Source organism: Cynocephalus volans, chromosome 8, assembly GCF_027409185.1.
Source record: "Cynocephalus volans isolate mCynVol1 chromosome 8, mCynVol1.pri, whole genome shotgun sequence".
In the NCBI taxonomy this organism is placed as follows: domain Eukaryota; kingdom Metazoa; phylum Chordata; class Mammalia; order Dermoptera; family Cynocephalidae; genus Cynocephalus; species Cynocephalus volans.
In genome coordinates this window covers 99,320,893-99,392,981 of record NC_084467.1, presented here as the reverse complement: position 1 = coordinate 99,392,981, position 72,089 = coordinate 99,320,893, and the positions used below count along the sequence as shown (strand labels likewise).

The 72,089-nt window shown below is 37.0% G+C and overlaps 1 protein-coding gene across 1 annotated transcript; it reads right to left on the bottom strand.

Moving 5' to 3' along the window:
* Window positions 1–17,927: 17,927 nt before the first annotated feature.
* On the bottom strand, window positions 17,928–65,864 carry CTTNBP2NL (CTTNBP2 N-terminal like). Its single transcript, XM_063105308.1, has 6 exons — window positions 65,811–65,864; window positions 53,330–53,453; window positions 50,416–50,523; window positions 26,678–26,908; window positions 23,139–23,246; window positions 17,928–22,036 (listed from the first exon to the last, which is right to left on the bottom strand). Exons 3-6 carry the CDS (start codon window positions 50,512–50,514, stop codon window positions 20,555–20,557), a joined length of 1,920 nt encoding a protein of 639 aa, XP_062961378.1. The 5' UTR covers window positions 50,515–50,523; window positions 53,330–53,453; window positions 65,811–65,864; the 3' UTR covers window positions 17,928–20,554.
* Between the last annotated feature and the right edge of the window lie 6,225 nt (window positions 65,865–72,089).

Here is a 72,089-nt window from a genome sequence, read left to right as displayed (position 1 = left end):
GCCACATCTGCTCCCACGAGTGATATCTAAGCTTAACAATGAGATGAGGAAGTACACCTATTGGGAGTACTGGCATTGCAAGTTTCATGGCAACAGATTATAATACCCTTACAGGAAAGAGAGTGAATTGCTGAGAACAGTAATACAGTGAACCTTACACCTCTTTGGATTTTTTTTTTTCCACACTATTATGTTTAAAAAAACATCTATCCTTGTTACTATATAGACATGCATATAGTTCATTGCTTTTTAGTGTTGCATTGTATTCCATTATGAAATATCACATTTTACTTATCTAATCTCCCAGTGATGAACATCTAGGTATTTTGAACCCATGCTATGACATAGAATGCCTCCCCCAAACATCTTTATATATGACATTTAAGTGTCATATGTAAGTGATTAAGATGGACAAAGTTTAGAGTTCTTAATGAAGAGCACAGGCTATGTTTTTAACACATTTAGAGATTGAAGGAAGGACAAACAGAACTAGCTTTGCAAGAAAGTTTTGAAATAAAGTTGGAGGTAAACATTAAAGTTTGTTTATAGACCAGGAATACTTGCTTAAAGGGCAGAAAAATGTTGAAAATTCAGACAGATTGGCTCATTATATGCCGTTGTCACACCTTTGTAATTCTGTGTGCATCTCTCCCTTCTCCCTTCCCCAATTAATGTGCTTTTGTTCAGTATATATTATCTTGCATTTATAGAATTTTAAATAGATAGAATCATATGGTATGACTTGTTTTTTATCTGTCTTCTTTCACTAGCATAATTGAGATTCACCCATGTTTTTGCATGTATTGATAGTTCACTCTTTTTATTCCTGGATAGTATTCCATTGTATGGATATACCACAGTTTATTTCTTCATTCACTTGTTGATGAATATTTGGGTAATTTCCAGCTTTGGGCTGTTACATGTAAAACTGCTATGAACATTATTTTATAATCTTTGTATGGACATATACTTTCATTTCTCTTGGGTAAATACCTAGGAGGGGATAGTATACGTTTAACTCTTAAAGAAACTACCGAATATTTTTCCAAATTTGTACCATTTATATTCCCATAAACAGTTCCAATTGCTCTACATCTTCATCAACATGTAGTATGGAGAGTTATTTTATTTTTAGCCATTCTGATAGGTGTGTAGCGCTATCTCATTGTGGCTTTAATTTGCATTTCCCTAATAACTAATAATGTTAAGCATCTTTTCATTTGCCTATTTGACTCCTGTATGTTTTCATCTTTGAAATGTTAGTAAAACATTTCCCCCTTTTTACTGGGGTGTTTCTTTTGTTATTGACTTTTGAGAGTTCTTTATATGTTATGGATACAAGTCCTTTATTAGATATGTGATTTGAAAATATACTTTCCTAGTTGATGGCTTGTCCTTTCATTCTCTTAATAGTGTCTTTTGAAGAGCAGAAGTTTTAAATTTTGATAAAATCTAATTTATCATTTTGTTCTTTATGAATAGTGCTTTTGGTACTCAAGAAATTTTTGCCTAACGAATATTTTCTTCTAGAAGTTTTATATTTTAAGTTTTACATTTAGGTCTACAATATATCTTCACTTAATTTTTGTATATGATGTGAAGTATGGATCACAGCTTATTTTTTTTGCATATGGATATTCAATTGTTTTAGCCCCATTTGTTAAAAAGACTGTGCTTCCTCCATTGAATTGCTTTTGCACCTTTGTCAAAAATCAACTGATCACATATTTGACGGTCTATTTCTGGACTCTCTGTTCTATTGATATAGTTGTTTATTTTTATGCTAATACTACACAGTCTTGATTACTGTATAACTTTATAAATCCTGAAATCAGGTAGTGACATTTTCCAGTATTATTTTTTATTATTCAAAGTTGTTTTGGTTATATTAGGTTCTTTGCATTTTTGTACAGATTTTATAATTAACTTGTAAATTCTACAAAAAAGTCTGTTGAGATTTCATTGAGATTGCATTGAATCTCCAGATCAATTTGGAGAGAACTGACATCTTAGCAATATTGTCTTCTGATTCATGAATGTGATGTATCTCTCCATTTATTTAGATCTTCAATTTGTCTCAACAATTTTTTGTAATTTCAGTGTACAAGTCTTGCACATCTTTTGTCAGATATCCCTAAATTTCATTTTTCTTTTTAGGCAGCTGGCTGGTACAGGGATCCGAACCCTTGACCCTGGTGTTATAACACTGCACTCCAACCAACTGAGCTAACTGGCCAGCCTCCTAAATTTCATATTTTTGATGATGTTATAAATAGTATTGTTTGTTAATTTCTATTTCCATTGTTAGTATAAAGAAATAAAACTGATTTTTATATATCAATCTGTTCTGCAACCTGGCTAAACTCACTTATTAGTTTTAGTAGCTTTAAAAAAAATAGAATCCATCAGATTTTCTTCTTAGATAATTATGTTGTCTGCAAATAAAAACAATTTACTTCTCCCTTTCCAATATGGCTGTCTTTTATTTCTTTTCCTTGCTTTACTGCAGTGGCTAGTACCTCCATTATAATGTTTGAAAAAGAGTGGTAGAAATGAATATTATTACCTTATTCCTAATCTTGAGTAAAGCATTTAGTCTTTCATGGTTAAATTGGATGGGTTTTTGCTTTATGTCCAATCAGGCTGAGGAAGTTCCTTTCTATTCCTGATTTGCTGAGTATTTATCTGAAATGGATGTTGGATTTTGTTAAATGCTTTTTTGGAATCTATTGACATGATCATATAGCTTTTAAAAACATTGTTAATGTGGTGAAATACATTGATTGGTTTTCAAATGTTAAACCAACCTTGCATTCCCACCCTAAACCTCAGTTGGTCATTTATGTATCTTTTTTTTATATATTGTTGGGTTCGATATGAGAAAATTTTAAAACTTTTTGCATCTTAGTTCACAAAGGATTTTGGCTTATAGCTCTATTTTCATATTATTGCTTGGCTTCATAGAAGGAGTTTGTAAGTGTTCCAGCCTCTTTAATATTCTAGAAGAGTTTTTGTAGGATTGGTATTATTTTTTTTCTTTAAATGTTTGTAGGATTCACTGATGAAGCCATGTGGCCTAGAGTTTCCTTTGTGGGAAAATTTTAAATTAAGAAGTCAGTTTTTAAAATATGCACAGGGCTATTTAGATTACCTATTTCTTCTTGGGTGAGCTTTGGTAGTTTGTGTCTTTCAAGGAATTTTTCCATTTCATATAAATTATTGAATTTATTGGTATAAGGTTGTTCATAATATTTTCTTATTTTTAATATCTGTACATCTGTAGTGATGACACTTCTTCCTGACACTGGCCATTTTCTCTTTTCTTCCTGATCAGTCTAGCTACATACAGGTTTACCAATTTTACTGATCCCAAAGAACCAGCTTTTGGCTTCACTGGTTTTTCCCTATTGATTTTCTGTTTTCCACTTCATTGGTGCCTGTTTTGATCTTTATAATTTGTTTGCTTATGCTTACTTTGAGTTTAATTTGCTTTTTTTTCCTATTTTCTTTCCCTGCCTGCAACAGCTTTATTGAGGTATAGTTGACAATTAAAAATTGTATATATTTAAAGTGTACAATTTCATGATGTGATATACATACACACTGTAAAATATTCACCACATTCAAGCTAATTAACACATATTTCACCTCATATAATTACTTTTTGTGTGTATGTGTATGTGTGTGTGTGGTGAGAACACTTAATATCTACCCACTTAGCAAATTTCAAGTATGCGATATTGTTAAGTATAGTCACATTGTGTACATTAGATCTCCAGAACTTATTCATCCTGCATAACTGAAACTTTGTACCCCTTGACCAAGATCTCCCCATTTCCCCTGCTCCCTAGCCTCTGGTAACCACCATTGTACTCTCTGTTTCTATACGTTTGACTATTTCAGGTTCCACATATAAGTGAGGTCATGCAGTATTTGTCTTTCTGCATCTGGCTTATTTCACTTAGCATAATATCCTCCAGGTTTAATTATGTTGTCACAAATAGCACAATTTCCTTTCTTAAAAATGCTGAATAATATTCCATTGTATACATACCAGATTTTCTTTATCTATTTATCTACTGATAGATAATCAGGTTTTTTCTATATCTTGGCTATTGTGAATAATGATGAAATAAACACAGGAGTGCAAATCTCTCTTAGAGATCCTGATTTCATTTTCTTTGGATATATACCCAGAAGTGGGATTGCTGAATCATAAAGTAGTTCTATTTATTTTTTATTTTTTGAGGAATCTCCTTACTGTTTTTCATAATGGCTGAACCAATTTACATTCCCACCAACAGTGTACAAGTGTTCCCTTCTCTCCTACATCCTTGGCAACACTTGTGTGAGGTGATATCTCATTGTTGTTTTGATTTGCATTTCCCTGATGATTAGTGAAGTTGAAAATCTTTTCATATACCTGTTGGCCATTTGTACTAGTATGTCTCCTTTTAAAAAATGTCTATTCAGGTCCTTTGCCCATTTTAAAAATTGGTTTTTTTTTTTTTTTTTGCAATTGAGTTTTGTAACTTCCTTATGTATTCTCAATGATAACCCCTTATCAGGTAGATGGTTTGAAAATATTTTCTCCAATTCTGTAGATTGCCTTTTCACTCTGTTGATTGTTTCCTTTGCTATGCAAAAGCTTTTTAGTTTGATAAAATCCCATTTGTCTTTTTTTGCTTCTGTTGCCTGTGCTTTTGGTGTTATATTCAAAAGTATCATTGCCCAGACCAATGTTAAGAAGCTTTTCCATTATGTTTCTTCTAGAAGTTTTACAGTTTCATGTCTTAAGCTTACATCTTTAATCCTTTTTGAGTTGATTTTTGTATATAGTGTGAGATAAAGGTCCAATTTCATTTTTCTACATGGGAATATCTAGTTTTCTCAGCACCATTTAATGAAGAGACTATCTTTTTCCAGTTGTGTGTCCCTGGCATCTCTGTTGAAGATTAGTTGACTATAGATTCATGGATTTATTTCTGGGCTCTCTATTCTGTTCCATTTGGTCTATGTGTCTGTTTTTATGTCAGTACTATACCATTTTTATTGCTGTAGTTTTAAAAATTTTTATATCAGGCAGTGTGAGGCCTCCAGATTTATTCTTGCTCAAGATTGTTTTGAATATTCAGTTTTTTTGTGGTTCCATATTAATTTTAGGATTCTGTTTTTATTTCTATAAAGAATGCCACTGGGATTTTGATAGGGATTGCATTAAATCTGTAGTTCACTTTGGGTAGAATGGATATTTAAACAATATTAATTCGTCCATTCTATGAACATGAGATTTCTATTTAGGTATATCTTTAATTTCTCTTAATGTTTTATAATTTTCAGTGAACAAGTCTTTAACCTCTTGGTTAAGTTTATTCTTCAGTATTTTTTTGTTGTTATTGTGAGTGAGATTATTTTCTTAATTTTCTTTCTGAATGGTTTACTGTTTGTGTATAGAAATGAGATTAATTTTTGTATGCTGATTTTTGTATCCTGCAACTTTACTGAATTCATTAGTTTTCAGTTTTTTTGTTGAGTCTTTAGTGTTTTCTATGTGTATGATCATGTCATCTGCCAAAAAAGAAAAATAATAATAATTTTACTTCCTTTCTGATTTGGATGCCTTTTATTTTGTTTTCTTGTCTAATTGCTCTGGCTATGTTGAAAAGAAGTGGTGAGAGTGGGTATCCTTGCCTTGTACCAGGCCTTAGAAGGAAATCTTTTAGTCTTTCTCCATTGATTATGATATTACCAGTGGCCTTTATTGTGTTGGGGTAAGTTCCTTCCATACCTATTTTATTGAGAGTTTTAATCATGAATGGATGTTGAATTTTGCCAAATACTTTTTTGCATCTATTGAGATGATCATGTGTTTTTGTCTTTTCTTTTGTTAACGGGTTCTATCACATTGATTGATTTATGTATGTTGAACAATCCTTGCATCCTAGGAATGGATGGATGAATGGATGGATGGATGGACAGATAAATAAATGAACAAATCAATCAACCAGTCAATCCATAAATCCCACTTGGTCATGGTGTATGATTCTTTCAATGTGCTGTTGAATTCTCTTTGTTAATATTTTATTGAGCATTTTTGCATGTATATTTACCAGGGATATTAGATTGTAGTTTTCTTTTCTTGTAGTGTCTTTGGTGGGCTTTGGTATTGGCATAATGCTGGCCTCATAGAATGAATTCAGAAGTGTTCCCTCTTCTATTTTTTGGAAGAGTTAAAAAAAGAATTGATATTTTTCTTTAAATGTTTGGTAGAATTCACCTATGAAACCATCTGGTTCTGGGCTTTTTTTTTCTTGGGAGATTTTTGGTTATTGATTCAATCTCCTCATTAGTTATTGGTCTGTTCAGGCTTTCTATTTCTTCTTGATTCAGTTTTGGTAATTTGTATGTTTCTAGGAATCTATCCATTTATTCTTGGTTATCCAGTTTGTTGCATATAATTGTTCATAATTGTCCCTTATAAACCTTTTTATTTCAAGTCTTCTATCTAATTTTCCTAGTAGGTCTAGCTAAGGGTTTGTCAACTTGTTTATCTTTTCAAAAAATAAACTTTTTTTTGATTTTTAAATATTTCTTGTTCTCTATTTTATTTCTGCTCTATTCTTTATTATTTTTCTCCTTCTGTTAACTTTGTTTTGTTTTTGGTGGCTGACTGGTATGGAAATCTGAACCCTTGACCTTGACGTTATCAGCACCATGCTCTCCCAAGTGAGCTAAATAGCCAGCTCATCTTGTTCCTTGAGGTGTACACTTAGGTTGTTATTTGAGATCTTTTTTCTTTTTAAATGTAAGCAGTGAGGGCTCTTCGGGTCCTCAGTGGTAAAGGCTGTGGGGGTCCTGTTCTCTTTTTTCCCCCATGAGGGGAAGTAACAGCTGACAGGATTCTTCCCTGCACTGTGTCCAGTGTGTGGGTACACTCATGTTGGCAATGGTGCTGGTATGAGATGCATGGCTGTGCATGAAGCAGCCATGGCTTTGGGATCTGGGTATGAGTGTGCCCACTGCAGTGGTGATGCCAGTGTCTGAGATATGGTTGTGCATGGAGTGGCCTTAGCACCAGGGTCAAGAGCATGCATGCAGTTGTATGTGTGTGTGGGGGTGGGTGGGTAGGGTTGGTGGTCTCAGCCATTGGAGGCACAGCATCAGCTCCTTTTTTAGACAGTCATAGCAGCACGGATTCTGTACAGCTGTTAGTTAAGGTCAGCATTGGCAAAGATTGCAGGGATCCTTGGTGGTGAAAGTTGTGGGTGGTTATGGTGGTGGTGAGAGCTACTGGGTCCTCCTACTCTCCTTTTCTCCCACAGGGGAAGGTCACATCAAAGCGATCCCTCTTGGTGCCAAGCTGTGCTAGACTGAGGGATGAGGTGATGCAGGTAAGATACTTCCTACATTTCTTGATGATGCTATTCTTTGTTTGCATGCTCCTCTGGGTTGCTGTATGTTCTTCACTGTAAGCTGTTCTTCTTTCTGAAGCTCTCCCAGAACTATTTTTAGTCATTTTGTAATTGCTTAATCATGAATATTGACATGTGGTGTTTTTCTTTTTATTCTATTCAACTTATTTTCTAATTTCCTTTTTGATTTCTTTTTTGACTCATGGGTTATGTAGAAGTGTGTTATCTTCCAAATACTGGGGATTTTCCAGATACCTTTTTGTTTTTGATTTCTAATTTAATTCCACTGTGGTCAGAGAAAATAATTTGTATGATTTAAATCCTTTAAAAATTATTATGACATTTTTTTTTTTTTTTTTTTTTTGGTCTTTTTTATGACCGGCACTCAGCCAGTCAGTGCACCGGCCAGTCCTATATAGGATCCGAACCCGCAGCGGGAGCGTCGCCGCGCTCCCAGTGCTGCACTCTCCCGAGTATGCCACGGGCTCGGCCCTATTATGACATTTTAATACCTAACAATATTGTCTGTCATGGTGTATTAGTCCATTTCTGTTGCATATAACCGAATACCTGAAACTGGGTAATTTATAAAGAAATGAAATTTATTTCTTATAATTTTAGAGGCTGGGAATAGGGAACATATCTGGTATCACATGGCGAAAGAACAGGCTGAGCAAGAGCAAGAGAACTAACCTTTTTGCTTCTCCATTTAAAGCCATCAGAACCACACCTATTTCTCCATGAATGGATCAACCCATTCACAAGGGCACAGTCTTCCCAATATTATCACCTCTTAAAGGCCCCACTTTTCAAATACCATAAATAGATTTCTTACCCTCTTAACACCGTTACCATGGGGGTCAAGTTCCTAATACATGAACTTTTAGGGGACACATTTCACACATAGCACATGGTGAATGTTCTGTGTACAGTCAAAAATAATATGTACTCTGTGCATTTGGATGGGGTATTCAATAAATATTTACCCCATTTGTGTCTTTATATTTAAAATGGATTTCTTGTAGGCAGCACTTATTTGGGTATTGACGTTTTAAAATACAATTTGACAACCTCTGTCTTTAATTGGGTTGATTGGACCATTACATTTTAAGTAATTATTGATGTGGTTGCTTTAAATCATTGGTCGTGCTATTTTTCTATCATCTGTTCTTTGCTCTCCTTTCTCTCTTTTTCTTTTAGGGTTTTTTTTTATGATTCTATTTTTGTCTTTTGTGTTGGCTTATTAACTTTGTTTTGTTTTTTGGTGGTTGCTTTAAGGCCTACAGTGCACATCTTTAATTTATCATGGAATACCTTCATGTGATATGATACTGATTCATGTTTTGTATAAGAATCTTACAACAGTATACTTCCATTTCTCTTCTCTCAGCCTTTGTGCTAGCGTTGCCGTACATTTTATTTCTACATATACTATGAATCTCATAGTACATTATGATGAATTTTTAAAGAGACTTAAAAGATTTAAAGAACAACAAAAATAATCTTTTATATTTACTCACATGGCTACCATTTATAGTGCTCTTCATTACTTTGTACAGATCCAGATTTCTGTGGGTACCATTTTCCTCTTGCCTGTAGTATTTTATTTCATATTTCTGCTACTGAAGGTCTGTTGCAGATGAATTCTTTCAGCTTGTCCATGTTCTTAAAAAATCTTTATTTTGCCTTTGTTTTTGAAAGGTTTATAGAATTCTAGGTTGATAGTTTTTTCCTTCAGAACTTTATAGCTTTTGCTCCACTATCTTCAGGGTTGTATTGTTATTAATGAGAAGTCTGCTGTTATTTTCATCCTTATTCATCTATATATAATAACTTCTTCCCCCCTCTGATTGTTTTAAAGGTGTTTTATCACTGGTTTTAAGGAATGAGTACTTTTCTTCATGTTTCTATGCTTGAGTTCATTAACATTTTTTTTTTTGTAGCTGTGGATTTATCATTTTCATCAAATTTGAAAAATCTTGGCTATTATTTGTTCAAACTTTTTCTTCAAGGATGCTGGTTAAACTTATATTAGGTCACTTGACTTTGTCCCAGAGCTCAATGATGCTTTGTTCATTTGAAAAAAAGACAAAAAATTTCTTATGTTCTGTGTTTCATTATGGATGGTTTTATTGCTATTTCTTCAAAGTTAATAATTGTTTCTTCCACAGTGTGTGTCTGCTGTTAATCCCATGCAATGATTTTTTCATCTCAGATATTGTGATTTTTATCTCTAGAAGTCTGATTTAGGTCTTTTCTACATCCTCCATGTCCTAATCAACAAATCTTTTCTCTATCTCCTTGAATATATGGAAAATAGTTATAATAGCTGTTTTAATGTAATTGTCTACTCTTTCTGTCATTGTGCCATTTGGGGATAACTTTCAATTGATTGCTTTTTCTTCTAATTATTTGCCATATTTTTCTGCTTCTTTACATGCCTGGTCATTTTTGATTGGATGCCAGACATTGTGAATTTTACCTTTCTGGATGCTAGATATTTTCGTTTTCCTATACATATTCTTGAGTTTTCTTCTGGGATGTAGTTATTTAGAAACAGTTTGATCCTTCTTGATTTTAAACTTCTTGAAGGTGGGAACAGAGCATCATTTACTCTAGGGCTGATTTGGGACCATTATAGAGACAAAGCTCTTATGGGTATTCTATCCAATGTGTCATAAATTCAGATTTTTCATTCTTGCTAGGGAGAACAGAAACTACTCCCAGTCCCATGAGAGCTCTAAGTACTATTTCCTCTAATTCTTTTGGGTCGTTCTCTCATTAGCCTTGGATAGTTTCCTCACATGCTGATTATCACGCAGTGGAAGACTCCAGGGGAAGCCTCTGAAGATTTCTCAGTGTCATCTCCTCAATTTAAGGAGATCACCGGGCTATGCCTGGATTTCTCCTTCCTGCTGGGGTAATCATAGGACTCACTTTGTCTCCTGTCTTTGTCCTTTGTTGCCTGATGTCTAATATCTTGAAAATGTTTGTTGAATATATTTTGCTCAATGTTTAGTTGTTTTAAGTGTGAAAATAAATCCAGTCCCTATTATTCTAGCTTGCTCAGAAGCAGAATTCTCTAAAAGTAAAAAAAACCCCACACAAACCATTTCTTCTGACTCCATACTCTTTGATTCCATCTTTATATGTATGGTGCATTTATAATTGTATACACTGCATTAATATTTTCCTGACAGGAGAGCAAATTTGTTTTGGCTAGGCATTGATGAGAAGTTAATTGCTCACTTATAATTTTACACATCTGATAACTGGAAGAATTTTCTATAGACCAGTTCTGGCTTCACACATTTGGAAACTCATTTCTCCCAAACTTCCCAGTTTACTTTTAGTGCCAGGTGCTATAAGCTATATTCATAGAATACAACCTTTGGCATTGCTTCTTCATGTATTTATGTCAGATAAGGCAGCACAATGATTGATATGAGTATTCTTAGAAGATATTCCTATACTGGCATAGCTAGCAAAAACCCAACTATTCATGTAAGTGACTACAAACCACATAAATATATTTTACTCAAAAAATAGTCTGCCATTCAACTTACCTTTAGCTGAATTGCAAAAATGCTTGTGACTACCACTCCAAGGCCACCCAAGATGGGGAAAATGTGATATAGGAGAAAGAGTGAAAAGAGAAAGCAGGATTAACTGATTGCAGTAAAGATACCTTACTATTGCAAATTTTATAAGGACATATGACCACGTTGCTTGGGCCTCTCAGGGTTTGGAAGGGGCCATGCAAGTGATGGACCTTGAAGCTTAAACTTCATTCACTCATTGTAAATGTGCCTCTGCTCATGATGTCTCCTCAATTCAGGCTCCCAGAGCCCCACCAAATAGAGTCCAAACTCTTTCCCTGGGCAGATGCCCTTTCCTGTCAAGTGCCCCCTTATTTCTCCAGAGCCACTCTCCTACCCCAGACTTCTCAGCAGAAACACCATGATTGCTGGCAATGTGGTATGTTGTATATACTATTCTTATTGCCTGAAATGCCCTTCATCCCTTTCTTCACTGGGAAGCATCTACACCTCCTTTAAGACCAGGACAAGTGTCATTTCCCCTGTGAGACTTTTCCTGATTCCACTGGGGGTTGTGCAGCCTCAGCTTGATCCTATGTTTATTGCAGTCCCCATACCACCATGTTTCATGTTTGTCTCTCCCACAAGCATTAAAGCCACTAAGGGACTGTGACTTATTTCTCTATCCCAGTGCCTTGATCAGTGCCTGGCACTGATAGGAACTGTGGCACAAATGCCTAAATGAATGAAATCTGTTTTCCTCCTCTAGTGCTGGCACTAGCTTACTTATTTGGCTCCTTAAGGGTTTTGCATTTTACAGCACCTACAGAATAGAAGGAGCAAGACATTTTTGAAGCATAATTAAATGGATTAATGAATAAATAAATAAATGTTGATAGAGTCATCCTGGGCCCACTTTATTAGCACCATGCTCTGAGTGAGCTGGCCCCACTTGAACAGTTACTGAACATCTGCTATTGGTCAGGCACTGTTCTAGGAGCTACATAATACAACAGCTATCACTTGTTGAGTGCTTACTTATACCAGCGACTAGTTTGAAGTCTTAAATCGCTCAATTAAAGTTCGTAACAATCCTGTGAGGTGGCTTCTGTTATTCCCTGCCCCTTACATAGTCTGGGCTTCTTCCTGTTTCTTAGGCAAATAATGCTGCTGTGCTCTGAGCTTAGCCACTAGGGAGGGGGCTGAAAATGGGATGGGAGGGGGTGCATCTCTGCCTGTGCCAGCATCTCTAAAGGAGGCTCTTCCTGGCTGCAGACCCTGTCCTTCCTCAGGGAGGTGGGTGCATGCCAGACCTTGGTCCAGAGAGATTCACAGTGTCTGAAACACCAGGGGGCGCGAGCCATTCAGCTTTCCAAATAAGGGCGGGGCTGCCAGGCAGGAGGAGCCCGTCTGGCACGTTGCACTGGGGCCTTGCTTCAGAAACACACGTCTTCCTATCCAGATGCACAACCTCTACAGCTGTCCTTCCACCTGCAGCGCCGTTCGACAAAGGGAGTAGATAATCCACCGAGTACTTACTATGTGCTTGATCTCATTTAATTCTCACTAACACCTGAGAGGGAAGTTCGCATGTCTTTATTTTACTGACGCCGAGATGAAGGCTAGCAGAGGTTCATTCACTTGCCCAAGGTTACGCAGAGAATGACAAAGCTCTTGTATCTTTACTTGCTTGAACTCCTTTTGCATCCCCTTGTTGTTTAGAGAGTGTACACATACCCCTGTCAATGCAAACCAATGTTCTTCTCCCTTCTGTTTAAATCAGGTTCCTCGTAAGTCTCTAGACCCAAGGATTTCTCTGCTTTCCTGAACCTCTTAGGCACTTGGGGCCCCATCACCCTTTTGCGGCACCTGCTATATCTTGTCCTGAGATGTCACTACCTCGAGATATCATCTCTGTGAGACTTATTTCCCCATGAAGAGTAAATTCCAGCCTTTAATGATGCTTGATACAGAGGCAATACTTAACTATATGCTGAATAAATGAAGGACTGGCAGTGTGTGTATGTGTGTGTGTATGTGTCCTTCTCAGCCTAGCTCAGGGCCTGCACAGAGTCAGCAGCAACAAATATCTGTTGAATATGCAAATGAGGATTTAATATTGTAAGATCTGTATTTTGTTCTATGTCCTATTTTGTTCTATGTCCTATGACCTGGGACTGCAAACTACCAGAAGGCAAGGATGAGAAATGTGAGCGTGCATGTACGTGTGTGTGTGTGTGTGTGTGTGTGTGTGTGTGTGTGTGTGTGTGTGTGTGTGTGTGTGTGTGTGTGTGTGTGTGTGTGTGTGTGTGTGTGTGTGTGTGTGTGTGTGTGTGTGTCTGGAAGGGTGTTGGGAGAAAGTGAAGAGGCACAGGGCAGGGAGCAGAGCTTTCCCATGGTGAGAATAAGGCCCACATAGAGAATGAGGGAGTGAGAGATGCCAAGATCTGAGTTAGAGCAGAAGGAAAACGAGCCCTGAATAGGAGCCTTGTGTGTGGCCCTGTGGCGCTGACTCACCAAGACTCAGAAGAGAGAAAACACGCTGGGGATGAAGAAGGGGCCTGTGTGAGCTTTGGTCACCACCCCCAAACCGCCCCACCATCCTGAATCCCTTTGGATCAGTGTCTTCCTGAGGATACCCTGTCTGCTCTGAGGCACAAACGGTCTGGAAGGCTTTGATTTGGATTGGGTGGGCACTACAGAGAAGGGAGATGGGTAAGTCTTATGAGAATGCAAAAGGCCATTCCTGGGCAAGCTGTGTGTTTGAGGTCAGGTGGGGAAGGAGGCCCAGGAAGATGTGGAGGAGTATCTTTTCAAGCATTCACAGGCAGGTGTGGCAAGACAGCCTCACGAGCAGGGAGGGGATGAGGCTCATGGCTTCAGTGGCTTCTTGTTCACATCTGAGTAATGAGACATGCCTTACGAGTAAGTGCTTCCCAGAGCTGATGCTAGACAGATGGAAGCACAGCCTGGCAACAGAAGCTCCACCATTCTCCCCACTCCCACTCTCACCCCAGCTGTCAAACCTGTTCAGAGACATGAGGACAGGATTTTTGTGGCAACAAGTATGGCACGCAGCCCTAGGCAGAGGGCAAGGCCTGGAATATGGGGCAGCTTGGGTGAACAAGATGAAAGCCTGACATTGTGGAGAAAAGCAGGTGAGAGGAGGAAGGAGGGCCCCAGGGCAGAGCCAGGGCTGGGCTAGGAACTGCTGGTCCCAGGTCAGCTCAGGGAAGAGCGATTGGCTAAAGCAGAATGAGAGAGCCAGACTGACCTTACAGTCTGGGCTCTGCTCTGAGCTCAACATGTAAGCATGGCCAAGTCACCTGGCCTCTCTAGGGCTCATTCTCCTCATCTGTAATATGAAGGAGCTAGAATCAAGGGTCTCTAAGCTTCCTTCTAGCTCTAACATGTGATGACTCCATGTGTGTAAGAAAATCATCCTTCCCTTTTCTCCTGACCAAAACCCAGTTCTTTCAGTATCCCGTTCCTAGCTGAAGGTCTCACAAGAAAACTAGCTAAACAGTGGATTCATACTTAGGAATATGACTGAAAATAAGCTAATATTCTAAACTCCTCAAACGTATTATTACTATTTTAAGAGTATAGTGTGGCCAGTGGAAGGAGCGGGGACTTGAAAGCCAAATGGGTCAGGGTTTGAATCCCAGCTGTGACACTGAATCTCAGCTCTATTCTGCTGTAGGACCTTGGGCAATTTATTGTATCTTGGCAGGCCTTACCTCATTTGTCAAATAGGGATAATCTACCTATTTTAGTATGTTGGTTAAATGAAGTATCATATGTATGTAAAATACCTGAGAACTTGGCATTATATACTCAGAAAATGTGACCTCTCTTCTTTAGAGGACTTAATCATGACCGAAAGGAACAGTAGACTCTGAGATGGGGATTAGGATGCAGGAGGCTTACTTGGGAGTGCCCTTAGTATCCACACCTAGGGCACAGAAGTGGGAAGGAAGCAGGATTGGGCAAAGGGAGAAGCTGAGCTGCAATACAGTCTCAACAAAGGTCTCAGCCAATGCCAACCCTACAGGGGGAGTTGAAGCTGGGATGACCCTTCAGAGTTCTCTTGATATGGGACAAGGGGGCCAGTATAAACTCCACATCAACCAGTCTTTGGATATGAGCTGTCCATGGAAGATGTGATCTTAGTCAAGTTGATTTTCTTTCAGTTAAGGCAATTCCTGTAAGGGGTTATAGCTGAGGGCCATTTACTGTCAGCTTTTCCTGCATGCAGAGAAAACTCCATTCATGAAGGGGGACCTGGGTGTCATATCCTAGTGTCTACCACATTGAGTTAGTGAGTAGTATTCTTGTCAGATTAAGTAGGTGGCTCCCCGGGGATAAGAGCAGTCTTGTTTTGACACTTCTCAGTAATTTCTAAGAGCCAGTCATTTCACAGCCACATGATACTCCCTGTGCTCTTCCACTCTAACAACAGCAGCAACACTGACACTACCGGGAGAAGAGTACCCGCTGCTTTCACATCCCTCCAAGGAAATAAGTCACAAGTGTCCCAGGACTCATTTATTATTTTCAAAGCTTAATTTTCATTTCTCTCACTTGCTTATAGTTTTAAAGGGTGTGAAGAATGGCAATGGGTAGGAGGGGACGTTTATGGGTAATGCTGCATTTTGACAAGGTCCTTTCTCAACCTGCCTTTTTTGGCATGTTCCCAGGTCTTCCCTTCAAGTGACTGGAGAATGGTTTACAGAGTGCTGTGGCCTGGGAGCTCCTTCTTTACACCAGCTCCAATTCTTATAGAAACCACATAAGGGTGTCTTGTCAGTCTCTCTGAATCAGGACTCAGCTCTTGGGGACTTCTTGTGCCTGTCTCTGACTTCAAGCAGAATTAAGACAAGCCAACTGATATATAAAGCAAACACAGGGAGATACTGCACAACTCCAGGCAAATCATGCACTGGAGAGAGAAAAAGACATTTGCTCCTTTTCTGGTTAATTTTTTCTCGCCCACAAAGAGCTCTATTACCTCTGAGCTACCACAGTGCTTTTGCGAAGACCACCTTCAATAACTCCAGATGGGTTTTTAAACTCACTTGCGTTTCTGTCAAACTGCTATCTCGGGGAACATTACATAACTTTTTATGTGTTAATATTTTGTTTCTCCAACTAGACTGTAAGTACTGAAGGCAGGAACAGGTTTAAACTTGCGTCTTCCTAAATAACTACCTTGGATACCTTAGATACTTAAGAAACATATGTTGTTTGAGGGGAATTAACGAGAGATGTTTTGTTTTTGTTCTGTTTAATCTGACCTGATAAAGGTCTTCTGGCATTGGTTAGGTCTGATAATCCATTTCTAGGGTGGGGTGCAACAGTATGGTTTTCTAAACTTGCTGCATCTTAAGAGTCACCCAAGGCACTTATCTAGAGACCCACTTTATCTTATCTAGCCCCACCTACTGACTCAGAAGTGCCAGGGGAGGGGCCTAGGAATCTGTATTATTACTTTTTTTTGGTGGCAGGTATAAGCCTTGAACCCTGGACCTTGGTGTTAACAGCACCATGCTCTAACCAACTGAGGTAAGCAACCAGCCCAGAATCTGTGTTTAACAAGTGCCCCAGGAGATTCTCGTTTGGGAAATACTGGTAGTGAGAGAACAAAGTACCAGGGTTTAAATCCTTGCTATCATCTACTAAAGGCCCTTGTACAGACTCTGTCCTTCACTTCCTCATCAGTACACTGGGGATAATAATATCTTACAGCACCCTTGTGAGGATTAGTAAGGTATTATGTAAGCACAATCATTAGCATGGTGCTTGGTACCCAAGTATGCACTCTTGACTCTGAATATCACTGACATTCTGGCAAACAAGTTTCAGGAGTTTTAGACATCTCCTTAGATCAGAAGCAAATAAGTTGTTGTGAAAGAACAGGTGAGGGCTATGAAGCACTACTTCTCAAAATGTGATCCTCAGACCACCTGTACCAGCACTCCCTCTAGGCCCAATCACCAGAAACACTTATTTTTAGCAGGCTTCCCAGGTTATACTTACGCACAATAAAGTTTGAGAACCACTACCCATCTTGCTCCTCATTAGCTTTTACTAATGAACTGGCCATTGATACGCAATTGGGTGGGTGGACAGGTTCTCAAGTTTTCGCCACTAGTTTTATAGCAAATAAATTAAAAATTATACCTGTGGAACAACACTTATTGCCCACCCCTGACTCATCCTGTTTTGAAGCCAGCATTTTAAAAGACATTTGAAGTTCTGTTTCAAGGACTAAGCATCAAAAGTGCTCTTTACAAATCCATACACCCACAAACACAAATTGACAAAGCAGCATTGCTGACAGGGGTGCTGTTATGGGAAAATGGATGTAGCTAGTATATGTTGAAATGATCATTAATTGGCTTAAATATTGGAAACTTAAGATATATAAACATCCACACTGACCATCTTTTGTACATCAAAGGATTTTCACGTGATTTTGTCTGGCTTCAACTTGTATTTGCTAACAGCGCAGCAGCAACAGCACTGGACTAAGAGACAAGGGATGCATTAGTCATTTGTAAAATGAGAGGGCAGGACAAGATCAGGCGTTCTTAAACCGAAGTACATGAGTCATGGATGGCTTCAGGGCCTTTGGATCCTGTGAAGCCATCAACCACATTTTGTATATAGGCATATCCATTTTTCTGGGGATAATAGTCTACAGCTTTTCTAAAATTCTCAAAAGGTCCAGAACCCCCAAATGGTTTAAAAATTACAGACTTGATTATTGTGAAGGCTTTTCCCAGCTCTAAGGTTCCAAAGAAAACCAATGTTCTTGTTCCTTACGGGTCTAACTTGGATGGGTCACTGATTTCATTTGGTTTTTCAGTGACGATCAATTTCTCCCTCTACATCACCCACTCCTTCCCCAATATGCCTAAATTGTGCAACATTTTTCACTTTGTACAAATGAAACTATTTTTCTCCCAGAGAGTAAAATTTAACTTGTTTTAATGTAGTCTGCTATAAAAATGAACGAAGATTTCTGCATGGTACATCTGGCTTTGCAAATGTTAATGACCAGTTAATACTTGTGTTATATGCTGCACATCATTATAAACGGCTGAACAGTAACACAGCTTTTGCAATATGGGTTAATACCAAAATTGTGAATCATGGAACTTTTACTTAGCACACACACATAATCTACAGTAAACTTAAATACTAATCTATAGTATCAGGATTGTGCTTATTTATGTCAGAAGATAGGCAACTTGCAAAAATACACATTTTTTTTTGCATATCCCCATCCCCATATTACACTGTAAAAGAAATACATTATTCAGTGCACCTCCTAAGAAATAAACTTCCTTACAGTATCTTTCTCTCTATAATTTATCTATTCCAAAACAAAGGAAGAGCACAATGCAACTTTTAAGACTACCATTTAAAGCAAGAGAGGTAATAATACTCTGGCACTGTAGCCCCCCCTCCTGTTTATAAAGTTCAGCTATTTTATCAACACTGTTCACTTTAGCTATGCATGGGAGTAAAGTTCAATGCATGATTGCTTTGGATGTTTTAAGATACCCCCTACATCATTTTGGTAGATATCCTGGTGCATTAGTAGCATTTTATTTTTGATGCATTTGCCTTAATCAAACCACAAGCTGTGGAGGTGCTGGTATACTCCACTGTGATTTATATGTTTTCCATTACCTGCTTCTCCCCCATCAACTCATATTGGATTAAGAGGAAACATATAAATTATAGTAGGAGATCAGGGGCTGCTGGACAGATGTTGGTTAGAAGAACATATGAGGACACCAAGGCCTCTCTCTCCCTGTGGACACAAAATTATATAACCAAGCAGGGTTGCAGACAGTCCTGTTTGGAAGAGGGGGATAGTCATTATATTCTATGGACTTTGTCAGCTGTACTAGCCGATACAGTTGTAAAGTGTGGAGGCTTCTGTCCACAGAAACTCGCTATGCTGAAAATGACAGAAGTTTCTAGAATTAAAGAGGTTACAACTTGGCAGCTTGCAAGCTAACTCCAGCTGTAGAAGTATTTGTTTTAACCAGCAATGTTTACAATTTTTTTCAATCAGTTCTTGATATTTAAAAATGGGAATGTTTCTCATGAAAATTTGGATTTCCTAAACATTTAAAGAGCTTGTAACCCTGGTTTGGCATTCTTGCATAGCATCAAGTAGCTGGAGCTGAATGGGGTGGCCCTTTTAAATGGGGCTTGCGCATTTCAATTTGCTACAGCTCCCACTGTTTTATGCCACCTGAGTGAAGACCTGTTTCACTCATTTATATGACCAGTTGAGTTTTATAACATTGGGGTTAGTTTAGCTCTGCCTTTTTATAATGGTAAAGACCTGAGCTTCATGTAGGATTTCCCCATCTCCCTGTAGACAAGATTCCTCTTTTAACTGATTGGGTCCCAGCCACATCTAGTTGCTTTGGTAGGTAATCTTAACGTGCAATTCTACTTGTCCTTTATGCTATATTGCAAACTTCAAAGATATAATCACACTAATATTTATGTGTTTAAGTGTGTGCATGTTAAACACGTAAAAGGGTATGTTATCTATACAGATACATATGTACTTCCATTTAGGCAAAAATCAGTTTGGTTCCACAGATACAGACACCAAGTGCTGGCAGCTTGGAGAATAAATGTAACAATTTGGTAAAACCTGTATAATTCTGACTTATATTACAAAGAGAGTGAGTTTTAAGTTATTGCTTTTTGATTACAGAATAAAGATTTCATTCTGTTGAAGAACTTTTATACAGAATGAGTAACCATTTCCTATTCAAATAATAGCAATCAGAATCAGAAGTTCCTTACACAACAGTAGATGCTTGAAGACATTTTTTTGAATGGAGACGTGATTTCATTCTATTCAAGAACTTAAGCAGGAAACTGGGAGTGACTTAATTTTTTAAAAGTACAAGAAAATCAGCACCCTCACTGCTTAGTGCTCAGGAGAATTTCTCAGGGGCTCTATAAAGCTCAGCTCTGTGGTGAGTTCACACCCACCTTTAGAAGGATTCCCATTCTACTTATGCAGCCTGGTTTCAGAACACAAAGCTAAAGGAGGATTAAAAGCAGTGTTGTTTTTAAATATTCAGAATTCACAGAGGATCTCATTTTCTGCAATTAAATGATCCGTTTTGTGTTTTCACTGCAGAATCACATTCATATGGCAGTCTTATTTCAGGCACTTTTAAAATATGTTCATCTGGAATAAAAATCTGCATGAACCACTTCTGCGTAATTCAAAATGAGGGTTGAGTGGTTCTAGTCCCAAAATAGACAGCAAATCACCACTAATACCCAATTAGCTTTCTCCATCACGACGGTGACTGCTGAGCTTGAAACATCATAGAGGTGCCCTTCTAGCTTCAGTACAAAGATGTAAGCCATAAAAATTCAAACTACTCAGTTTCTACTTAAAAAAATACAAAAAGGTGAAATACACTAAATGTATTATACAGATGGTTTCAGCTGCTATCAAAATAAATAACATAATCTGACTCAATGGTCTGACTCAGCTCCTGGACAAAATCTGATGGAATGTCAAATGTGGAGACTCCTGCCTAGGGACTAGCTGCTGGTAGGCAAAAGTATCTCAACATCCTTGCCATTGGTTACGACAGCATTGGAAGAGTAGCTGCTGGCAAGGTCGTCTGTAGTGGTCAAAGAGGTGGCCTGGGAATGAGTTTTGGTCAGTGGAGTGGTAGCAGATGGAGAAGGGGTAAGGCCAGGTTTTTTGGGTGGGATAGGTGGAGGGTTTCCTCTCTCAGCTCTGGGGATAGTAGGGGACTTGATTCCTGGAGACAGGGGGCTCAGAGGACTGGACACTTTCCCTGGAGTAGGTGAATGGCTGGTGTCACCTCTTGGATTGGCACTGTTAACCAGATTTCGATAGTCTGTACCAAAGGGAGAGCTGTTGGGAGAAACGGGCTTGATTGGCCCTTGTTGGCTAGTGAATCTGGAGAGCACCTGAGTGACTGTGTTTCGGGCCAGCTGCTTGGCGGCAGAGTTGTCTATGAGGGTGGGGGACAGATCCCTGGATGGAGGGCTCTGCAGACCGCTGGCTTGTTGGTCCTGATCTGCTTGGGACTGAAATTTGTGCCGAGCTGCATGGAACCTCTGGTTGATCCCTACTTGGTAGGATGATTGGTAGCCAGGGCTGCTAGCTGATGACCCCAATAAACGCTTAGTTAGTACTGGTGAAGAGCAAGGAGAGGATGTGAGAGAGGAGGAGGCAGTGCTGCTGGGAGACAGTGAGCTCCCACTGGAAGGGAGGTGACTGGGCATTGGGACTGCAATCTCAATTCCCACAGGACACCCACCATTTTCCACTGGTTTCTCTTGGGCCAAGGCCACAGATTTCTCTTGTGGAGGCACTTGGTTTTCTATACTGTTGCCTGCTATCAGCTCCCTGGTAGTTTGTATCTCTAGGTCACAATGGCCATTGGTTTTTGCGTAAGAGAAATTAGAAGTGGTGGGACCAGGCAACGCAGTGTTTGTCACCTTGGCTATGTTGCTCCCATGGGTTCTTTCTCCCTGAAAATTCTCTGTTTGGCAAAATACAGACACTAGCATAGGAGGCTCAGTTGCTGTGCCTTTGGACATAGTTACTGGTTTCTTCAATTGCTCATTAGAGATACTGTGCTGGTGGGAAGCCTCTAGGTCCTTCACTACCTTCTTCAAACTTTCCATCTCTTCTTTCAGAGTTTTGGTCCGGTTCTCTTCTCGGTTCAGTTTTGCTCTCAGTTGTTCCCTTTCAATGTCAAACTCTGACAGCTGCTTCTCCACCTGGGCCTCAGTCTGCAAGCCTCGTTTCCTCTCAGCTGCCAACTCTTCCTCCAGTTTGCTCACTCGGCTCTTCTCCTTCTCCAACTTCAGGCTCAGCTCTCCTGCCTTCTGTCCCTCTTCGGCTGCCTTGCTGGTGGCTTTCTTGCATTCAAGCATGAGCATGGAGGAGAGTTGCTTATGGCGAGAGCGCTCCTCTTCCAGCTGACTAGAGAGCTTCTTTTGCTCTTTTTCAAACTTTTTCACTTGGGACTTTTCAAATTCCAACTAAAAAAGAAAAATCCACCATACATCTTGATTAGAGTTAAGAAAGCAAAAAGATATCATAAAAAAATATGACTGAATGTCCTGTCGGCTGTTCTCTGGTATGTAGGATTACCATGTATGCCATGTGCCATGGTGCTTAGATCAAGTATTTCTGAAGTATTACAACACCTAACACAAAAAACACACACCATGATTTAATCTGTCTTTGACGATTTAGGAGGCACTTCTAGTTCTTATATTGTCTCAGAGTTGTTAGTGTTTAGGTATGTGGAGAGTTCATGGCATTAGAACCAATCAAAACAGAAAATAGAAAGCTATATAAACCAGATTTTGTGATGAATGCTGCTGAAATCAAAACTTTTAAAGTTTCAGTAATAATTTTCTCTGGTCTTAAAAATGAACAAACACAAATAGTTACATTTGAATCATACTTTTTACACAAATGTAGTCGGTTTTAATTGTCTTCCCTACCCTATTTAATGCACAGAGAGTGAGAGGCAAAGGGTTGAAAGAACTGTTTTAGTCTATATTTTTCAAATTGAGACCCATTAATCAATGGGGAAACCTATCTAGTGAGCCATGACTAGAATTTTTAAAAAAATGAAATATAAGGGAATATATCAATTTATATTGTAGGCAGTAGGGTTATGTATTATTTCATGAGATTGTTGTTTCAGGCATGTGTGTATGTGTGTACATATAATGGGTTGTAATGTAAAATCTATTTCTTATTGGGGGTCCCAAATCAAAAAAAGTCTGAGAGCTACAACTCCAAGTTAGTGTTCCTTAAAGTGTGTTCTATGCAATGACAGTCCTACAGTGTCATCTATGTCAAAAAAAAGTTTTTTTTATGCAAACATGGATTTTATAAACACAGAATACCCTATTTTGTTCTTGAAGACTCACAATGTCCTTTTGCATTCTAACGGTTCTAACAAATTTAAAGTTAGAAACCTGTTTAACTTTGTTTAATCTAGTAGTTCCCAGACTTATTTAACCATAAAGCCCTTTTTTTGAGCATCGCTAATTTACATACTGCAGAATAATTTTGAGAAATGCCATTCTAGGCAAATGCTGCCGTGAATCCCTCTACCTTAATTACCTGTTGAGTCAACCTCTCTCTCTCCTTCTCCAGCATGTAGGTGACATCATCTCCTTCAGCTGTGTCCTGTGCATGCCTTTGTCTTTCTTCCTCGAGGTCGAGGATCACCTTTAAGGAATTAAGAAAAAAATCATTTCCAAATATCAAGGAGTCACACTTGTAATACAACCAATACTAAGTGTTTTACTAAGCGCCTTAGTTCCAGAGATTAAATAATTAATTAATTAATTAAACAAATTAAACCTAGCCAGGGCCACCAAGAGGGTGAAAGACATGCAAGTTATGTGCTGAAAATAATAAGACATTTACTTTACTTGAAGTGTGTTACAGAATGGTATGTAAACAGAAAGAACAGAGCAAATAATTAGCTGTAGGGTTTGAGGAGGTTTCAGACAACTAATAGAAAGTCCAGGAAACTGAAGGCAGTTTGGTGTGACTAGGTGCCGGGTACAGGTGATGGAGCAAGACCACAGAAAGCTGAAAGTTGAGGTTTTCCTCTCAATGCTCAAATCTCTGGAGGCACCAGAGGGAGCCTGAAATTAAACATTTAAAATAGCTGACATCCTAACTGTGCCTTGCTTAATTAATAATATACGTATTTTAGATAGTTAGATAAAAGGTGAAAAGACTTCTGTGACTTCATCCTGCATGTTGCAAGGCTCAATTATTGGGATTTTAAGTGGAGATTCTTCATAAGGCCTTTTAATTAACCTGCTTACCCCTATTCTATTTATCCTGGTGCCGAAGGATTAAGCCCAATTTTAAGGAGAATACAAATTTAAAGAGACATTTTCCACATAATCCTGCCTACTACTGCACAATATTCTGAATGACAATGGATTACTTAGTAGCTTCTGCTCATGCTTCCTAGGCATCTTGGTCCAGATCTCCAGGGTAGAGCACTGCCATCCCAATGGACATTTCTCATTATTTCCTCCTCACTAACAATTTTAATGAATGAGAAAGAAAATTTTCTGGGACATGAAACCCTCCTTTAAAAATAAAAATGAAACTATTTTGGTGGACTTCCTCTGGTTTTAAAAAAGTCTAATTTTTCAATTTAATAGAAAGATAGGCTATTGGCTAAAGGTGGTTGGTCATCTCCTCTCCCTTTCGAGAGCCCTCTGTAATTACAGAAATGGAATGAAAAGACTAAAAACTCACAAAGACAAAGAGAGAGACTTTAGCTGACAAGAAATCTTAACACTTCAAAGAAGGAAAGAGGCTGGAGGAATGGTAACTACTTTAGTATGGGGGAGGAAGCCGTTTGCCCTGAAGGGTCCCAAAGAGATGAAACCTGGAGGTAGTGCAGAGTAGAGGTGAAATGTGGGATAGAAAACAGGACTGGCTCAACATCTGCACTTTTGGAAGAATTATGTGTCCGCTCACCCTGATTCCTGCATATAGAATGTTAGCAGCCATCATCTACTGCCTAGGCATAAGCCAAATGCTCATACTCCGAAGAAACAGAATGTGACAGGCTCAGGATTTGGGAATACCAGATCTGACAGAGAATGGGAGTGAGAAAAAGGGATTACATTTGTTTTGGGAAGATGGTAAGGGGTGGAGAGGAAAGGGAATTAGGATGTAAGATAACTAAATCTGCATCTATCATAAAAGAAAGTAATGTAAATGTCTAAAATTGATAAAGAGAGAACAGTATATTATTTAGAGACATGGAGGCTAAAAGATAAAAGATAAAAGTGGTTGCCTCTGAATCATGGGGAGGATGGTTAATGGGAAGAGGTGAACTAGGAAACTATTTTTCACTATGAGCAGATTAACCATGTAATTTACTGTTCAAACCAGAACATTTCTGAGTGAAAGAGGGTAGTGTTAATAACTATGCCAAGGTGATAGGCTAATTAATGGGGACTCTCAGGGAAACTGGGACTATGAGCACCCTAATTATAAGCCTCTAGGTACCACTTGATTTCTAACAAAGTCAATGTTCTACTTTTTAACACTTAAATAGATAGGCGCTTGCTTTCAAAAATTTAATACTCACTTAAAGCATTTTACATTGAAATATAGCATTAAGGAATTCGGAATTATTTTTAATTTCTTTCTCTTCCCCTATCACCTAGAGACACAAGTTGTCCCAATGCTATACCTTCCATGGGCATGACAGTCAGCCTGTTCAACACAACTCAATTACCTCATGTATGTAGTGGAAATAAAGCCCGTCTATCAAACAAAGATATTGTGAAGATTTTCTTAAAGGACTATGCAAAAGCGCCCAAAATTTAGGCAACTAACTACAACCCACTGACAGCTTTTAAATTGGGGCATAAATGTTTTCAGATTGCTTCATTCTATACCAGAGGCTAAACTTCTGGGCCTTGAGAAACTTTGAACATTTGATTAAAGCTATGGAAAAAATTCATTTCCCACAAAAATGCATAAACTTTTGACATTCTGTATATTTTCTGGGGGATCACAGAACATCTGAGGCCCACCCATAGTTAAGAAGATACCACTCTGGCCTTTAATTTGGACTCTACGAAGGGAAAGAAAAGATCATGGGCAAGACCCAGAGCCTAGGCAATTTATCAGATGTGATTTAAGCAGATGGCTCTAATGCAGGTAGCCATAAAAGTAAACTAAGGCTTACCAAATCATGCAGCTGCTAACCCAATTGTTCAGATTCAAATGTTTCCTACGAAATGCACTGATACTGCCACCCCTCTCCCCCACTGGAATAAATCTAAACTGACAGTTTTTTAAAAATGCAGATTCTAGACAAGCATCCTTAACAGGCCAGATCTGAGCAGTAAATGACAAGCTGGAGAATAAATTCACAAGGACTAGAATTCCAATACGAAGAGACAGAAGAAAGAACAGGTTTGTCTTCCTAACTTAAGAGCTGTCAGAGCTATCAGACATGGAAGCAAACACAGTCACACACATGCATATTTTCCTAAGAGGATAGAACAGCTTTAAGGTAAACAACCTTAGGGACTGGTTATGGTTTCATGAGCAATAAAAATGCAATGAAACTTAAAACTAGGAATAAATGAAAATAATCTGTTACCTTTTGTGTTTATAGTCAGGTAAATTCTCTATTTTTTTTTTCTTTTTTCTTGTTTTGAGTTCTCTTCTATCTATTTGTAGTCAGGTAAATTCTTGCTTTCTCTCTCTCTCATACGGCATTCCCCAAATACCTGTTAATCTTTCTACTTATCACTTAAGTAAGCAAACAGAGAATGTTCCGTTCAGCTACAAGGCTGACCAAACCTCAGTTTATTGCCAAAGTTTGTATGATCAAGAGCTGAAAAAACATACCAAGTGTTTTGGAGTGACATATCAAAAAGGAATGCTATCTTAAATAATGTGTCTGTCACATTCCCTAAATTTAACATTTGGATTAACCTTTGTTTTCTATCTCCTGGTTTCTATGTAAGCTAAGGAGCTTTTTGACACCCGTGAGATGCCTCAACTGACTTACTGTGAAAACTGGCAGCTGACAAGAAAGTACCAGGCATTATTGAAAGCCTTTGCTAGAATTTCTGTTGCACACTGTAACTGGGGGAACCTACCTTGCGGTGCCTGCTCTCAGCAGCAGCCAGCTGGGACAGCATGCGCTCCTGCATGTTCTTGCACTGCTTCATCACCACCTTAAGAATAGAGAGTGGGTTTGTGCAGACTGGCTGCTTTTCGCCATCAGTTTTCTCCTTTAGTGTTTCAAAATCTCTCTGTAGAGCCATTAAAGGATCACTGATGTTATATTTTCCATAGCGTTCTTCAATGAAAGTATCTCTGTGTTGGGCCTTGGAAAGAGAAAAAAAATAAGCATTTTGCTTTTTTAAAAAAGCTATTGAGGAGGGGAATTTGCTATTTAGTAGTTATGCACTGAAGGTGGTGGTGTTAACATAAATGTAACCTGATGACTACGAATGAGATTGAACCATCTAAATATAAAAACATCAGAAAGGTGGCATGGTATAATAATAAGAACAAATACTTATATAGAGCTAACTATGTATTTGACATTGTTCTAAGAACTTACAGTCATATTAACTTATTTAAAGTTTATAACCCTATAAAGTGGTGCTATCATCTCCACTTGCAGAAGAGAAAACTATTACAGAGAGGTTATGTAACTTGTTCCAGGTTACTCATCTGGCAGGCTGTCAGAATTGGGATTTAAACCTCGGCAGTCTGGCTCCTAAGTCTGTGTCCTTAACCACCATGCTTACTGCTTCTGCTTATGAATGCTAATATTACCAGTAGTTATAGCTTATCTTTTTTGTGTTATGGTATTTGCATTTCTAAAATATGTTAAGCATTATAATTTTATGAATTTACATATTTAGACACCTAAAAGGTGCAAGCAGATGTGTAAAGGATGCTAAAAATAAGTACGATCACATTATAACTAGGACTACTTGTGATTTATACATATGAAACTTCACTCAGTTATTGATGGGTCAAGAAGGTAGAGGCACTCACAACCAGAGGAGTAGAGAAAATCCCTTCTACTTGCTGCCAAATTCCACCCCCTCACCTAGTCTGTTTAGCTGCTACCTTCCATCCTCCCTTTTGTCCCCTTCAGGGCTTGGTGAACTTTAGGGTTGGGAGAGACAGTGTGAGAAGGGTATGCTCGGGAGTCTCCTTTAGGGCTTTGGGTCTGGGTGCCAAGTCAGAAGGTAAGTGTAAAGATATTCTTAGGAATTCCTCTTTTCTTATCTCTGCAAAGAAGAGTTTCAACTACTTCATATGAGCATTATATATTACATGCACCTGAATAGAGTGACATTAATAATTACTACACAGATATTAAAAAGTTTCTTGAGTGGTGCTGATAACACTAAGGTCAAGGGTTCGGATCTCCTTACTGGCCAATCACCAAAACCAAAAAAAAAAAAAAAGTTTCTTGAGACATTTCACAAAAAAATGAAGTGTTAACACAGCATTGAGGAAACTTTCCTAAAAATCACAGCACAGTACTATACTATTTAAGCTTTCTAATTAAATCTAGTTATGAAAACTGCTATCATTTACCCATTTAAAAAACTATTTTATCAGTAGTTATATTTTCTTAGCACTGCCATCCACAAACAGGAGCCCACTTAAAAAGAAAGAAAAATTCACAACTCAACTGCTATGCTTTAATTTAAAAGAAACTTCAAGAAAACAAAGCAAACATGGAGTTTCTTTAACACTGAAGTATGTTTCAATGCTGAAAATCTGATGCCTCCTTCTTCATTTAACATTCATGCTACGAATTTGTGTTGGTTTCAGTTGGCAAATGTTCAAAGGAGAGTTAGAAGCCTTGGGTTTTATTTTTGGCTTAACTACAACCATCTTAAATTATGACATTATTAGAACATTTGGATGATATTTGTATGCTGAAAAAATGAAGAGAGAAATCCATTTGTTTCTTTAAGTTGCTGATAATTATCTTTCTAACCTTATTACAAGTGTTTATATGTGAGAGAGAGAGAGAGAGAGAGAGAGAGGGAAAGAATTAAGGTTGGGGAGGAGGTTTGAAAGACAGAGTCAAAGACAGAATACTATTTTTTTCAGCTCCAAATTAAAAAGGAAATTCTCAGTAAAATTTCAAAATAACCTCTAATTATCTTATCCTCTTGAAAAATAATTATTTTATTGAGTCCATGTAGGATGGAGAAATAAAAGATCAATTTCGGAAACAGCCATTTTTATTATTATTTTAAATCATGGTGAAAGTAAATCAAAAAAGCTAGTTACATTTTAAAAGCAATGATGTCAAACAACATGGGACTCAATGTTTTCCTTTTACCAAGAATTTCAAATTCAGCTATAAAAACATGAGATTGATAATCTGGGACTTAATGAAAATATCTATTAGAGGCTATTAATGTCCTAAGGTAAATCCATGTTTAGAAAAACAATTAGACCAAGAAAACAAGAGAAAAAGTCTCTTTAAGTAGTTGAAATACCACTTTCCTAACTGTCATATTTCTAACTTATGATAACCATTTCTGTATGGTTAGTGATGGTAAAGGAATAATTATTGGTACTGAAATTGGTTCAGTAGGGCAAAAAGGAAATAGAAAAAATAAACTCAAGTATTTTTTTTATGACGATTTCCTTTTCAGAACATGGAGAAAGTAGAGTGGGACAGTAGGAGCTGGGACTACAATTCATGATCTTGAAATCAGATTTGCTGAGAAGCTGTCTCTCAGGTTTGAGTATATAGTTAACTAATCCTAAAAATATGACCTTTTAAAACCCACACTGTGATTATCCTGTATAATTAATAAGCATCGCAGAGTTACAAGTAATAACAAGGAGCTTTTTTGGTGAGGTCTAAGAGAGAACAGTAGTTAGGCTGTCTGTTTTCTCTTGACATACTTCATAGTAATTCCATAATCACTTGCATAGTAATTTCAAGTTATATAAAATAGATGGCTTCACCCACAAATGAAAAAGATCTGTGGTATAACCTGAAGAAGACTCCCTGTCACACAGCTATTGTTTTAAGTACATTCTAATATGGGGCCAAATATAGGAAAGGTGAATTCAAAGTTTGTGCTTACTATACCAAACACTGGATTGGAAATGGGAGACAGAATATGGTATTTTTCAACCATAATGACTCAGTCAGGTGAATTGTACGGATTACAGTTTTAACAGTGCAAATAATAACAATAACCAAAAACAAATGCTTTTAAAGAATGAAAAGAAGAACTTTAATGGATATGTGTAATGGTTATCTAGTCTATATAACAAATCACCCAAAACTTAGCAGCTTAAATAATAAACATTTTTTTATCTCACGCAGTTTCTGGGGGTCAGGAATCTGGGAGGGACTTAGCTGGGTGGTTCTGGCTCAGGGTCTCATGAGGTGGCAAAGTCAAGCTGTTGGCCAGGACTGTAGTCATCTGAAGCCATGACTAGGGCTGGTGGATCCATTTCCAAGCTTACTCAGGTGGCTGTTGGCATAAGCCTTGGTTCCCTGCTAGTGCCAGCTTCTTACTAAGCAAGTGACCCAAAGAGACAGAGAAAGAGAGAGAGAGAGAGAGAGAGATCGACATAGATGGACGTCTCAGTGTCTTTTATGACCTAATCTTGGAAGTGAGATACCATCACTTCTGATGTATTCTACTGGTCACACAGACCAACACTGCTAAATGTGGGAAAGGACTATCCAAAGGTGTGAATATCAGGAGGTAGGGATTGTTAAAGGCCATCTTAAAGGCTGGCTACCACAAGGTGAATGACTAGATATACTACCACTATCATTTATATCTCAGGTTGAAATTTAAAGACCATTCCTATACTCACAACTATCAAGGATGAATTTTAATGCTTTAATATTTCAGCTATTTTACCAGAAATTTTAAATAATTTTGGAATTGAGGGGTTTTTTTTTGGGGGGGGGATTCAGTAATAAAGCTAAAATAAATCAATTTCTGGGCTGTCCAGTTAGCTCAGCTGATTAGAGCACAGTGTTATAGCATCAAGGACAAAGGCTTGAATTCCCGTACTGGCCAGCCACCATTAATAAATAAATAAATAAATTTAAATCAATTGATTTCTTAGAATTGCATTATTTTTACTTCAGTGGTAACGCACACTTTAACTGAACAGAAATTCCTACATTGTCAGAAAACTTTATGGTCTTTAGACATCAGGAAGTTAATTGGCTGATTAGACAGATTCAATGATAAAGGCTGTTATCACAGCAGACAAAACATACTAGTCATCTATTACTCATTTCTTTTTACTGTCACAGGCTGAATAAAATATACCAGTACTGGAAGCTTAAAATAAAATCACAGAATATCCTTGTCGTCTGCCATACTCACCAAAAGTTTTCGCTGCATTATTCCTAACCTCCTCCCCACTTCCCAATGTAACGTGTGTGTTTGTGGGTGGGTGGGTGTGGGTGTGCCCATGTGTGTATGTTCTAATCTTTTTTTTTTTTTTAATTTTATTTTGACTATGTTCTAATCTTAAAGTAGGAAATCAATCTCTCTTTATTCTTTGGATGACTATCACCAACATGAAAAGTTATTCCAAATCTAATGAAGAATTAAGGCCAATTTAATTACATTCAAGTAGAGTAGTTATTATATTCAACTACAAGGTTTTATTTTCAAGACTCAGGCGGGTACCATAAGTAGATTAGGATGCATCTTTAACATTTATAAGGCAATTCTGAAATGATACTTTTAAAAGTAATAAGCAATATAAAAACATTGTGGGACTTTAAAAAAAATCTGAATACCTCTATGCCAGGGACAAGAAAGACAAAAGAACATGATTCCAAGATGGTTTTTGCTAATGCTACCAAAATCATGTTAAAAGGAATAATTTTCATATACGAGTTGAATCTATTAATCATCAAATAATTCACACCATGAAATCCCTGATATAAGGTATAACTAGCTGCCTGAACAACCAGAAATAAAAGCAATCATTCTGGATAAAGATGATAAAAATTTAACATGAGAGTAAAGAGAGAAAATTTTCATGATTTAAAAAATATTTCAACTGACTTTGAAGTAGAATTCCCTTTGGAGTCAACTTCAAACCACGGATACTTATAAAAGCAATTATTTTTATAAGAACAGATGATCATTTATTACTATTTGACTGAAGTGTACTAAATCTTATTCAAGACTAAAAATGGTTAAGTTTAGTACAAATAGCTATAAGTGTGGCACTTCTAACTGATAGGTTGCTTGTTGATAGTTTAAGATTATGGGTAAACAGCATAATGTAGTTACTTCAACATTCAAATCTAAACAGTCTTATGAAAAGTTCTAATGAAACTGAAATTAAAAAAATTTTTTTTTTTTGTCTTTTTGTTATGTTTTTTCAGTCTAGGTATGTAGTTGAAACAAACTGTATATACAGTCTGGACTGGGTCCACATGAATAACTTTTTGAGGTTGGGAAGAAAATGTGCATAGGAATTCAACAATACTAAACAAATTTATGAACTGATAAAGGGAGAATAGTCTGAACACAAATGAAAGATTTTAAAGGATAATTTAAAAAACAATTTTTAGAACAGTTTCAGGTGCATAGTAAAATTGAGCGGAAAGTAGAGAGATTTCTCATATACCTGTGGCCACTCCCTGCCCCCCCCTCCCCCCGCATAAACAGACTCCCATATTATCAACATCCCCTCCAGAGTGGTACATTTGTTCCAACTGAAAAAGGTATAATTTTTAATGGTGTATTAGATCTTAATCTCTCTTTTTTTTAGGAGTCCATACATCTCTCAAAATATAATGAGAAGATGCCTACCCCATACCATACACAAAAAATAGAGAAGTATTACAGACCTAAGATAAAATTGGAATGGCCAAAAAAACATGAAAAAGTGCTCTCAACTCATTAATGATCAGAGAGGTGTAAATTAAAATAACGTTTTACTGTCAAAGTATGAAAAACACTAGAATAAAATGAAAATCTGGGCTGGCCTGTGGCTCACTCGGGAGAGTGCGGTGCTGATAACACCAGGGCCACGGGTTCGGATCCTATATAGGGATGGCCGGTTGGCTCACTGGGTGAGCGTGGTGCTGACAACACCAAGTCAAGGGTTAAGATCCCCTTACCGGTCATCTTTTTAAAAAAAAAAAAAAAAAAAAAATGAAAATCTGAAGAAGTCTGACTCCTGAATTTATGATTTTAAACAATTTAAGCTACAATAAATATGTAAATTCTAACAGAAGTGATAAATAATCAGTATTATTGTTTTATTTTAAACTAACAAATGTTAAAAAGGCTACAAACCAGGAGAGGTTTGGCCTAACACCAAATATACAAAATGTAAAAAAAAAATACATCTCTCTTTTATCACGGTTAGACAACCAAAACATCATTGGAAAAGTTTGGGAAAATTTCCTGGATATATGGATGATTCATGGGTACACATGCTTTTAATGATTTTATTGAATACTTAATGTTTGCTGGGTACTATGTATGCTAAATGACATGGGTGATGATATGGAATATAGATTTGACTATATAAGATGTACTCCCCTGCCCTCAAGTAGCTTAAAATTTGCCAGACAAGTATAAAGCCTAACAGTAGCAATGAACAAGCAGGTTCTACTTGTTTAAATGTTTTCTAAATAGTATCATTAATGTTTAGAGGAACACCAAGTACAATTTATTTGATCAAAACTTTCCAAGACTCAGAGTTTACACTCATAAGGAATAGGAAGGAAAAGGCCAATCCTGGAAGTGGGTGGGTTCTGGCAGATAAATGAGACTATCAGCAATTTAATGAATCACAGGAAACACCATGAGGTTGGGGGTGGGGGTGGAGAAGGCCCATACAACCCCAAACTCCCTCTGAAGTATTACACAATGAGACCCAGGCCACAGACTAAAACTGTGTGTGATACTTTAAGTTAACCTTATGAACTTGAAAAACTTCTTTATCAGAGATGTGCCTAGGTTCTTTCACTCACTATGTATTAATAGATAGTGCAGAAACTAACTTTGGGGTTAAAATAGTAAAAAAGAGCTTACTAAATAAGATGTGAAAAGATATCTTTGTCTTCCAGTTAGGGGATTCTATGGAAAGGGAATTTGAAGCTGTATAATTGTAGGATGGGCCTTAACTCTAAAAAATTTGCTTGAAACAAGGTTCTTAAATTACAGACCGATATTACAAGGAAACATGGCAAGAAACAAGCTGCTCAAACATAAGGTCCTGGGAAGAGGTCCCTTAGCTTGGCTGAGAAGTAGAAAATTTTCACATTTAAATGTTTATCAAATAACAGGAATATGAAGTTTGTGGTGGAAGTGGGGGTAGGTGGAGTTAAGAGACAAGTAGAATGGAAAAGAGGACTAGTAATAGTTAAGAGAACCACTCCAGGGTGAGAGTACGATGTCAGGGCAGGAGAACAGAAGCAAGGACAGTAGGATGTAATCACATATCCTAATGACAGTTGGAGGTAGAACAGAATATCTATGATAACATATTCAGAGAAAAAACAGGCCCCATGTCACATATCAGAAGATGGAGAGGTGGCATTTTCTACTGTCATTGCAGCCTTAGGTTGAGGAGGTAGCTAGTTATTCAGTTTCAACCAGCAGTCATACAGGTAGATTGGGACTCAAATTAAAGACGTATCGTTCTTCTTTAGAGAACAAAATGGGGGCAAAGTAAAGAAGCCAAGGCTGAAAAGTAAAAGGTGGGGCTATAAGAACATTCTGAGAGGTTTAATGATAATTTTAAATACGAACTGGCAATGGTCATCGCTACAGGAAGGCACTGAATATACAGTGAAATCAAGCATGCTAAAGTTGACCACTGCTATTATTAATTCCAAGTAATCTCAACCTAAGATTACCTTTATCTTCGTAATAGAAGTGTACTAAATGGGAATCAGAAGAATAGGAGTTGTCTTTTGTGACATGAGATTTTCCTTTTTTATTCTGAAGGGTGGCAACAATATTAGAAACTTTCAGTGTCACCAGGCAAAAATGAGATAACCAAGAGCCCTTTTCCCATTTTAATCCCATATGAAATAGAACCTATTCTAAATCTCTAATACTTTGTTTCAGCACTTTCTTCCTTTAATAATCTCTAGGTCTGGTGTGGAGAAAGCAGCCATTTGTCCTATGGATGGAAGATACTGCCAGAAAAGGAAAGACAAGAGACTGAAAGAGATTTTTAAAGGGAAAAGAACTCAGAGTTATCAATTTGGAAAGAAAACAGAGAAAGGGGGATGGTGAAGATTTTGTGAAAGCCAAAAACGAAAAAACAACCAAAAACGAGCCCCCCAAAACAAACTCCAAAATAAAAACAAAAAAACACTAGAGAAATAGGGGATAGTAAATACATTCTGAAACACAAACAGAGGACATGCATAATTTAAACAGATGCCAAAAGAGGTCCTTAGCTGAAAAGTCTGGGAAATAATGTATACATCCAGACAGATGAAGAAAGACAAATCAGTACTGTACTATTTTAAAAAAAAAAAACTGCACTATTTTCTGTGATATTCACAATGTTTCCATTACTAACCAGTCAGGAAATGCAGATGAACATATCCCAATTTGACAGGAAAGGATACTGAGATAAAATGTCAGTTAGAAATTCAAATAAAATAGGAAAGATTTTTTAAAAAATTTTTTCTTTAGATAAATACAACAAAATGAACAAAGGTATATATCCCAATTATTTGATATCCTTTACTACAAATATGGATACAAACACAAAGCAATGATTTCCTGTCTGAAGAACAAATTGTTCTTACTACAGGGTGAGATGTAAATAATGTCACTAAAAATGGGAATTATCAACAACAGTAAAAATTATGAAGCTATACTGGTACAATTAAGCCTCCCTTCTAAAAATATGAATAAAAGGCAATCTACTTTGAGCCTCAAATACATCCAAATTAGACTTAAAGGGACTGAACTAATTCTCATATAACAAATACTTATAAAGTACTTAAAAGTTCTAGATATTTGGGATGAGGTGCTGAATAAGATTAAGTACCTGCTCCTCATGGAACTTACATTTAGTGGAAAAAAGGAAATACGAGGCATAAAGAAAATAGAAAAATCCCTATAATCTGTGCTGCTTATCAGCATGAATAGATAAATTCTCACATTATTAAGAATCTAGTACAGACAACAGAAAAAGAGAAATCATATTAGGTACGATTCAACTGTACAAAAATTTATTGAGTACACTTATGGTGAGGGGTTCTGTGTAAAAGAGAAGGAAAGGAAAACAGTATTCCAAATAAAGGGAGAAGTTCAAGCAAGGCTATGGAAGAATGAAAGTGCATAATTTGGGTCTAGAGGTTAGGCTACAGCTGGTAGACTAGCAGGAAATGAGACTAGGTTTGGGCTAGTCTGTAAATGCCTTGAATGTAGTAATACCTTTAAACTAATTCTGTAGGCAGCAAGGAGTCACAGAGAAAAATAACAAGATCAAATTGATACTAATAATGGTTAGTCTACAAATCTAGGGTGTAAGACTAGAAACAGTAGTATTAGGCCAACTGAGGAGCAATTAGGATCTAAAGTCAAAGTATAGGAGGGAGAGGGAGACCATATTCAAGGGCTATTTTGGAGGAAGAATCAACAGTTTTGGCACCTGATTAGACATGGGAAGTAAAGAAGAGAAAAGACACACAGATGCTTTGAAGTAATTAGCTTGGGTGACTGGGTGGTTGGTGATGCCATTAATCAAAACAGAGAATACAGGCAAAACAAACAGGCTATTTTAGTGAATGATGTTGAGCTTGTGATATGGGATATTTAGGTAGATATTAGGTAGATATGGGATATTTAGGTAGAAATGTCAAAAAAACTTGGATATATGCGTCTAGGAATATGAGGAAAACCAAATCTAGATGTTAACTGCCTGTTTAAACCAATGGAGCTGATGAAATAACCCAGAGAGAAAGAGAGTGAATATGTTTAGATGAGACAGGACTAAGAACAAAATCCTGGAGAATATCTGTTTATGTATTACCCATTCAGCTAACATATTCAGTACATACTATATACCAGTATGCTATGCTAGGTGAAGATACACAGCTGCATAAAAGGATCAGTAAAATAAATGTATACCATGGAGTATGACCCAGCAGATAGAAGTACAGATTATGTGCACACATGGCAACATGACGGACCTCAAAGGCACAGTAAGTGCAAAAAATAAGAAACAGAATGAGCTACATAACACAATACCATTTATGCAAATCCATATACACAAAGCAATATACATTTTACAAGACATACAAGTAAAAAATGTGTAAGAATAGTTGCTTATGGAGAATAAGCGATGAACTGGAGTAGAGACTGAAGATAGAGGGAATTTAAAAAAAAATACAAAAGCCACACAAAAATGAATAACATCTTGGCTTCTGCCCTTTAGGATCTTAAAAGTCTAAAGGACAGGGGACAATGATATTATATATAATATAGTTATAAAAAGTGCTATAATAGATTTTGAGCAGCATGCCACATAAACTGCAGGAAGGATGCCCTATCCATTCACAGAAGGCATCAAATTTAAACGGCATGTGGAAGAAAAAAAGACAAAGGAGTCTGGGAAGACCAAGATAAGAATATCACAGAAAACAAGGGAAGAGAGGCTTAAAAAGTAGGATGGTCAACACTGTCAAATGCTAAAGAAAGATTAGCTAATCTAATTGAAAGAAGTATTAAAGGTTATTGTAATTTCAAAAGGTGAAATTTCAGAAGACTGGTAGAAGCAAAAAACAAATGAGTGATGACAGGTGAGAAACTAGAGACGGGGGTACAAACGACACTTAAAATTTGAGTATAAAGAGAGGAAGAGAAATAGGGTTGAAGCTCAGGAGGAAGGCAGGATTGAGAGGAGTTTTTTTGTTTTTGTTTTTGTTTTTCATATAGAATAGATAGACAGGTCCAAATAGGCTTTGGGCTGAGGATAAGAGGTAGCAAAAGGGAAGAAACTGGAGTGCTAAGAGAAGGGAGGGGGGGTAATTGACGGAGGAAGGCCATGAAGAAATAGGGAAAAGATGGGATCAAAAGTAGGTAGTAGCATTAACCTTTGAATAGGGTGGCATAAGAAAAGAATGTCTTATTAAGAAGTTATTATTATTATTTTTTTTAAAGATGACTGGTAAGGGGATCTTAACCCTTGACTTGGTGTTGTCAGCACCACACTCTCCCAAGTGAGCCACAGGCCAGCCCTTAAATCTCTAGTTTTTAATCAGTAAGAACAGATATTTCTGAATTTAATAACAACACAATCACATACTCACTCTTACCAATCATTTTTTTCAACAATCAGTCTTTTGTTGAACAAACAGTATGCTAGGTATTGGATTAGATTTAAACTTTTTTTTGAAGTAATACCTATCTTAGAACTCACTGGGTGGAGTTAGATTTCTGTGGCAGAAAATACTTTTTTTTCTGATTAAACAATGGAATATTACAAACTATACATATAAAACTGAAGGTGGAAAAAATACTTTGAAGGGTTGTACGTCTCCTGCTAAGATAAAATTTCTTGAAATTCTAATCATGTAGCTGCTCATGCATATGTTGTCAGCTTTATTTAATTTTGAGTCCATGACCTGCGAAAGAATCTGCTTTGGAAGAAGAACTTTTAGGTATACTGTACAAAAGCAGAATTTGGAAATTAGCCTTTATGGAAGTTGATATGCAGGTTCCTCAAACAATTACAGATATATCTACCATATGACCCAGTGAGTCCACTGCTGGGAATACACCCAGAGGAATGGAAATCATCAGGCTGAAGGGATACCTGCACTCCAATGTTTATTGCAGCTCTATTTATAACAGCCAAGAGTTGGAACAAGCCCAAATGTCCATCATCAGATGAGTGGATAAGGAAACTGTGGTACGTCTACACAACAGAATATTACTCTGCTATAAAAAAGAATGAAACACTACCATTTGCAACAACATGGATGGAGAAAATTATATTACCTGAAACAAGTCAGGCACAGAAAGAGAAATACCACATATTCTCATTTATTTGTGGGAGCTAAAAATAAATAAATAAGCACACAAACAAACAAAGGGTTGGGGGTGGGGGAAGAAGAATAACCACAAAAATTCCTTGAACTATTTAAGTGAACAGATATGATGTGGGGAGGGATGGGAGGGAGCAGAGAGGAATGGGTAAAGGGGCATGAAAATCAAGTAAAATGTATTTTGAGAAGTAAAATTAAAAAATTAAAAAATTTTTTAAAAAAGAAGAAATTTATTCTTTGCTGCTGTGGGAAAAAATCCAGGATATGCAGGCAACAAGCTAATGCTTTCCCTAGGCATGCTTTGCTGTCCACTCTCTTGCGTATTTTAAAATTAATGCAAATTTATATGAGAAGTATAAACTACCTAGAAGATAATTAAAAAGTAAATGTTTTTCCCAAGTCTTTGCCATCCACTGCTCATATTGTATGTCTTATAAATATAGTTTTTATTTTAATATCATCATTAGTAAATGAATAATTTCTCATAAAAATTTTAACTACAAAAAGCTAAAGTCCTTCCTGACCACAACCTAATTAATCTCTTTCTTCTCCAAAAGTTCTTAGTATGAAGGGTATCCTCCAGACCATTTCCAAGCCTATACATACATTTGTGTGTGTATAAAACCTAATTACATAGATTATACAATTAAAATTATTATTCCATAAAACCGTTCTGCAACTCGTTTTCACTTATTGTCTTAGAAATAAGTCAGTACATAGTTTTTTTCCTTCATAAAACAAAACAAAACAAAACAAAAAACCTAGGGCTGGCTGGTTAGCTCACTTAGTTAGTGCTTGGTGTTGATTAACATCAAGGTTAAGGGTTCAGTTCCCCTTACTGGCCAACTGCCACCCCCACCCCCCCGCCCCCAAAAACAATCACATAGTATTCCATATTTAAGGATAACCAGTTTTATGCAGCCATTGATAGACCCAACTGATGGACATTCAGGTTGTATACAGTTTTTCAATACTGTATCAAACATGCTGCAATGTGCATCCTTGCACATGTAGAGAATAGTTTTGTGGAATATATATATATATATTGCTATGCTTTTCTAATAATTTTTTTTTTTTTTTTAAGATGACAGATAAGGGGATCCTAACCCTTGACTTGGTGTTGTCAGCACCACGCTCTCCAAATGAGCTAACCGGCCATCCCTATATAGGGATTTGAACCTGTGGCCTTGGTGTTATCAGCACCACACTCTTCAAGTGAGCCATGGGACGGCCCTAATAATTTCTTATATAATAAAATTCCCAGTTCGTTTTATAAATGCCTCCTTTCCATAAAAATTTCCAACAAACATACAAGACGGTTTCCTCCTGTCTTCCAAATTATTCCCACAACTGGCTGCACTGAAATACTAAATGATGGTTTTAGAAGCAACCTTTTTGTCTTCCTTTGCTTCTCTTCTCTTTATGGGGACAACTAGAAATAACCTCTGATTAATCTCAAATCACAAGGCTAACACATGCAAGGAAGACACAATAAGAAGAAGTCAAAATAACAGGAATAACTATTTCCTTTTTTTAAAATTTGTTTTAGTTTCAGGCTGAATAAATGGAATGAAATTCCTCACTGCTGTAATCTTTTCTGAAGTCCCTCCCCGACTGCTAAAGAACTGTGTATTCTCTAAATAGGCACCATTTTACAAGCTGAATTCCCCCTTTCTTTCCTTAAAGGCATTAATTAAAAAACAAAACAAAAACAAAAACAAAAAAACACCCATAGGAAGATGTCACTTAAACAAGAAACTTGCTTATTCTTCTGGCATCTTCATTCTTGAAACCCTACACATACCACAATTTATAATGTGAATGATGGCAAATGATAAAAAGTTCTATAGAAAATAGTTGATGCCAAACAATTATTTTTAATAGCTAGCTGTTATATATGAGGTTCGATGTTTTCCTGAAGGGAACAAAGGCACTTAATCACTTAAAGAATTCAGTCCTCTTTTTATAAATACCCAATTTATGAATGACCCATACATAAGAACAGCCTTTCCTGCTTCTTTCCGCTCTTTATTACTACAGTACCCCACCACTGAACTTAGTACTTCCCGCTCACTAACTTCATGCCCTTTCCAGAGCAGACTATTTTGGGAGCGCCTACCATTCTCAAGGGAACCAAGACAAGGGGAAGAAAGAAAGAAAGGCTTTGTGAGATATATTTCTTTCTTCACTAGTTGCAACTTAATACCTTTTTTTTTTTTTAACTATGAACACTCTTCTGTGACATTTTTTTTCATTTACTATAACTTGAAGAATGTTCCATATCATACATAAAAATCTATCTCTCATTCTCTTTAATGGTTCCATAATATTCTATTTTACAATCATATCATAATTTAGTTGACCAGAACCCTACTAATAGACACTAAGGTTATTTCTAGTATTTTACGTTTATGAATAATGCTGCAATAAATAACCTTACACATATACTTTATTGTATAGGTCTAAGAATATCTGTAGCATAAATTTCTAGAAGTGGAATTATTTCTAGATATAAGCATTTTTTAATTTGATAGATATTGACAAACTCTCCTTAACAAGTTGAAGACAACAATATATGAGAGTCCCAGTTTCTCCTCATCCTCACCTTTACCAGTACATATGGTAAAGAAGCATATTTTATCTCATATGGTCAGACCCTATAATTCATTTAGCTGAGCACAGTTTATCTGGAATTATGAGATATGAGTTCTAGTATATGTATGTAAAATTGGCATTATAATATCTACTTCACAAGGGTATAAAGAGAATTCAACAACATCACACGCGGAAACACTCAAAACGGTAGAGAGCTATACAAAATGGTAGCTCTTCTTAAAGAATAAACTTTGGGGACAGTTTATAGTTTAGCAAAATTCTTTTGGAGTTTTGTAAGGAACACATCTAACTACATCTTATTTCCATCTCAGGATCTGGCAAGATGAAACAAAGAGAAATCTAGCCACTATGTAGCAAATTAGAAAATTGATAGAAATACATTATACCAGTGTTTTTCAAACTATGAATCATAACCCATTAGTGGATCATGAAACTAGTTTAGTGGGGTCACAATCAGCATTAAAAAAAATGAAGTACAATAGAAAAGAAAACATTATAGTATAGTATCATATAGTGTAAATATTAGAGTAAAACATAAGGTTAGTATATTTCAGTGAAATTTTTGTTTTAGTTAACATGTGTATGTATGTGGATACGTATATGTATCCTGGGTTGTGGCAAAATGTGAAATGTATTTTGAAAATGCTTGAAAGACACCTTTTCAGACTCTGGTATGATAAAAAGGTATCTTTATTAAAGCTTTCTTTTTTCTTCCTCTAAACTTTGTGATCTTTTTCATAGATAGTTAGGGAATTTAGGTTGTTTTTTCAGACAGAAACAGTTGAGTTATTTCAGGTGGGCTGGGAAGGAATAATATTAACTTAATATCAGGAACAACAAAAAAGGGAGAATTTAACTATAGTTCTGTTTAGTTCTAGTACCTTTTCCTACAAAGTGAATAATATATGGCTAAAACATTTTCTTAGGGCAAGAATGTTAATAAATGGACATTTAAGCAAGAATTTGTTGTACAAGATTATTGCTCATTTAAAAACAAGTGTTGCTGACATAAAAGCAATTTACATATAAAGCAGAAGTTCTGAAGAAAAAATTAACATGTGCTTATGATTCCACTACCCCGGGTCAACAATTATTAATACTCAAACTACAAATTTCAATGTATTTGCCTGAATCGTTTATATATGTGTTATTCTTATAATTGAGATGAAAGGATATATTTAATTTTGTGCGTACGAATACTACCATGTCATTAAAAGTTCTTCATATGTATCATATTTTAAAATAGCTACATAATATTGCACCACGTGGATGCACCACCCAATTCACATAGCCATTAACTAAAGGTTTACTTTTTATAAAGAATTAATTGGGACTAGATCAACATAACTATGTTATCATGGGCTGTTTGAAAGTAACTTATAGAAAATGTTTTTTGTAAATGGAATTTTATAAAAATCATGTTGCCTACAGTAATTCTCAATAAATAGGTGTCCTGAGATTAGTAAATTCAGTACAAGAAACCAACATTGATTTTTTTTATCCAAAAGTATAACAGAGAGGCAATACTATGTCTACCTATTCTGCAACAACTGACTCTGGAGCAGCATTCAGATATAAGGGATGTCACTGATAAATAAAATCCCCTTTAAGATGAATTTTCTTCTTGTGCTCCCATATTAACAATGAGAAAAATAATGCTTTCTGGAAAACAATAAAGGAATGGTACATTTTGATGTCTATCTCCTGATTACATGATATGAAATCATGTAAAATGATCTTAAAAAATCAACTTAAATGGTTTAACACAAAAAGTAACCTTTAACCTTATTTATTTAATTATTTATTTATTTATTTATTTTTAATTTTATTTTGTTGATATACATTGTGGCTGATTATTGTTGCCCCTCACCAAAACCTTCCTCCCCCCCACCACCAATGTCCCTTCTATTTGCTTGTCATATCAACTTCAAGTAATTGTGGTTGTTATATCTTCTTCCCCCCCCACCCGGTTTTTTTGTGTGTGTGAATTTATATATTAATTTTTATCTCCCACCAATAAGTGAGAACATGTGGTATTTCTCTTTCTGTGCCTGACTTGTTTCACTTAATATAATTCTCTCAAGGTCCATCCATGTTGTTGCAAATGGCAGTATTTCATTCATTTTTATAGCTGAGTAGTATTCCATTGTGTAGATGTACCACATCTTCCATATCCACTCATCTGATGATGGACATTTGGGCTGGTTCCAACTCTTGGCTATTGGAAAGAGTGCTGCAATGAACATTGGGGAACAGGTATACCTTTGACTTGATGATTTCCATTCCTCTGGGTATATTCCCAGCAGTGGGATAGCTGGGTCGTATGGTAGATCAATCTGCAATTGTTTGAGGAACCTCCATACCATTTTCCGTAGCCAAAGCAATGCTGAGCAAAAAAAATACAGCTGGAGGCACAACACTACCTGACTTTAAGCTATACTACAAAGCTATAATAACCACAACAGTATGGTACTAGCATAAAAACAGACACACTGATCAATGGAACAGAATAGAGAATCCAGAAATCAACCCACACACTTACTGCCATCTGATCTTTGACAAAGGCACCAAGCCTATTCACTGGGGAAGGAACTGCCTCTTCAGCAAATGGTGCTGGAATAATTGGATATCCATATGCAGGAGAATGAAACTAGACCCATACCTCTCACCATATACTAAAATCAACTCAAAATGGATTAAGGATTTAAATATACACCCTGAAACAATAAAACTTCTTCTTTTTTTTTTTTTTTGTCCTTTTCGTGACCGGCACTCAGCCAGTGAGTGCACCGGCCACTCCTATATAGGATCCGAACCCGCGGCGGGAGCGTCGCAGCGCTCCCAGCGCCGCACTCTACCAAGTGCGCCACGGGCTCGGCCCAACAATAAAACTTCTTAAAGAAAACATAGGAGAAACACTTCAGGAAATAGGACTGGACACAGACTTCATGAATATGACCCCAAAAGCACGGGAAACCAAAGGAAAAATAAACAAATGGGATTATATCAAACTAAAAAGCTTCTGCACAGCAAAAGAAACAATTAACAGAGTTAAAAGACAACCAACAGAGTGGGAGAAAATATTTGCAAAATATACATCTGACAAAGGATTAATATCCAGAATATATAAGGAACTCAAACAACTTTACAAGAAAAAAACAAGCAACCCAATTAAAAAAATGGGCAAAAGAGCTAAGTAGGCATTTCTCTAAGGAAGATATACAAATGGCCAACAGACATATGAAAAAATGCTCAACATCACTCAGCATCCGGGAAATGCAAATCATAACCTTATTTAAATAGATAGACTACTTCTGTTACTCCTAGAAAACAGATAATATTCTATCAGAAGGGGAAAAAGTGTACACATTGTCTGTTTTTTCCTCTTTGGAAAAATCATTTATTATAAGATGCCAATAAACAAAACTAACAAAGACAAAGGATAAAGCTGCTTTAAAGGAGAGCAGTTCATAAAAGCAGCAGAGGTATTCTTTTTTGAAAAATGTTTATGATGTTTAAATAGCTATTAAGTTTTGCCATTGGGAAAACAGCTTAATTACTGGACTTTGCTCAGCAAAATTTGAAAAATTAAGGTAAGGAATTCTAGTTTTTAAAAAGCAGCAGAACAAAGCTGGAAAAGCAACTCCACATCACTCAACTTGATCTCAGAGAAGGTAAATAAGAAAGGGGATGAAGCTCCCATTCAGACAATATTTCAGACATACAGCAAAGACATAAAAACTAATTATGCTCTCATGAGGTAGAGAAAAAGTATATGACGAAATCCAACATCTATTCCTGACAAAAACTCTCAGCAAACTAGAAATAGAAGAAGATTTCCCCAGCATGATAAAGGGCATTGTGAAAAACCTACAGCTGACATCATACTTAATGATGAAAGACTGAATGTTTTTCTCCTAAGATCAGGAATAAGACAAAGATATCCTCATCATTTCTATTTCACATCGTACTGAAGGTTCTTGCCAATGTAATAAGACAAGAAAAACAAACAAAAGGCATGTGAATTAGAAAAAAATAAATAAAACCATCCTTATTTGCAGACATGATTATAGAAAATCCAATGGAATTTACTTTAAAAGCTACTGGAATAAGTGAGTTTAGCAAGATTACAGTTTAGCAAGATGAATACACAAAAATCAACTTTATTTCTGTACAACAGCAACAAACACTCAGAAATTAAAATTTAAAAAACAATACCATTTATAATGTTATCAAAAATATGAAATACAGATAAATCTCACAAAAGATATGAAAGACCTATACACTAAAGGCTATAAAGCTCTGCTGAGAGAAATTAAAGATAACTTAAATAAATGATGAGATATACCATGGTCATGGATTGGAAAATATTGATAAGATGTGAACTTTCCCCCAATTGATCTATTGATTCGATGCAATCCCAATCAAAATCCCAACAGGATTTTTGTAGAAACTGACAAGCTGGTTCTAAAATTCATATGAAGATGCAAAGGACCATGAATAAGCAAAACAACTTTCAAAAGGAACATAAGTTAGAGAACTAACTCTACCTGATTTTGAGACTTACTATAAGGCCCCAGTTATCAAGACAGTGTGGTAATGGCATCAATGTAGACAAATAGATCAATACAACACAGTCCAGAAATAAACCCACAAACATGTGGACTATGGACTGTGACAAAGGTGTGAAGGACATTCTACTAAGAAAAAACAGACTTTTCACCAAATGGTGCTTGAACAACTGGATATCCACATGCTAAAAAAAATTAAAAAGTTGATCCATATGTTGCAACATATAATAAAATTAACTGAAGCTATATCACAGATCTAAGTTTAAAACTTAAAACTATAAGACATATTAAAAAAAACAGGAGAAAATCTTTCTGACCTTGGTTTAGGGAAAAATTTCTTAGATATAACACTAAAAGCAAAATCCATAAAAAAAATTTGATAAACCGAACTTCATCAAAATGAAAAACCTTTATTCTTCAAAAGATGCAGTTAAAAGAATGAAATGAGATACAGTTAAATATCTTTTTTTTTTTCCCCCTGTCAATGAAAGATGCACTTGTTTTTCTGGTCTAAATTATGGCTGGATTTTAATTAATTAATTTAACACTTATTTATTTTTTTAATTGATAAAAATCATATATTTACGGTGTACAACATGATGTTTTGAAATATGTATGCATTGTGGAATGGCTACATTGAGCTCATTAACATATATACATTACCTCATATATCATTTTTTTGTGGTGAGAACACTTAAAATCTACTCTCAGTGATTTTTAAATATACAATACACTGTTATTAACTATAATAGTTATGTGTCTTAACTCTAAAAAAGATACAGTTAAGAGAACGAAATAAGCCACAGACTGGGAGAAAATATTTGCACGGCACATGTTTGATAAAGGACTTGCATCCAGATATGTGAGGATTTCTTCAAACTCAATAATGAGAAAACAATTCAATTAAAAATATATAGGCAAAAGATTTGAACAGACATTTCACCAAAGAAAATAATACCAATGGCAAGTACATGAAAAGACACTCAACATAATTAGTCAACAGGGAAATGAAAACTAAAACTCAATGAGACATTATACACCTACACTAGAATGGCTAAAATTAAAGACTGGCCATACCAAGTGTTAGTGAAGATGTGGAGCAATCAAAACTCCTATATATGTTGTGGAATGTAAAATGGTACAACCACTTTGGAAAACACTCTTGACAGTTTCTTAAAAAGGTAAAATACACCTATCCTATATGAGGAATATAGCCATTCCATTCCCAGGTAGTTATCCAAAAGAAATGAAAACGTATGTCCACATAAAGCCTTGTATATGAATGTTCATGGCAGCTTTCTTTGTAATAGTCCAAAATTAGAAATACCACAAATGTTCATCAGTGGGTGAATGGATAAAACAAACTGTGGTATATATACACAATAGAACACTATTCAGTAATAAAAAGGAATGAATTATCAATACACACAATCAAATGGATGAATCTCAAAATAATTACTGAATGAAAAAAGCCAGGCCAAAAAAAGAAAAAGAAAAAAGAGTACATTCTATATGTCTCCACTCATACAAAATTTCAGAAAATGTGAACTAATTTCTAGTGACAGAAAGCAGAACAGTGGTTCGGGAGCAGGGGTGGGGAGGAGTGGGGAAAGTTAGGCTAGAGGTGTTACAAAGGGGCAGGAGGAAAATTTTGGGAGTGATGGATATGTTTTGTTATCTTGATTGTGGTAATGGTTTCATGGGGCAATGAATACATGTATCAGCACCCTCCATACTTTTATTTTGTTCTATATATTTGGCACTATCATAAGATCCTTCTATTTTTAGCAAAAGTAAATTATTTATTGTTTCAACAGAGACATATACGTAACATATCTAAATAGAAAATCTAATTTCTATTTTTAACCCCTGCTTGCCGAAAAAACTCACAAATTATTAAACCTATATAGAGTGACATATTACATAGTCTCATACTCCAAATATATTTCTAACTTTGTCATGTCTACAACATTTTTGCCCATAAATATTCTTGCTTGGGGAATTTTGCAATGGCCTTTGGTCCAAAACAACAAAGTTCTATCCTAGGCTTTAAAAGAACTGTAACTGTTTTATGAGGCCTCAGTGGAAAGGAATTCAGACTCCTTAAGCTAATTCTACATGAAAGTTGTAATATTTTACCATTTATCACTGTATAAGCAATTTAAAGAATGCTTTAAAATAAAATGATACCAATAAATGTAGGGTAGAGTCTATTTAGTCATAGCTAAGTGTGGCTTTGCATCAGATCTAAGATGTGTAGATGTAATATATCTGATGTGAAAGATTAATCTCAATTTTATTAGCAGATTAAAAAAAAACAAAAAAACATTTAAGGTTCCCTCATCCTCTTCTGGAACAGTCACAGACCACTCTGGGAAGTTATTTCCTAGATTTGCTTGGAATTATTGAACTGAGGCTCTTTTGCCAAACTGGCTTCCCCCAGATAGTTCAAGAACTATTTTGCTTTCATTATAGAGGGGATTCCTATAGCATTCTCATTTGTGAACATAAAGTCATGAAAGGGAAAGACTTTCATAAAGGATGTTTTTCTCTGACATGATGCTTTCTAAAACAGACAATCACTTTATATAAAGTTCAGTTAGGTCCAAATACAGCATAAATGGCCTCTGTAACAATTAGACTTCAAATATGAGGAGATGCTGAATATTACATTATTTTCTATTTGATTCTCTGGTTCTATGCCAAATGTGTCTTAGCTATAACAGAAGAGTGAGGAGGCTTTTGGAGAGAAAGAGAACATAACCATGGGAGCTCTAGAAAGGTGTAGTTGCAATTTGGCACTTTGCAGAAATTGTGGAAAATGAATAAAGCTCTTTTACAATTCTACCTCTATAGGTAGAATCCACTTACAAACTATGGGAACTCTGTAATATATTCCTAAAAAAGCCCAACCCTTGCCAGTGTGACCTACTATTCATTAAGAAACGACAGTGAAGCCATATGGGTTTTGTTCAGAGATGCAAGATTGAAAAATAGATTTTATTTCCAAAAAAAATCTATTTTGATATTTATAAATTTATATTAATAAACTGCCATATTAGTCCAAAAAGTTCAATAGGTGTTTGTTGTTAAGCAAAAGCAATAGCAATAATGCAGTAAAATCTTGATATGTTACGAAACCAAACCAAACAAATAAACAACAAAAAAACCCAAACCAAAGCAAACAAAAACTACCCCACACATAAAATAGAGTTCATTTAACTTAAAGAATTTGGTATGGCAGTTGCTTTTCTCAAAGGATCGAAACAATTTTAACCCCAGCTGTCACTTATTTTATCTAACAATAGAATATTTAAAGATGTGTCACTTCTGGTGTAGCTATTAATTTCAACTAAACTGTACAGAGTTAAGCCTCAGAATAACTTTATCACCTACAGACCATGTGCAGACTAAATACAACTCTTGTGCCTGATTCTGAATAGTATCTTATATCAAAATGCTTCCTTAATCATAGCTGTTGCTACTCGAGCTGCTCTTTCAACTTGTCAGAAGCTGACAAGTTACTATAGAGTAACTAAAATTGGATTCATGCAGAAAAAATATATTTTAAGAAAACATGTGCAATAAGCACCTAAGCATCTGTTAACATTAAAACCAGAAGGCATTTATGTTGCAGAACACTTAATGACAGGCTTTAAAATTTATTAATTTACAACGTTCTATTTGAAGTATTATGGCAGTCTTTTAAAGCAACACACCATAATGGCACAATCATTTCCTTTGTTCAGCAGATACTTATTGAGCATCTATATGTTAGGCATTATGCTAGGTGCTAAGCATATAATGATTAGTAAAATAGACACTTAAAACGTTATATGTTTGTACAGTTTCTAAGGCTGAAAAGCAGAGACGTTATATTGGTAAAACTATAAAAGAGAAAATAAGGTCATCTTCTGATTTTTCCATCAGAGGCAGCCATCCCCCCAATCCCTACGTTAATTATGAGGGGATTGAGGCAGATGAGAACAGAGGAAAGAAGTGAGAATAACAGGCATTAAGGAGGGATGATTAGGAAGTTGTTCAAACTTTCTCCAATCCTCCTTTTTCTTTTCTCTTCATCAATCAGATAAACATGGGATAAGAAATGGCAGGGTATTCTGGGTTTAAGCAAGTTAGGACTACTGGTAATAATGTGATTGGGTTACGAGAAATAGAACAGAGTTCTCAGGGACTTACAGAGAAGGGTAAAGAAATCACTAAGAGGGACAAATGGGGAAGGACCATGAATATGGCAGAAATGAATCATCAACTGAAGTGAACATTTTTATGTTATATATGTTGGCAAGAGAGTCATAAAAAATTAGGCACTGCTGAGAGGACAAACTAGAGACATCCATTCAAACGACTGGCAATCACCGACTGATCCTTGGCTATACGGTACATATGTGCACTTTTCTTTTCCCTTTATTCATAGGATACAAATAAAGGGAAAAAATAAAGTAAATCCTACATTGTTGGGAGTATTTGCAATGTCATGAAAATTGTAAAATGTTACCTATAAATACTAGTTATTGATCATTTATTCTTAACACAGATAAAGAAGCTTTGCTCCAGACATTGAATGACTTGACGAGGGTCACACAGTTACGCTTTTCTCTTAACATACCTTTAAAGCTTCTATAACAAGGTCTCTTGCTTCAAGCTCTCCCTCAAGAATACTGAATAATGTTAGGAGTTCAGGCTTGCTGAGTTTTTCCAGATTCATCCTGAAATCCTAAAACAAAGACAACAATCAGACAATCTCCAGAAGACAGAGTTCATTTGATATAATTAAAGAAAAAAATAAAGTGAGATAGACAAAAACCAGCAACAATTACAGCATAAAATGCTCTAAGAAAGGAAACGGTTACAATAGAAACATGAGAGCTTTCTGATTTTAATCACAAACTGAGCAGTAAGAGAAAATAAAATTCACTTTAATTATTGATTTCATCACCACTCACAAAGATCAACTTTTCATCTTTCCTTCAAGCATATTTACAAACAGACATCCCAGAAGGTCTCAGAAGAGACTCAGAAGGTCTCACTAATTTTTTTCCCTAAAAGTTCAGGTAAAATTGTGTTACAATGAATATAATTTCACTGAAAAATTCTTAGGCCATGAAAAGATTTCCCTGTTTTAGATAACTGAATCCGAAAACCATATATAAAACATTCTGGCATCCCTCTTCAATTGGTTGAAATAAAATTTGAGCAAAGATAATGTTTGCTGGGAATGGGAGAAATTTATCTACTTTCACAGAGAACATTTATCACAATATTTACATTTTGTTTATTAAATAAAATAGACTTAAATTCAACTATCTGCAAACATACTTTTAAATGATTTCTTAAAATATATGGCTTAAACATCTTAACTGGCCAGACTACTACAAACTGAATTTATTTTATTTAACAAGTTCACATTTCTACAAGGATTTGCACCTTTTGAAATATGTTAAATGGCTAAATGGATGGCCAAACTCAATTCTTTGCACAAGATTAATTTCTCACAACACACGCACAAACAGAAGTTAGACTGCTATACAATCTTCGAAGGGTCTTCTGACCAATATATACAGTAAGATAGATTTTATAATTTCCAAAGTAGATCAAGTACTATTTTCTCTCTCCCACTTTTTACTTCCAAATTGCCACTCTCATAGTTTTCTTTAAAATGAATCACAGCATGACTAGTTCAAATATCCTCCAGTAATTCTTCACTCTTACTAATTTAGGGGGTACACAAAAGAGTCATTGACACCTACCAGAGCTACTGCTTTTAAGTGAAGGAGAACATGTGCAAAATGCATACTTCACTGTGTTGTTAGATTGTGTTCCAGGACACACTGTACAAATATTTTACCATAAAGTAAAATATCCTCAATGTAACCTTAGCTCTAACTGCTAACTTTCCAACTAGTGAGTTTTAGCAACTAGTAAGTGTTTCTCACTTTAGTATTAGAGAAAGCTCTCGTAACAGTTATTTTCAAACTAAAAACTAACCAAACAAACACAACAAATCTAGTAAAGCGACACTTAGTATAAGATGGTATGTTGAAAAGAGCACATAGCTTTGCAGTCAGATGCTAGTTCTCCATCTTCCTAGTTGTGTGACTGGACAAGTTTTTCTTATCTGTGAAAAGGGGATGATGATATCTAACTCAAAGGGTTGCTGTGAAGATTTAGTTAATAAATGTAAAACATCTTACCAACTTCCTAATACCAGCTAAATAATGGCTTAATTATTAATAACTACTATCCTCTCATTCCACGGGAATTCTACAAAAGGCATTACCAAAATTGGATGCAGCCAAGATCAATGACCTTAGAACTCCTTTCAGCTGCCTTTCTGTAGCTGAGAACCACAAATGAAGAAGGGTGAGGAATTTAAATTAGCAGTTGAGTCACACTGGTTTCTTAGAGGGGCAGCCCCTTCCTAATGGTTTCATGTTTTTACCTCCCTCAGAGAGATTATAAGGCAGAGAAGACAGCCTATCATTTACTGTTCTTCCTCTCTCTTCCCATGATGTTAAACAGAATGGGCACATGGTACTCCATAAATATCTACTGCACAGAGTAAATCAACTTGCCATGTAAGCACCAAGGTAGGGAAGTAGGAATAGAGCTAAAAATGATAGTATTCACAAATATAACTCTTTTCTTTGATATCTTTATAGTCCTTAAATTTTTTTATTTAGAAATCCAAAACTGGCTTAATGAAGCAAATGTGAGTAAAATATAATGGACTGGGAGTGAGGAGTGCAGAATTTTAGTCTCAGCTCTGCTGCAAAACAGCTATATGGCCTTAAGGAAAAAAATGACCCAGCAGCTCTGGCCCTGAGTTTCCTAATAGGTAAAATAAGACAAACTATATAATCTCTATAGCCCTTCTTGATTCCATTGTAAGCTTCCAGGTAAAAATCAAATATTGTTTGTTAGAGAGTCCAATAAAATAAGAATAAGAGGTAAATATATAAAGAACTAAATCAGATTGTACCTAAATCAAAGTCTCTGCTGTGATAAATATACATCCTCATAAAAGAGTAAAATTGAAACAATCTTCAGAGTCACTGTTATTATAAAGCAGTCCAGGCTAGGCAAAAAAAAAAAAAAAAAAAAAAATCTATTCTTTGTCAATGGCATAATGAATAATACTCTTACTTGTTATCTGTGTTTGTAAATCACTTCTGCACACATATTTTAATATCTGGAACATTTTACTAATACATACCAACTCATTTAGCTTAGTGTCTACATGAAGTGACAATACAAATATTAATACACAGGAGGAAAAAATGGGCTACAGATGTGTAACTCAAGAACCAAGAAATCTATTTTAGCATACTCCAATAACCTTTCTTTATAAATATTAAAATTTAGCAATTCCTTGCTATTCTATACACTTGAATCTAATCTCAATATTCAGGACATAGCAATAAATTATCTGAAATATAAATGAAAGATAGTAAAACTTCATCATGTTTTAGGATGGCAGTGATATTCCTGGGGGTGGGGGTGGGGATGGGGGTGATACTGACCTGATAACTGGCAGTCACACTTTAGTCCTCAAATCTAAACTCTCAAGGTTTTCTTCAGTTAAAATTTGAGAAAGCTGACAAATACATTTAAAATGCCATCAGCATGGTGGAAAAGTGTCCAAAGCTGCAAAATAATAAGAAATTTATTGTCATGTGACCATACTATAAACAATATGGTAAATCCCATTAATGTCAACTGTCGTTATAGCTCATGAGGTCTGACAGCTGTATGTTGATACTGACAAGAAAAAAGAAAACAGCCAGTTCTTCAAGTTGAAGCTGAGTAATACATGAAAAACACCAGGAATCTGACTTCCTTTTTGCAACTATAATTAGGGAAGGTGGGGGTGGGGACTTTCAAAATCTTTTTTACTTTAAAATGTCCACTGCCATTTGAAGGATTAACTTCTGAATGTCACTAGAAGAAACTGACTTTCTCTCCCTGAATTGACAAAGCCAATTTGTTTGAATCACCATAACTTATGCACGATGCACTCATATAGAAAAATATCATAATTATAACTGAAATTTTCAAACTGCCAATTTTATGTAAGGAAAATTCTCATCTCTTCACCTCCTCCCATTCTATAAACAAACAAACCAATCAGTCACCATCTTGACATTGTCTATAAGGCTGATTACACATCCCTAGCTTCTTTTTCCCATTTATGTTCCAATATCAGATGTTGAATTATATGAAATTTTTTTTTAATAATTCAAAACATTTATTTTTTCATTTTAGAAATTTCGTTCTTTAGGTTTATTTTTAATTAAGAATATTCAATAAGATATCTCAAATTTCCAAAGCCAAATACACAGCTCAGAAATTAGACTGAAAGCATCTTTAAAAACCAATTCTGTTAATGTTTTTTAAAAAATCATCAAAAACATGCCAGTTTTGGTACAAGTAATCTTATCAGAGAAAACCAATAATTTTACATAAGTTGTACCATGTTTGAAACCACAAGAGTAAATCTCTTTTATGATGACATTGAATTTTATGATTTATTTGAATGCACAGTTTACATTTTTTTGTTATCTTAATTATTTATGAAAGCAAAGTAGTCTATGACCAGTAAACCTATTATAGACGAAAGTTCTGATTATTTTCTATAAGACAGTAAAGCAAATATTACACAAACTAGAATATTACACTAACATTTTTATATTGTGATAAAACCCAGGCAAAATCTTATCAAAATAGGCTCATTTAAATAATTCACTTTACTAAAAATATCATCTAAAATTTTCTTTCTTTTTATATTTATAAAACAACTATTAACACTTTAAATTATTTATATGCAGATTTTAATGTTTTCCTAACAGTGTATTAGACCAAGAAAAATTTTTTAAAAATGATAGACCTTAAATTTTATTTGATAAAATGTAATTTTTTGTCTTGTATTTTAAGGTGCCAAGCCTGAAAACCCATTTGAGTTACTGAAACCTAACAATCAGAGTCAGTGTCAAAGGAGGAAATAATGCAGCAATAAATTCTTCGTTGTCTCATTCAACCAAAAATCAGTCATTAAACTAATTTTGAATCTCTCAATTTAGGAGAGAAAGTATGGGTTTGTTGTGCAGTAAATAATATAGAACTAACAACATATAGGCAAACCACTGAATAAGTTATTCCAGCAATTTCTGCCCAATATTTGGGCAGACTTATGTGGCCCAAATTTTAAGAAAAAGGCTGTTCCTAAACCCATATTCATTATCAGAAATATTATTGCCAGATATTTGGCACGTCACATTGCAGTCTACAAACTCATGCCCTACTTATTTTCTAAATAAACCATTACTTGTCACTGTCATTATCAAGTAAGTGACTCTGAAAGACAAGATCATTTCAACCAGATGCTCAGCTCATTCCTTCCAAGATCCAACTTTCTTTAGAATTTAGAAAAAAATATTTCAAGGAATGCTACAGCTATAAATTTGAAATAAAAACCACTTGTGGACAAATTGTACGGATGCATTGTCATACACTGTGGCACAGCCAGCTGTAGCTATATTAAACTTTATAGTTTTCTCAATAAAAATATACATATAAATATATACAATAAAAAAGATAAAGTTACACATATTTTAATACCCTGGAAAAATAAGCCCCTTTATGGGCTAAATATGAAACTTATTTTTATGTTATCAATAAGTAATTTCAAATGAGCTCGCCCAGCATACCATTTGGTCTATTCACAGGCTCCTTCCCACCCAGTCAGGGCTGAAAGCCAGGAGAGCATGAGTCTTTTCTAGATGAACTTTTTTATGTACCAACGGTCAGAACAGTTATGGGTTTCAAAAAGTGAACTCTCCCTCCCCCCACTGCTGTATCTCCTTAACTATAGTGATGATTTTGCCTAACGAGTATGTTGCTATGGCTTGAGCTCTGCTCATTTTATTCTGTATTCTTACCTTTTCCTCTTTCTGAATAATACCCAAACTTCACTCATTCTGGTTCTGGTTGTGCTTCCTCCTTCTTGAAGAAGTCCCAGCTTCTGCTCTAGAACACTGAATTAATCCTACAGGATAGCAGGCATTGTTGCCCTTTTACCATACAAAGATTAGGTGGCAGAAAAAGACACACCCAAACAGCTTCTACAGCTATGTAAGCAGTAGGGGTGGGCAGGGTGGAGTACAGAAAGATGTTTGTCTGCCTAGTATCTGGGTGTGAGTATATCTTTATGTGGAACTGAAGGCTTTATTTCTTTCCAAGTGGTGGGTGATATGGAAAAGAGTAAAACAGTATTTTTAGATGAGTCTTAGATAGTTCCTGACATAAAAACATCTCAAAAAAATCTATACATTGGCTGGCTGGTTAGAGTGTGGTTCTGATAATACCAAGGTCAGGGTTCAATCCCTATACCAGCTAGCCATCAAAAAAATCACAAAAAATCCAAAAAACACAAAACCCCAAACTATACAGACGTATTTGAAAAAAAATCAACTTGGCCACTATCAAAAAAAAAAAAAAAAAAAAAAAAAAAAAAATCAGTTATTTCATCTAGGATATTACTTTTGCAAAACAGGATAAAAATCACTTCTTTATTATATACTCAGATATCAAATTTAATAAATTTATACTTGGACTACAACTGACTCAGATTCAGTCCATTCATGTTTTTAGTATTATTGATCACATATATGCAAAGATGTAAAGCAAATTTGCTCCAATTCTATAAAGACTTTTTCACATACATATAAGCAAAACCCAAATATAGGGGGCCAGATAACTCTTAAAACTCACACAGCCAAGACTGACATACAAAATGGGTGCTTTTGACAGCTTTTCCCTAGATAATATACTTCCTTAAAATCCCAGTATATGTGAAATAATACTAATAAAAAAGAAACTTGTCACATTTGTAAATACTAAATCTAAACAGGGACAAAAATGTACTGCTGTTTAAAAAAAAATGTATCCAAAGCAACCTCATATCAGGGGGTGGAAGGTGTTGACACAATACCTTGGCTATCTCTAAGATTTAAGATTCCCCACCCTCTGGCACTTCTGGTTTTTCAGAAGGGTTATTTATGCATTTGGCGTAAGAGTTTGACAACATTCCAAGTGGTCCCTCTCACTCCACTTTTGGAATTTTAAGGTCAGACTAGGGAAGAAAAACATGTCAACATGCTATCAGAAAACAATTTTCTGATCAAGAAAGCAGATCTTTTGTACATTTGTTAAAGAAAGCTGTTTTTGTTTTTGTTATTATTTACAAAAGTTCTAAACTCAAAGTACAAAAACAAATCTCATTTTATTGAATTCTACAATATTAAGCAATATAAGCTTAATTACCAATATCTCAAATCGAACTTCTCCCAGCTGAAGGTAAAAGATATCACTGGACTATCTGGATCCCTATAACACATGTGTTATAGGCTGAGTTGTGCCCTCCGCCCTATTTTATATGTTGAAGTTCTAACCCCCAGTACCTCAGAATGTGACAGCATTTGGAAACAGGGTCTTTAAAGAGGTAATTAAGTTAAAATGAGGTCATTAGGGTGGGCCCTAATCCAATATAACTGGTGTCCTTATAAGAAAAGGAAATTTGTATACAGAAGGGTCAGAGGTAAGACAATGCGAAGATACAGGGAGAAGACAGCCATTCTATATGCCAAAGAGAGAGACTTTAGAAGTCAACCCTACTGACACACTGATCTTAAAGCCTCCAGAATTGTGAGAAAATAAATTTTTGTTGTTTAAGCCATCCAGTCTGTGGTACTATTTATTTTGAGGAAATTTTTATCTGGCTGCATTTGGTGCTACAGGCTTCTCCGACACAGTGAAGTAATTTTAACACTAATAAGTCAGAGTAGGAAATGTTTTAAATTTTACAAACATCACATTTCTCATTTTTATTTATTTGTTATTTATTTTTTGGTGGCTGGCCAGTATGGGGATCCAAATGCTTGACCTTGGTGTTATCAGCACCATGCTCTCCCAAGTGAGCTAACTAGACAGCCCAAGTCTCTAGCACTTTGTTACGGCAGCCCTAGCAAACTAATACAACATGCTACTTTTAAAGACTATTAGAACTACATCTAAGCCTTTCCCTTACCATGAGTGTATCTTAGCATACTATTTCTCAAATGCGCTTGTCTTATCAGTCTGCTTTTTCCAGCTACTCTATAGACAACATTACATAAAGCAGAATAATTTTGGAACATTTTTAGAGATTGTAAACCTCAGGATCCTTTGAGGAAGGATGCTTTGAGTTATCCTGAAATATAATATGAATAGTGCACTTACAAAGAAATTACAATGGTGCTAAGGGATCAAGATGCTTGTTTATCCAATACTGTCAATATAGACTTTGAAGTAGGTCTCAAGAGCTCTGTAATTATGCTAATACTCTTCAAGGTCAACATTTACGATACTGTAGTACTCTATTCAAACAACACAGTACTCTATTCAAAGCAAATTCTAGGATACCAGATTTTCTGGATTTATGCTTAGTACAGAAATTAATAATGATATAATTGAACTATCAATATTTATCACCACCATCTCAGAATTCTATAGCACAGTTTTTCTAAGAACTCAAACAATATCTCCATACTGGCCAGCTGCCCCCGCCCCTAACACACAAAAACAACCTCAGAAAAGATTAACATTTATTGAGCTAAACATCAATGTGTGCCAGACACTGTTCTAAGAATTTAACATGTACTAAGTCAATCCTCACAAACAACCATAGGTGATAGATGCCATAACCAACACCAACAAATTCATCATCATCCCCATTTAACAGATGGGAGAGCTGAAGCACAGAGGCTAACTTGTTCAAAGTCTCATAGGTAGTATGTTGCAGAAATGGGATTTGAACCCAGGTAATTTGACTCTAGAGGCTTCCTTGGTAACTACTGCTACTTAGTAACCACTGTTCACACCTGATATTTTATTGGCCTTAGAAATCATGAGGTAGAAAAACCTCAGCTAAAATGTGCTTCAATGGCTGGCTGGTGAGCTCAGTTGGTTAGAGTGTGGTGTTATAACACCAAGGCCAAGGATTCAGACCCCCATACTGGCCAGCCGCAAAAACAAAACAAAACAACGAGCTTCACAAAGCTGGAAGGGACCTTAGAAATAATCTAATTAAGTACTATCATTTTACAGATGAGTACTGAGGCCAGAGTTGTTATGTGAAGAAAGTTATATAGTAGAACTAACTAGGTCTATAGCACTCATGTCTTTTTAAGATCCAGTCTGACCCACTTTCGGGACACCATGACAGGTATCAGGTTTTTGTTTTGTTTAGTTCTCTTTTAAGACTCATGTATTTGTGGGGTATGTATGTGTGTGTGTGTGTACCCATCTGTCTTTTTCTCTCATCGTCTCTCTTGTATGGTGCCAGCAAGAATTATATGCATATTGAAGAAAAGGAGGAAGTAGCCTTATGCCCATAAACAAACACTGAGACATTTCTCCCCTCAAATGAGGACATGAGCACAAAGCTATTAAAAACAGGTTTGTGTACCTGGATATCTGTTTACACCATTTCAAGTATTCGCATTCTGGTTTCAACTAAACCAGAAGAACTACATTAGATGTTAATGAAAATAAATAGTAGTTTTTACATTAATAAACTTTTTTCACTAAAAATTTAAAAATATGTATCTTTTTTTGTTTTGTTTTGTTGTTTTTTGGTGGCTGGCTGGTATAGGGACCCAAACCTGTTACCTCGGTGTTACAAGTCTGCGCTCTAACGAACTGAAAAATATGTATCCTTTAACATCAGAATATTACCAGAAGTTTGAGCCATTTTAATGATATCTGTTAGTTGGCTTTATTTAGTGTAAAGGAAATTAGAACATGATTTCAATCAAATATGTGTCTGTCTGTATCATCTATCTGTCCATCAGTCCACTAAATTTTTGCTTTTCTGAAATAAAGCCACCACAATTTATAAAATACCCCAACAAGGGAACAACAACATGGGGATAACCATATATACTCTAACAGAAGGCTGTGTGGTTTAAATGAGTTAGTGACTGCTCAGTTCTCTCATTTCTCATCCCTGAAGAGCATATATTTGGTTTCATCTGCAAGGATAATGAAGTTTTCCTTTTTCCAACGGGTCATCACTGTCCATCATTCATGTGTCTAATTTACAAATCAAACCAAGTTTACTCCTCCGGATTTGGCTGGTTGATCTGCTCCAAGAAGAAAGAAATGGCCTGGCCAGCTCCTGGAAAAGTCAGCTTACAGACATGTTCAACACATGTCCAGGCCAATGGTATCTGTATGCTACTTGGGAAAAGAAAAGAACATTCTTCTGCCTAATTAGCTTTCTGTGCCTGTAGTATATAGGTGAAAAGCATGTCTTTGCTTCCACTGAAGTTTTACAGCTTTTAATCAAGTCTCAATTTTAACTTGTAATAACTGAGAAATGGATTTTCTAATAATATCACAGCTATTTTTTACACTAAATTAAATGCATAATGGATATGTATCTACATTTGTAACTCAGGAGCAGTTATCACGTACTATTTTATCAATTCCTATGTTTACATATCTGTTTTCTTTCTCACAAGACTTTGAACTCCGGATCACTACTCTGTCTTTTCAACTTGATGAAACTTAGCACCTAGCAGTCTCCAGTTCAAAGGGGAACTCCAAAAATACTGGATGGAAAGAAATGTACAGTACCCTGAATCCCAGCCAATCTTTATACGAGAAGCTACTAAACATTTTTAACCAAGTGAATATCATAACAAAGCATAGTTTGAGGAGGGTTAAGGCTTAAGGAGCAGAGCTGACTTGACTGAAGAGAAACTGGATACAGAAAGAACAGTTGGGAGAGAAATTTAACAGTATAGGTATGAGGCAAAAATGTATAAACTAGGATGGTGGCAGTAAGGATAGGAAAGTCTGATATTAGATATATCATAAAGAATTTACTTATAGTAACTTAATGACTGATTTCATTTAGGTAGGTAAGTGGGGAAACAATCCCAGATCAGCTGAGATTTTGAGACTGGTTGACTAGAATGATGATGCCATTAACAGAAAGAGATGTTAGAAAAGGAACAAGGAACTGGTTTTAGTGGGAGAAATGTTGACTACGATGTAAGACATGCTGAATGAGAATTAGACCCCCAAGAGGAACATGTTAAAAGTCAGCTAGTGTGGTGAGGGCTAGTGGCTTAGAGTGGAGAAGCCCTTGGGGATAGAGCCTTCTAAGAAAATTTCTTCTGTGCCCTCAATTTAAAGACAAGAGGCAACAGGATGAAGCTGATATATAGGACTAGACCAGATCATTTTTGTACCCTCAACCAATTAAGAACTAGATTGGTTCTGCTGTTACTTCTGTAGCCCCTGCTGTAAGAGAAAGGGTTAGTAGAAACCAAGTGATGGGGCATCCTCCCATCAAATAAACAAAGTTAGTGCTTCTCTCTGTTTCCTACAATCTACCTTTCAGTTATCCTTCATCCTTCTCTCCTTTATAACTCGTAATTCCTCTCTCTTGTTAAAATAATTCATTCCCACTTCTCCCTTCTGTTCTTCTCTGGCTTTCACCTTTCTATAAGGATAGACCTATAGCACACTTCAGCCTAGCCTTTGCCAGCAGCTTTGCACAAAGGATCTATGCAGATACTCCCAAGGCTAAGGGTCAAGTCTTTTTTGTTTGTAAACCCCATCATCCTGTGCTCTTCTATTTTCCTTTCTAGTTTCTATTAAACTCAGTTACAATTAGGGGTTATACTCTTTAAACTCAGTAACAATTGAGGGTTATATTCTTTGTGGCTCCAGATGTCAGAAAGGATTCATTCACCAGTAAAGGACACATTTTAGATGGGAAGCTTTGGCTTTGTATCTGAAATGTAGAGTTTGGAAACACTTGGCAGAAAGGAACCATATTACTGAATTCTTTACTTCAATGCCTGCTTGTGGTCCTGTATTCTTAAACCCACAAAACCCAGCCCTCGCCTTCCCCCACCTCCACTTTTTCTTTAACTTCCCTATCCATGTTTTCTTCTCACACTAGTTTTGGTTGTTCCTATAATTGCTTCTCACTTTTGGGGCAGCAGAGGAGGATGTCTTCAAAGGTAAGGCAAAAATCACTTTTAATCAAAATTATCATTGAAAATCCCTTAAATCTCACAGAAGATACAACCCTGCACAGTAATCATGGTATCCACAAAATCATTTATACAACATTCAGGATGGTGGTATTTAAGAAAGTAGGGCTTGGAGTACAGCAAATGACAATTCAGAAAGAAGACATCAGCTGGCTGAATCCTTTACATTTCTTTTTCCTCGGGCCAAAAAATTTGAGAAAGATCATTTGCATGACAAAATATGAAACACACACACTCCAAGACAGACAATCTCCTAAAAATCCTTGGCTCGATGTCTGAGATTACGACATATCCAAGTTTTGTTTCCCTCTACTTAGGAATGTTAGCTATATATTGGAAAAATTTAAAACAAAACTAATCAATAGCTAGGATCAAACACTAATTCTTCACCTCTGCTAAAATTCTAAAGGTATGAAAGAATATTTAATATTAAATTTTTAACTCACATCCCAAATGGTAATAATAATAATACCTATCAATTACTGAGCGCTTCTTACATCCTGGGCATGTTATTTTGTGATATAAGTATGTTCTTGATATCCTTAAACTTTAAAAGTTATTTCTATCTCACAGCTGAGGAAATTAAGGAATGATGAAGACAAAAAATTCTGTTCTTGTCCTGGGTAACACAGTGAAACAGGAGCAGAGTTGGTATTTGAACTCAGGTTTGCCTTTAAAATCTGTGCCGTAAATAACCACACTCTATAGCCTTAGGATAAATAAGCCATTTTCTCACAAATGCTTTGAACTGAAACTGGAAGACTTGATTTTTAGTTATTAGCAGCAAATATTCAGGAAATAAAAAATGGCCTTTAGAAACAGGCTAACAAGCCATTCCTGGGGTCAACCACCGCAGACTGGACAAATTTCCTCTAGAAACAAATCTCTGCTTCTCATCTCATGCCACCAAACACCAGTTCAATGGCAACCCCTGAGAAATACCATTCTGCTCCACTCAGAAAAGCCAAGAATTCAAATCCTGTTCTGTAAATTAACTGGTAGCACTGCAAATCTGATTCTAAAGATACAAATCCATAGTAGACTGAGCATATTATGCCCACCATAATCAGTCTGTATGGTTACATTTAGGAATGTGCCCTTAATGTTCTGTGCCCCATCCATATATTTGGTGCTAGTTTAAAAGCACAAAATCAAGTAAAAATATATTTTGAAAAATCCCAACGTAGATCAGTAATTTCTCAAAACCAAACACTCAAACTATCCTTAAACAAAAATCAGCAATCAGTTCCTAGTGTGCTCTCCTAAATTTACTTCATTCTCATCAGGTTAGATTCTTAGAAAAATAAAATCTTAAAATGATTAGCATAAGTCTGGTTCAAATTCCATGACAGTAAAATTATATCATCTAATCAGCAGTTATTTTCTTATAGGAGATTCAATATTTTAGAGTCACTCAAGATATGAGTTTCATAATACATCAGATAGGGAAAACCAAGTTAAATCAAGACCAAAAAAAGTAGATTGTTTATACTAACAGGATGTGTCATAGTGCCTTATCTTTTTTGTCTCTCCTAAGGTGACATCTTTAAATTAAACTCAACAAACACTCATTAAGTCATACTATACACTTTGAAAGATACAAGATGAAAAAAAAATTATTTGCCCTCAAAGAATTTATAACTTAATGAGATATACATATACATAAACATCCCCTACATGCAATGCTTTTCTTAATCTAACATGACCAAACAGGTGTTGAAAAAGTTGAAGAAAAGAGGGCTGGCCAGTTAGTTCAGTTGGTTAGAGTGTGGTGCTGATAACACCAAAGTTCAGGGTTTGATCCCTCTACCAGCCAGCCACCAGAAAGAAAAGGACAAAGTTAGAGAAAAGACTTCTGAGACCCAAAAGTGTATCAAACAGGTCTTGCTTATTGTGCCAAATAATCAAAGAACATTATTTGCTTTTCCTTCTCTGTTTATTATAGCCCTGGCAATAATCACTACTTTGGTTTCCTTAGTCTTTTACCTTATTTTCTGTTCTCTGCTCATGTAATAAGATATATCTTTTTGGGATTTCGAGTTCTGCTTTTAGTTTTTTCTGTTGCTATTGCTGGGGCCCATGTCTTATCCTCTTATTGCAGTACACTTTATGTTTGCCAGAGAGACCCTCCACACAGTTTCTTCTTTGTGCTTTCTTACTGGAAATCTGGAAACAATCACTGAGTAAATCTGTGAGCACTGAGTGGCTCTGAAACCTTTGAACTTAACTATTCAAAAATATTACTTTCAGGAGGTCTACCTTCTGGAAGTCTAATCAAGAAGGTAAAAGACAGCAGCCATTACAATCATCCTCTGTGATTCCCATTCCTTTGCATCTCATTGCTATCAGTGTTGGCAATGGGTAAGAGTAGTGTAATGGATTTGGGCTTGAAAGCAAAAGAAACAATGCTAAAAATATGGCAAGTTTGAATACATGGAAATGTTTGCCATAGATGATTACTGGGGATTCAATGACATTAACATTAGGTTAAAATCATCAATACTTTTCAGCACCTGCTGAAATGAAGGACATCTTGACAAAAACCTTAGGAGCACACTATAGAGACATTTTCGGTAGTTACACGTGTGAATAACTAGAATTTTTCTTGCCTTTATTTGCCCTTATCTCTTGAGATTTAAAACTTTCTTACTTTTCATCCTCTAAATTTTGGTAGACTATGCTGATACTATAAAACAAATCACCAACATCATATATGTATTAGTTTCCCCTGGGGGTGGGGAACCACTATAAAAGAGGGGTCAGAGAGTAATCAAAAGCCACTGGACCAGATTAATCATAAACCTAGACGACTGAACCTGAATTTCCTTCAAACACTTCGTGCCTTTTGTTTCAACCTGCAGTATACCTTCAAGGTTAACTGCAGTCTCCCTGAGCAACAGACCAGCCCACCCTAGACTGGGAAATACTCATTCCTAATCGAATGCTATTTACTTATCTATACTGTTTGACTTGAAAACATGCTGTTACTCATTGACTGTCAAACAATATACACTGCATTCCTACCCACACAAAACCAACTCTGCAGATATTCAACACACCCACCTCACCGTGAAATTTAAAAGGACGGTTTTCATCAAGTTCTCAGGGAAGACACAGGATGGAAAACAAAAATGAAACGCAACTCAACCCTGAAGAAAACCCTTAGAAGCTGGGTTCTCCCATAAGGAATAGAGAGTGGAGAGAAGGCACAAAGGGTGAAGGAGGGAGGGTTTACTATTTTTCCTTCCAGAGTCTAAAAAAGTCCCCAAGTAGGGGAGCTCTGGAGTCCCCACAGGAAGACCGAGGATTCGAGGGGCTGCAGGAGGAAGGCTGAGCATCAGGGAGTGGGGGATGGGAAGAACTGAGGTGGGGGAAGGTCGCTTCCTCTGTGGATCGGGCTGTCTAGGTCCGGTCTTTGATTTTTGCCTCGTCCATCCCTCCTTTTTGGAAAACACTAATTTTATCGTACGGAAGAAATTAGCTCTGGTCCCACCCTAGCGAGCAGGGGCAGGTGCAGTAGGGAAAGATGTCTGGCCTCCTGAGGGTACAAAATGGGGATGGGGGCGGCAGCTTAGAGAAGAGGAACCTGTGAGTCCTACGCCAAGGCTGAGGAGCTGGGCGGGAAGGGCCTTTAAATAAGGAGTGACAGGAGGGGAGCCCCTTCTGAGGAGCTGGGAATTGACCAGGGACAAAAAGTAGCTACGAAGACCCTGGAAAGATGAGGAGCCGCCTCCTCAGGGAATACCGGGAGGTGAAGACGGCCCCGCCCCCTCGGGGGACGGGCTCGGTGGCAGTTGGGGCGGTGGCGGGAGGCTACCGGTACTCCTACCCTGGCTTTTCTCTTGAGAACCCGGCCTCCCTGCCATCGCCAACCCTCAGCGATAGCGGCTCCTACCTTTCCACGGCACTCCCGGCTCCGCTCGCTGCCGCCTCCGCCACCCGCTCCCCATCCACAGCCCCTGGGGCCCCGCCCCCTCAACCGCCGGCGGGGGAATTGGCACCCGCCAGGGCCAATCGCCGCCTCGCCTCTCCAGCCCCTGTCCCAATCCGCGCCGGCTGGGGGAGGGGCTTCTCTGGAGTCATTCAGGCTCCTCCCGGGCCCCCAAGATCCCTTTTGTTTGGGGAGAGCCAGGTTGGGATTGAGCTCGCGTCACTTCCGGGAGGAAGCGCTCTGCTTCGGCCGGGGCTTGAGGGTGGGCTCGCGCCCCTTCCGCCTCGGGTTCTGCAACTTTCCATCTTCTGTGCAGTCACTGGCCAGGACCGTGGCGAGCGCTTCGTGCTTTACCCTGACTGTGCGGGAAGCTTAGGAATGGCGGGCTTCTGGTGGACCGATTGATTGGGATTTTATCCAGAATAGTAATAAATGAAGTGAGCTTTGATGTCTGCTTTAGAATTAGTCGAAAACCTGATGACTTGGTTTTGCTACCTCGCTCCCTCTTTTTTTTTTTTTTCCTGGACGCGCCTGTGGGTGTGGTGCTGGAAGCAAGGGCGCAAAGATGAAACACCCGGAGACCACCCTTCTCTTTTCACATTATGTGTTATTAGCTCTGGAGCCCTTGGGGCAGAGACACCGGATAGCACCAGGAACGGCATACACGCAGCCTACTTGCCTTCCAGGCAGAAGTGTAATAATTGCAAATTTGTCTGTCAAGGTTTCCCACACGTTTGCCAGATGAGGGGACTCTTTTGTGTCCTTGGCCCCATTATAAAATGTGGGGCAATGGCGTTTGTAGTAGAGCTTAAGCAGAGGACAGTGTAGATGATGGCAAGGAATGCCTGTCCTACTTGTGAACACAGGAATGCAGATCTTGGTGGCAGCAAGCCCTAGGGAGGACCAAATAACCCAGAAATGGGAGAGGATGCATCCCTAACTGCAAGCCTACCTGAGGTCAAAGTTTCTGGATCCCTTTTCCATAGATTGCACTTCAGCTCACAGATTTATTCAGCTGGTTACGTTAATAGTAAGCACATTATTTAAAATACAATATAATAAATACTTATAAGACAAATGTTTACAATACATAAACAATGTATACTTTTAACACATTATTCCTAATCTTAACAATTATTATTTTCAAGACAGTATTAGGGACCTAGTACTCACCTGAGCAGACACAGTCCTCCAGGCAGATTCAGCCCACTCATGCAGTTTACAGTCTGGTGGATGGATGTGTTCAGTCTGTGCCATCATAGTTTGAAGGAAGTAAACTAGTATTTATCATGTCATCACTGTGCCATGTACTTTTATATAATGATGTATGTATTAATTTTCAGTACTGTATGAGAAATCTATCCTACTCTGTAAGATAGATAGCATTGTGTTCAATTTACAGATGAGAAGATAGAGGTTCAGAGAAATCAACTAAGATCATAGATCTAGTAAATAGTAAAGAAAGAATGTCCAACAATGATGTGCAACTCCAAACCTTTGGAGCCATATTCTGCTCACCACACACTGGATCTCCCAATGAGGACTGGTCCAGAAAATAGACGTGGATGATTGTAAAGCCAGCATTAGAGCCAGAAAAACAGTTCCATGCCTCCCCATATCGACTGTAGGCTTGGGAGGTTCATCTCTATATACGAAGGACAGCAAGACTATTGTACTCTTGTCAACAATAGTTGACAACACCAGTAGTTGACAAAAGCAGCCCAAGTGCTTTTGGAGTAATGATGTAGTAGGAAATACAGAACTTCAGAAAAACATGATACCCTGTGTTCAGAAAACTGACAATCTAAAATGTAAGATGAAGGACCAGGCACATAGTAGGTTCTCAATAAATACTGACTTGACTTGAAACAAAATGTCTGAAATGGTTAAAAACACAGAATGGTAGGTGCTGGAATAGGCCCATGAACTTGAAAAATCCCATTTCCTTCTCCTCCCCTTTGCTCTGCCTATGGGTGTGCAATGAGGAAGTGCCTCATCGCCTGACAATGAGGCACATGTGGGAGAACAGGCTATTTTTCTGAGTCACTCTAAGAGTTGTCCTAGTGAATCAGCTCCTCCCTCGTCTCCTCCCTCCCATTGTAGCTGTTAACCCACCAACACCCATTCCTCTCCTAGGCTGACTGTGAGGGAGCAGTGCCCTGTATCCTATTTCCTTTATAGCAATGGGCAGCTCCCCTGGCTCCCTGAGTTCCCTTCTACCCATTCCTGAGGGAGTGTGGAAGGACCCAGCAAGAATGAGATCATCTCTGCCTTGTAGGGTTCATAGTTCTGATGGTGTTCAGATTGTTTTTCTTTCAATTTATGACCCCTGGAGTTAGTGAAAAGGCAGGGATTGTGAATCCATTGTAACTTTCAGGCTGCAGCAGTGAGAGAGAGTTCTGGAGTTTTGTGATTCTTCAATATATAAAACTTGCACATAAATTTAGAATCTGGTGTGAGGGTGTACACAGAGGTAGAAAATGGGCTCATAATAATATTTTAAATTTGTATAACACAATATAACATTTTAATATCTATTATTTTATCAACTTGCCAGTAAGATATTTATTAAATGCCTTCTGTATGTCAGGCAACAATTTAATAAAGAAATGCTAAAAGATTATAAATTGTGTCAATTTTTCTCCAATAGGTAATCTTTCTGGGTGGGTGTTCCACAAATGTTTGTTGCTGATTTGGGGAGGAAATAATGGAGTAAAAGATGGCTGGACTGAAAGTAAAAAAATCTGGAGTCTGGTTCAGCTCTGTCATAAGCTGTATTCATTTCCTAGGGCTGTTGTAACAAATGATCATAAACTGGATGCCTTAAAACAACAGAAGTTTATTCTCTCTCAGTCTGGAGGCTAGAAGTGTAAAGGTATTGACAAGGTTTGCTCCTTCTGGGCGCTCTGAGAGATGATCTATTCCATGCCTCTGTCTTACTTGCTGGTGGCCCCCAGCAGTCCTTGGCTTGTAGTCGCATCATCCCAATCTCTGCCTTCGTCTTCACATGGCCTTCTTCCCTCTGTGTCTCAGTGTTATATGTTCTCTCCTCTTCCTATGAAGGTACCAGTCATACTGGATTTAGAGCTCACCCTAATCCACTATGATCTCATCTTAACTCATTACATCTGCAAAGACCCTGTTTCCAAATAAGTTCACATTCTGTGGTTCTGGGTGGACATGAGTTATGGGGGACACCATGCAACCCAGTACACAAACCTACTTGGCAAAGTAACCTCTCCACTTAACTTCATTTAACTTCATTGGTAAATGGCATGAAAGTAATAGACTAATTTCTAAAGATGATTTAATATAATTATATATGCTAAATGCATTTATCAAGCTATTAAACTATATGCTAGGCATTATGTAATTGCTTTACAGAGTACATTTCATTTAACTCTTAAAATAATCCCATGAGTTAGACGTTAACATTCACATTTTACAGATGAGGAAATTGAGGCACAAAGAGGTCCATGGGCATGGAATTCATAAGTGATGAACATAGAATATTTACTTAGATCTGATTTCAAACTACACCCTCAAATTACTATGCTCCATTATGTCTCCATCATGCTGGGTGGGTTAGGAAGACAGCAAATGCAGCAAAATTTTAAAATTTGATTTATGGAACACTTGGAGCTGAGTAGCAGTCTTCCTGGGGTTAGGTGTGTAGGTTTGGACTGATTTTAAAACAGGGGAAAGCAAGAAAGGAGGGCATGGGGGTGGCAATGAAGGCTTAGTGGGCAAGAGAAGAACAACGGACACTTACCTGAGCCTCAGTTTCCTAACGTGTGAAATGAAATAATAGTCTTTGCCTGCAACACCAGGTGGTTGTGAATATCCAAACCAGAGGACATACATGAAAATATTTGCTAAACTCTACGAGGGATTATTATAAACTCTTTGGGAGATCTTGCTCAAGCTTTCTCCTGGGTCCCAGCCCTCCAACGAAACATCTGGGGCTGTATAAGGTTCTTCCAGCTGTGACCCACTGGGACTTACTAAGCTGCTGAATGAGCTAGATGTAGAAGTTGCGGTGAATGGCAAAACTGATCTGGCCTGCCTTTCCTACTTTCTCTTCCTCAAGCCCTCGCACCTACTCCTCCACCAGGATATCAGAGCCACAGTCTAGATGACAGAGAGGGCTCTCTAGCCCGGAGCCAGGCTGAAGCCGAAGGGAAGGTGTGTTCTCCACTCTCTCTACATTTTCTCCCATTGTTTGTTCCCACAAAGGAAATGTTCTCTCCCTGATCGGTTCTGCCCAATCTGGGAGACTGGGGCGCGAGACAAAGTTGAGATTTTAGGTGTGGCCCTAACCATTTCCGAGTTCATTGCTCCCTCTAGTGTTGAGCGAGGAATCTTGCAGCTGTCAGCTTTCTTCTTGGCCACCTCCTCTGAGGCCTGCGGTCTGACAGTTTTCCTTTTATGGGTGTGGACGGAGCACTGCAGGTAGGGGACTCCAAGGACTAGCAGTTCAAAAAGCTAACTTCAGGGACAGATTCTTTTTGGTATTTAGCTAAATGTGGGGGCCAGCTTGGCCGTGATGGAGCGTTGAAACTCTTTTCCTAGATTGCCTTGTGGGGAAGTTTGGGAGGGAGAGGGAAAGAAATCTAACACATATCAAGCACTGTGCCAGGTGCTTTACATATGGTATCATATATAATCCTTATAATCTTTACATAGATAATCCTTGTAACCATCCTGAGAAGTAATTATTGTTACTTCAAGTTTTTTTGGGAGAGAAAGCAAGTTCAGAGAGGTTAAGTGTCTTGCCCAAGGTCACAAAATAACAATAACAACGCTGTAATATCAACCAGTTATTTAATGCCTCCTTCACAGCAGGCACATTATTTCTTTTAATTATCACAGCAACACTTTAAAGTAGTTGGTATAATCTCCATTTTACTATTGAGGTAACTGAGATTTAGACAGTTTAAGAAAAGAGTAACTGAGAACCTTTCCTGAGGTCCCAGACCTAGGTCCTCCTGACTCCAGTCCCACACTGTTTCCATCCCACCATTGCCTCACAGAGCTGGTGGGTAATGGAGGCGGAACCTGGGCCCAGGCCTGTGTGACTTAGTGTTCCTTCCGTTATTGGGGATGCCTGGGGGTCCTTCCTGAGGACCAGGCATGTGGTCCTTTGGATCTCCTGACCTATAAAAAAGCTAAGGCAGAAGTCCATGGGATCCTAGGGATAATTTGTTCAGGGAAACACATAACCAGAGTACCACCATGGGAACTGCACAACAACATCGCTTTTAGGGCCCTCAGGGAGAGCACACAGAGGACCCTGAGTCCTGTCTCCTCAAACTATTTTGTGTGGAACTCGCATGTCCCCTCAAGCTGGCGGGCCAGGATTGGGAACGCAAAACTCACAGGGGCCTAAAGGAATGGTAGATGGAAAATGCCTGGAAGTAGATTAAAATTCCGGAAGTAGATGAGATAGAAAATTCCAGATAGAAAATTCCTGGAAGTAAACAAAATAAACCATGAAGTCTCCAAATCACCCAGAAAAGTTCCCCAGGATTTGGAAAATTTTTAACTCCTCCCCTCACTTCCAAAGTACAGATTAGTCACAGGTCTCTGAACTAATGCTTTATGTCCCTTTGGATGAGCTACAAATTTTCCTTTTCACTCTAATCTTTGATATTATTAACTAATTATTAAATTATTGTCATTACATATGCCAGGTGATGAATTGATAAACTGATGGATGTTATGTTTGTCATTTCCAAGTATAAATTTCATACAGGCAGATAGGTGGGAAATGATATCCACTTGACTACTATTTTTTGGAAAACTTATTTGTAAGTTAACTTATTTCATCCAAGATTAACACCCTCTTTTCCAACCCCTCCCCTTTCTGTCTCTCTTCCTCTTACTCCTTCTCTGCCCCAAGTGCCTTCTTACCCAGATCCCTTTTCTGTCCCTGGTGGCTATTCAGACAAAGCTCTGGGCCTAGTAAGCTTGACAGAAGGCTGAGGCTGACCCAGAGGTTGGTTCTCTTTCTCTTTCCCCTCTCTTCCCCCTTAGTCCCCACAAATTGCCTGACATTAAGCAGAAAGTAATTTTTTTTTTCTCGGCAGCTGGCTTGTAAGGAGATCTGAACCCTTGACCCTGGCGTTATCAACACTGTGCTCTATCTAACTGAGCTAGCTGACCAGCCAGAAAATAATTTCTATGCTAGAACCAGAAAAAAGGCTTCAGCTTGGCCAGGCTGCCCTACAGTTTCAATGAAAG

Excerpts from the sequence above, each read along its gene's own strand:
- CTTNBP2NL (XM_063105308.1), bottom strand. The coding sequence starts at position 50,514 with ATGAATCTGGAAAAACTCAGCAAGCCTGAACTCCTAACATTATTCAGT. Across the intron at positions 26,909-50,415 it reads TTGTTATAGAAGCTTTAAAG|GCCCAACACAGAGATACTTT; the intron begins GTATGTTAAGAG and ends TCTCTTTCCAAG. Across the intron at positions 23,247-26,677 it reads CTGAGAGCAGGCACCGCAAG|GTGATCCTCGACCTCGAGGA; the intron begins GTAGGTTCCCCC and ends AATTCCTTAAAG.